Source organism: Salarias fasciatus (genome assembly GCF_902148845.1).
Source record: "Salarias fasciatus chromosome 23 unlocalized genomic scaffold, fSalaFa1.1 super_scaffold_20, whole genome shotgun sequence".
Classification (NCBI taxonomy): domain Eukaryota; kingdom Metazoa; phylum Chordata; class Actinopteri; order Blenniiformes; family Blenniidae; genus Salarias; species Salarias fasciatus.
This window is the reverse complement of record NW_021941230.1, coordinates 17,072,333-17,144,421: the sequence shown is the minus strand read 5'-3', so window position 1 is coordinate 17,144,421 and position 72,089 is coordinate 17,072,333. Positions and strand designations below refer to the sequence as shown.

General features: G+C 45.8%; 1 protein-coding gene across 1 annotated transcript; it reads right to left on the bottom strand.

The window, feature by feature from the left end:
- Positions 1 to 34,922: 34,922 nt before the first annotated feature.
- LOC115383906 (chymotrypsin B-like) lies at positions 34,923 to 62,579 on the bottom strand. The gene is made up of 7 exons (XM_030086109.1): positions 62,528 to 62,579; positions 37,157 to 37,260; positions 36,995 to 37,074; positions 35,670 to 35,751; positions 35,385 to 35,559; positions 35,177 to 35,310; positions 34,923 to 35,084 (listed from the first exon to the last, which is right to left on the bottom strand). The coding sequence occupies exons 1-7, from the start codon at positions 62,577 to 62,579 to the stop codon at positions 34,923 to 34,925; spliced, it is 789 nt and encodes a 262-aa protein (XP_029941969.1).
- Positions 62,580 to 72,089: the final 9,510 nt, after the last annotated feature.

Genomic DNA, 72,089 nt, shown 5'->3' with positions numbered 1-72,089 from the left:
ACGTGATATTTTTTGTTCAGTTTTGCCAAACAGCAAAGGAACAAGGAGCAGTTGTTTCCCCAAAAAACACTTTTATTTTCTCCTCTCTCCACTCTAACTGAAATGACCATATATGGGCATACAGTGCAGTTACACAGCTGACAGCAGCTGTCAATCAAACTCTGCCACTGATTGCCTTCATTCAGTGACGCTCAAAAGCAGCGGGGAGAAGCTAACAACTCCATGTTAATGGATGACTGATGCCACCAGCTTCATGTTAATGGATGGAACATGCTAACAATTCAATGTTAGTGGGTGGGAGACGCTAACTACTCCATGTTAGTGGATGGGAGATGCTAACAGCTCCATGTTAGTGGATGGGAGATGCTCACTACTCCATGTTAGTGGATGAGACATGCTAACTACTCCATGTTAGTGGATTGGAGATGCTAACTACTCCATGTTAGTGGAAGACAGATGCTAAGAGCTCCATGTTAGTGGATGGGAGATGCTAACAATTCCATGTTAGTAGATGGGAGATGCTAACAACTCACTGTTAGTGAATGGGAGATGCTAAGTACTCCATGTTAGTGGATGGGAGATGCTAACAACTACTTGTAAGTGGATGGGAGATGCTAACTACTCCATGTTAGTGGATGGGAGATGCTAACTACTCCATGTTAGTGGAAGACAGATGCTAAGAGCTCCATGTTAGTGGGTGGGAAATGCTAAGAACTCCATGTTAGTGGATGGGAGATGCTAACTACTCCATGTTAGTGGATGGGAGATGCTAACTACTCCATGTTAGTGGATGGGAGATGCTAACAACTCCATGTTAGTGGATGGAACATGCTAACAACTCCATGTTAGTGGATGACTGATGCCACCAGCTCCATGTTAATGGATGGAACATGCTCAGAACTCCATGCTAGTGGAGGGAAGATTCTAGCTACTCCATGTTAGTGGATGGGAGATGCTAACTACTCCATGTTAGTGGATGGGAGATGCTAAAATCTCCATGTTAGTGAATGGGACATGCTAACAACTCCATGTTAGTGGATGGGACATGCTAACAATTACATGTTAGTTGATAGGACATGCTAACAGCTCCATGTTAGTGGATGAAAGATGCTAGCAGGTATATGTTAGTGGGTGGACGTCTCAGTCGTTGGCCGGCGGGGAGGCTCGGTCCCGACCAATGCCGCTTGCGGCTTTAATTATTATACTAACGCCCAAAGAAACGCAAATTTGACCCACTAAACATGCACGAAAACTCACCAAATTTGGCATGCACATCATGACCGGCGAAAAATTTTATAAAATGGAAAAATTAACCCCATCTGCTCTCTAGCGCCACCTAGAAACAGTAAAATTGTCACTACAGTCCGCAGGAATGTCGCAGAGAGATCAACCCAACGTTGACGCGTTCGTCTCATCAAGGTCTACATTTCACGTGCTGACACCCCTGACCTAAATCCAACAGGAAGTCTGCCATTTCCCTTTCAAAGTAAAATTTTGATCAAAATCACTCCTCACGAAAAAATTATCTCCTCCGAGACCGTTTGTCGTGCAGACATAAGAGTCACGCGACGTGAAAGAGGACAAATTTCTCTACAAAAGTTGTGAACAACTTTGTCAAAAGTGTAACGGTGTGGATTTTATTAGCGTACAAAGTTGGAAGTCTGAAATCCTGCCTTGCTCCGGCCCTCATCCGTTATAATGGGGAAAAAAGGAAAAAAGTCGCCTTTTTTCAGCACCTCAAACAAGTGGCGACTGCGGCTAAACCGTGACTCCTATCAACAAACCGAGCACACGTAAAGTCTCAAAAGATTCTCCCGAACAAGATGATGCAACATAAGTGGGGAAAATTTCATGATTTATGTATGTTTTCACAGGTATAAATAGGTGTGCGCTCTGCATTTTTTTCCCTCTCAGTTATAATGGAGCCGGATGGGGAAAAATCTCGCGCTTCTCCCAAGCTGAGGCCTCTACAGTCCAAACTAAAAGTCTGACTGCTCTGAAAGCCTCACCAACTGAAAGACAACAAATTTTCCTATCAAACGTGATATTTTTTGTTCAGTTATGCCAAACAGAAAAGGAACAAGGAGCAGTTGTTTCCCCAAAAAACACTTTTATTTTCTCCTCTCTCCACTCTAACTGAAATGACCATATATGGCCATGCGGTGCAGTTACACAGCTGACAGCAGCTGTCAATCAAACTGTGACACTCAGTGCCTTCATTCAGTGACTCTCAAAAGCAGATGGCTACAGCTAACTACTCCTTGTTAATGGATGGGAGATGCTAACTACTCCATGTTAGTGGATGGCAGATGCTAACTACACCATGTTAGTGGATGGAAGATGCTAACAACTCCATGTTAGTGGATGGGACATGCTAACGACTCCATGTTAGTGGATGGGATATGCTAACTACTCCATGTTAGTGGAAGGGAAATGCTAACAGCTCCATGTTAGTGGATGGGAGATGCTAAATACTCCATGTTAGTGGATGGGAGATGCTAACTACTCCATGTTAGTGGATGGGACATGCTAACGACTCCATGTTAGTGGATGGAAGATGCTAGCTACTCCATGTTAGTGGATGGGAGATGATAACAGCTCCATGTTAGTGGATGGGAGATGCTAGCTACTCCATGTTAGTGGATGGGAGATGCTAACTACTCCATGTTAGTGGATGGGAGATGCTAACTACTCCATGTTAGTGGATGGGAGATGCTAACTACTCCATGTTAGTGGATGGGAGATGCTAACTACTCCATGTTAGTGGATGGGAGATGCTAGCTACTCCATGTTAGTGGATGGGGGATGCTAACTACTCCATGTTAGTGGATGGGAGATGCTAACTACTCCATGTTAGTGGATGGGAGATGCTAGCAACTCCATGTCAGTGGATGGGGGATGCTAACTGCTCCATGTTAGTGGATGGGAGATGCTAGCTACTCCATGTTAGTGGATGGGACATGCTAACTACTCCATGTTAGTGGATGGGAGATGCTAACTACTCCATGTTAGTGGATGGGAGATGCTAATAACTCCATGTTAGTGGATGGGAGATGCTAGCTACTCCATGTTACTGGATGGGACATGCAAACTACTCCATGTTAGTGGATGGGAGATGCTAACTGCTCCATGTTAGTGGATGGGAGATGCTAACTACTCCATGTTAGTGGATGGGAGACGCTAACTATTCCATGTCAGTGGATGGTAGATGCTAACTACTCCATGTTAGTGGATGGGAGATGCTAACACCTACATGTTAGTGGATGGGACATGCTAATAACTCCCATGATAGGGGTTGGACGTCTCAGTCGTGGGCTGGCGGGGAGGCTCGGTCCCGACCAATGCCGCTTGCGGCTTTAATTAGGGACCGAGCCCGGAGGGCATGGTGGCCGCAGGCCACCATGCCCGGAGGGCAAGGTCTCTATTGTTCTTCGTTCGTTTGTCGTTCTCCTCCTCCTCCTCCTCGTTCTCTATTATTATACTAACGCCCAAATAAACGCGAATTTGACCCCCTAAACATGCACGAAAACTCACCAAATTTGGCAAGCAAATCATGACTGGCGAAAAATTTTATAAAATGGAAAAATTGGCCCCATCTGCTCTCTAGCGCCACCTAGATCCCAAAGAACGTCTAAAACAGTCGCTACGGCCCGCAGGAATGTCGTAGAGAGATCAAACCAACACTCATGCGTTCGTCTCATCAAGATCTACATTTCACGCGCTCACACCCCTGACCTAAATCCAACAGGAAGTCCGCTATTTCCCTTTGAAAGTAAAATTTTGATCAAAATCACTCCTCACGAAAAAATTATCTCCTCCGAGACCGTTTGTCGTACACACATAAGAGTCACGCGACGTGAAAGAGGACAAATTTCTCTACAAAAGTTGTGAACAACTTTGTCAAAAGTCTAACGGTGTGGATTTTATTAGCGTTCAAAGTTGGAAGTCTGAAATCCTGCCTTGCTCCGGCCCTCATCCGTTATAATGGGGAAAAAAGGAAAAAAGTCGCCTTTTTTCAGCACCTCAAACAAGTGGCGACTGCGGCTAAACCATGACTGCTATCAACAAACCGAGCACACGTAAAGTTCCAGCAGGTTCTCCTGAACAAGATGATGTAACATAAGTGGGGAAATATGATCATATATGCATGTTGACACAGGTAAGAATTGGGGTGCGCTCTGCATTTTTTTTGCTCTCAGTTATAATGGACCCGGATGGGGAAAAATCTCGCGCTTCTCACAAACTGAGGCCTCTGCGGTCCAAACTAAAAGTCTCAATGCTCTGAAAGCCTCACCAACTGAAAGACAACTAATTTTCCTATCAAACGTGATATTTTTTGTTCAGTTTTGCCAAACAGGAAAGGTACAAGGAGCAGTTGTTTCGCAGAAGGAAACTGTAATTTTCTCCTCTCTCCACTCTAACTGAAATGACCATATATGGACATGCAGAGCAGTTACACAGCTGACAGCAGCTGTCAATCAAACTCTGACACTCAATGACTTCATTCAGTGACTCAGGAAAGCAGATGGCAAAAGCTAACTACTCCTTGTTAATGGATGGGAGATGCTAACGACTCCGTGTTAGTGGATGGAACATGCTAACAACTCCATGTTAGTGGATGACTGAAGCCACCAGCTCCATGTTAATGGATGGAACATGCTAAGAACTCCATGTTAGTGGATGGGAGATGCTAACTCCTGCTTGTTAGTGGATGACAGATGCTAGCTACTCCATGTTAGTGGATGGGAGATGCTAACTACTCCATGTTAGTGGATGGGAGATGCGAGCTACTCCATGTTAGTGGATGGGAGATGCTAACTACTCCATGTTAGTGGATGGGAGATGCTAACTACTCCATGTTAGTGGATGGGAGATGCTAGCTACTCCATGTTAGTGGATGGGAGATGCTAACTACTCCATGTTAGTGGATGGGAGATGCTAGCTACTCCATGTTAGTGGATGGGAGATGCTAACTACTCCATGTTAGTGGATGGGAGATGCTAACTACTCCATGTCAGTGGATGGGAGATGCTAACGACTCCATGTTAGTGGATGGGAGATGCTAACAACTCAATGTTAGTGGATGGGAGATGCTAACAGCTCCATGTTAGCGGATGGGAGATGCTAACAGCTCCATGTTAGTGGATAGTAGATGCTAACAGCTACATGTTAGTGGATGGGAGATACTAACAGCTACATGTTAGTGGATGACAGACGCTAACAGCTACATCTTAGACAAAGGGAGATGCTAACAACTTGCATGTTCCTGGGTGGACGTCTCAGTCGCAGGCCGGCGGGGAGGCTCGGTCCCGACCAATGCCGCTTGCGGCTTTAATTAGGGACCGAGCCCCGGAGGGCCACCTTGCCCGTAGGGCAAGGTCTCTATTGTTATTCGTGTGTTTCTCGTTCTCGTTCTTGTTCTCGTTCTTCTTCATTATTATACTGACCTACCAAGTAAACGCAAATTTGACCCCCTAAACATGCACGAAAACTCACCAAATTTGGCACGCACATCATGACCGGCGAAAAATTTTATAAAATGGAAAAAAAAAACAACATCTGCTCTCTAGCGCCACCTAGATCCCAAAAAACATCTAAAACAGTCGCTACGGCCCGCAGGAATGTCGTAGCGAGATCAAACCAACACTCACGCGTTCGTCTCATCGAGATCTAAATTTCACGCGCTGACAACCCTGACCTAAATCCAACAGGAAGTCCGCTATTTCCCTTTCAAAGTAAAATTTTGCTCAAAATCACTCCTCACGAAAAAATTATCTTCTCCGAGACCGTTTGTCGTACAGACATAAGAGTCACGCGACGTGAAAGAGGACAAATTTCTCTACAACAGTTGTGAACAACTTTGTCAAAAGTCTAACGGTGTGGATTTTATTAGCGTTCAAAATTGGAAGTCTGAAATCCTGCCTTTCTCCGGCCCTCATCCGTTATAATGGGGAAAAAAGGAAAAAAGTCGCCTTTTTTCAGCACCTCGAACAAGTGGCGACTGCGGCTAAACCGTAACTCCTATCAACAAACCGAGCACACGCAAAGTTCCAGCAGGTTCTCCCGAACAAGATGATGTAACATAAGTGGGGAAAATATCATGTTATATGTATGTTTTCACAGGTAAGAAAAGGTGTGCGCTCTGCATTTTTTTTGCTCTCAGGTATAATGGAGCCGGATGGGGAAAAATCTTGCGCTTCTCACAAGCTGAGGCCTCTGGGGTCCAAACTAAAAGTCTGACTTCTCTGAAAGCCTCACCAACTGAAAGAAAACAAATTTTCCTATCAAACGTGATATTTTTTGTTCAGTTTTGCCAAACAGCAAAGGAACAAGGAGCAGTTGTTTTCCCAAAAAAGACTTTTATTTTCTCCTCTCTCCACTCTAACTGAAATGACCATATATGGGCATACATTGCAGTTACACAGGTGACAGCAGCTGTCAATCAAACTCTGCCACTGATTGCCTTCATTCAGTGACTGTCAAAAGCAGCTGGGAGAAGCTAACAACTCCATGTTAGTGGATGACTGATGCCACCAGCTCCATGTTAATGGATGGAACATGCTAACAACTCAATGTTAGTGGATGGGAGACGCTAACTACTCCATGTTAGTGGATGGGAGATGATAACGACTCCATGTTAGTGGATGGGAGATGCTAACTACTCCATGTTAGTGGATGGGAGATGCTAACAGCTCCATGTTAGTGGATGGGAGATGCTAACTACTCCATGCTAGTGGATGGGAGATGCTAACAGCTCCATGTTAGTGGATGGGAGATGCTAACTACTCCATGCTAGTGGATGGGAGATGCTAACAACTCCATGTAAGTGGATGGCAGACGCTAACTACTCAATGTTAGTGGATGGGAGATGCTAACTACACCATGTTAGTGGATGGGACATGCTAACTACTCCATGTTAGTGGATGGGAGATGCTAACAACTCATTGTTAGTGGATGGGAGATGCTAACTACTCCATGTTAGCGGATGGAAGATGCTAACTACTCAATGTTAGTGGATGGGAGATGCTAACTACTCCATGTTAGTGGATGGGAGATGCTAACTACTCAATGTTAGTGGATGGGAGATGCTAACTACTCCATGTTAGTGGATGGGAGATGCTAACAGCTCCATGTTAGTGGGTGGTAGATGCTAACAGCTAAATATTAGTGGATGGGAGATGCTAACAACTGCATGTTAGTGGATGGGACATGCTAACAACTCTGTGTTAATGGAAGACAGATTCTGACAGCTTCATGTTAGTGGGTGGACGTCTCAGTCGCTGGCCGGCGCGGAGGCTCGGTCCCGACCAATGCCGCTTGCGGCTTTAATTAGGGACCGAGCCCGGAGGGCATGGTGGCCGCAGGCCACCATGCCCGGAGGGCAAGGTCTCTATTGTTTTTCGTTCGTTTATTATTATTATACGTCCCTCCGCTTTGAACCCAAATTTGACCCCCTAAACATGCACGAAAACTCACCAAATTTGGCACGCACATCATGACCGGCGAAAAATTTTATAAAATGGAAAAATTGACCCCATCTGCTCTCTAGCGCCACCTAGATCCCAAAAAACGTCTAAAACAGTCGCTACGGCCCGCAGGAATGTCGTAGAGAGATCAAACCAACACTCACGCGCTCGTCTCATCAAGATCTACATTTCACGCGCTCACACCCCTGACCTAAATCCAACAGGAAGTCCGCTATTTCCCTTTCAAAGTAAAATTTTGATCAAAATCACTCCTCACGAAAAAATTATCTCCTCCGAGACCGTTTGTCGTGCAGACATAATAGTCACGCGACGTGAAAGAGGACAAATTTCTCTACAAAAGTTGTGAACAACTTTGTCAAAAGTCTAACGGTGTGGATTTTATTACAGTTCAAAGTTGGAAGTCTGAAATCCTGCCTCGCTCCGGCCCTCATCCGTTATAATGGGGAAAAAAGGAAAAAAGTCGCCTTTTTTCAGCACCTCGAACAAGTGGCGACTGCGGCTAAACCGTGACTCCTATCAACAAACCGAACACACACAAAGTTCCAGCAGGTTCTCCCGAACAAGATGATGTAACATAAGTGGGGAAAATATCATGTTATATGTATGTTTTCACAGGTAAGAAAAGGTGTGCGCTCTGCATTTTTTTTGGTCTCAGTTATAATGGAGCCGGATGGGGAAAAATCTAGCGCTTCTCACAAACTGAGGCCTCTGCGGTCCAAACTAAACGTCTGACTGCTCTGAAAGCCTCACCAACTGAAAGAAAACAAATTTTCCTATCAAACGTGATATTTTTTGTTCAGTTTTGCCAAACAGCAAAGGAACAAGGACCAGTTGTTTCCCCAAAAAACACTTTTATTTTCTCCTCTCTCCACTCTAACTGAAATGACCATATATGGGCATACAGAGCAGTTACACAGCTGACAGCAGCTGTCAATCAAACTCTGCCACTGATTGCCTTCATTCAGTGACTGTCAAAAGCAGCTGGGAGAAGCTAACAACTCCATGTTAGTGGATGACTGATGCCACCAGCTCCATGTTAATGGATGGAACATGCTAACAACTCAATGTTAGTGGATGGGAGACGCTAACTACTCCATGTTAGTGGATGGAAGATGATAACTACTCCATGTTAGTGGATGGGAGATGCTAACTACTCCATGTTAGTGGATGGGAGATGCTAACAGCTCCATGTTAGTGGATGGGAGATGCTAACAGCTCCATGTTAGTGGATGGGAGATGCTAACAACTCCATGTAAGTGGATGGCAGACGCTAACTACTCAATGTTAGTGGATGGGACATGCTAACTACTCCATGTTAGTGGATGGGACATGCTAACTACTCCATGTTAGTGGATGGGAGATGCTAACAACTCATTGTTAGTGGGTGGGAGATGCTAACTACTCCATGTTAGCGGATGGAAGATGCTAACAATTCCATGTTAGTGGATGGGAGATGCTAACTACTCAATGTTAGTGGATGGGAGATGCTAACTACTCCATGTTAGCGGTTGGAAGATGCTAACAATTCCATGTTAGTGGATGGGAGATGCTAACTACTCCATGTTAGTGGATGGGAGCAGCTGACAACTCCATGTTAGTGGATGACTGATGCCACCAGCTCCATGTTAATGGATGGAACATGCTAACCACTCAATGTTAGTGGATGGGAGACGCTAACAACTCCATGTTAGTGGATGGGAGATGCTAATTACTCCATGTTAGTGGATGGGAGATGCTAACTACTCCATGTTAGTGGATGGGAGATGCTAACAGCTCCATGTTAGTGGATGGGAGATGCTAACTACTCCATGTTAGTGGATGGGAGATGCTAACAACTCCATGTTAGTGGATGGGACATGCTAACTACTCCATGTTAGTGGATGGGAGATGCTAATTACTCAATGTTCGTGGATGGGAGATGCTAACAAGTCCATGTTAGTGGATGGGAGATGCTAACTACTCAATGTTAGTGGATGGGAGATGCTAACTACTCCATGTTAGCGGATGGAAGATGCTAACAATTCCATGTTAGTGGATGGGAGATGCTAACAACTCCATGTTAGTGGATGGGAGATGCTAACAACTCCATGTTAGTGGATTACAGATGCTAACAGCTACATGTTAGTGAATGGGACATGCTAAAAACTCCATGTTAGTGGATGACAGATGCTAACAGCTCCATGTTAGTGGACTGGGCATGCTAACAACTCCATTTTAGTGGATGACAGATGCTAACAACTCCCATGTTAGTGTATGGACGTCTCAGTCGTGGGCTGGCGCGGAGGCTCGGTCCCGACCAATGCCGCTTGCGGCTTTAATTATTATACTAACGCCCAAATAAACGCGAATTTGACCCCCTAAACATGCACGAAAACTCACCAAATTTGGCACGCACATCGTGACCGGCGAAAAATTTTATAAAATACGAAAACGAAAACCATCAGCTCTCTAGCGCCACCTATATCCCGAAAAACGTCTAAAACAGTCGCTACGGCCCGCAGGAATGTCGTAGAGAGATCAAACCAACACTCACGCGTTCGTCTCATCGAGATCTAAAATTCACGCGCTCAGACCCCTGACCTAAATTAAACAGGAAGTCCGCTATTTCCCTTTCAAAGTAAAATTTTGCTCAAAATCACTCCTCACGAAAAAATTATCTCCTCCGAGACCGTTTGTCATACAAACATAAGAGTCACGCGACGTGAAAGAGGACAATTTTCTCTACAAAAGTTGTGAACAACTTTGTCAAAAGTCTAACGGTGTGGATTTTATTAGCATTCAAAGTTGGAAGTCTGAAATCCTGCCTTGCTCCGGCCCTCATCCGTTATAATGGGGAAAAAAGGAAAAAAGTCGCCTTTTTTCAGCACCTCGAACAAGTGGCGACTGCGGCTAAACCGTGACAACTATCAACAAACCAAGCACACGCAAAGTTCCAGCAGGTTCTCCCAAACAAGATGATGTAACATAAGTGGGGAAAATATCATGTTATATGTACGTTTATACAGGTAAGAAAAGGTGTACGCTCTGCATTTTTTTTGCTCTCAGTTATAATGGAGCCGGATGGGGAAAAATCTCGCGCTTCTCACAAGCTGAGGCCTCTGGGGTCCAAACTAAAAGTCTGACTGCTCTGAAAGCCTCACCAACTGAAAGACAACAAATTTTCCTATCAAACGTGATATTTTTTGTTCAGTTATGCCAAACAGCAAAGGAACAATGACCAGTTGTTTCCCCAAAAAACACTTTTATTTTCTCCTCTCTCCACTCTAGCTCACATTACCATATATGGGCATGTATTGCAGTTACACAGCTGACAGCAGCTGTCAATCAAACTCTGACACTCAGTGCCTTCATTCAGTGACTCTCAAAAGCAGATGGGAGAAGCTAACAACTCCATGTTAGTGGATGACTGATGCCACCAGCTCCATGTTAATGGATGGAACATGCTAAGAACTCCATGTTAGTGAATGGGAGATGCTAACTACTCCATGTTAGTGGATGGGAGATGCTAGCTACTCCATGTTAGTGGATGGGAGATGCTAACTACTCCATGTTAGTGGATGGGAGATGCTAACTACTCCATGTTAGTGGATGGGAGATGCTAACAGCTCCATGTTAGTGGATGGGACATGCTAACAACTCCATCTTAGTGGATGACAGATGCTGACAGCTCCATGTTAGTGGATGGGAGATGCTAACTTCTCCATGTTAGTGGATGGGAGATGCTAACTACTCCATTTTAGTGGATGGGAGATGCTAACTAATCCAGGTTAGTGGATGGGACATGCTAACAACTCCATGTTAGTGGATGGGAGATGCTAACTACTCCATGTTAGTGGATGGGAGATGCTAACAACTCAATGTTAGTGGATGGGAGATGCTAACTACTCCATGTTAGTGGATGGGAGATGCTAACAACTCAATGTTAGTGGATGGGAGATGCTAACTACTCTATGTTAGTGGATGGGAGATGCTAACAGCTCCATGTTAGTGGGTGGTAGATGCTAACAGCTACATGTTAGTGGATGGGAGATGCTAACAGCTACATGTTAGTGGATGACAGACGCTAACAGCTACATCTTAGATGAAGGGAGATGCTAACAACTTGCATGTTCATGGGTGGGCGTCTCAGTTGCGGGCCGGCCGGGAGGCTCGGTCCCGACCAATGCCGCTTGCGGCTTTAATTAGGGACCGAGCCCCGGAGGGCAAGGTGGCCGCAGGCCACCTTGCCCGTAGGGCAAGGTCTCTATTGTTATTCGTTCGTTTGTCGTTCTCCTCCTCCTCTATTATTATACTTACGCCCAAGTAAACGCGAATTTGACCCCTTAAACATGCACGAAAACTCACCAAATTTGGCACGCACATCATGACCGGCGAAAAATTTTATAAAATGGAAAAAAAACAACATCTGCTCTCTAGCGCCACCTAGATCCCAAAAAACGTCTAAAACAGTCGCTACGGCCCGCAGGAATGTCGTAGAGAGATCAAACCAACGTTGACGCGTTCGTCTCATTGAGATCTACATTTCACGCGCTGACACCCCTGATCTAAATCCAACAGGAAGTCGGTTATTTCCCTTTCAAAGTAAAATTTTGCTCAAAATCACTCCTCACGTAAAAATTATCTCCTCCGAGACCGTTTGTCGTACAAACATAAGAGTCACGCGACGTGAAAGAGGACAATTTTCTCTACAAAAGTTGTGAACAACTTTGTCAAAAGTCTAACGGTGTGGACTTTATTAGCGTTCAAATTTGGAAGTCTGAAATCCTGCCTTGCTCCGGCCCTCATCCATTATAATGGGGGAAAAAGGAAAAAGGTCGCCTTTTTTCAGCACCTCGAACAAGTGGCGACTGCGGCTAAACCGTGACTCCTATCAACAAACCGAGCACACGCAAAGTTGCAGCAGGTTCTCCCGAACAAGATGATGTAACATAAGTGGGGAAAATACCATGTTATATGTATGTTTTCACAGGTAAGAAAAGGTGTGCGCTCTGCATTTTTTTGCCTCTCAGTTATAATGGAGCCGGATGGGGAAAAATCTTGCGCTTCTCACAAGCTGAGGCCTCTGGGGTCCAAACTAAAAGTGTGACTGCTCTGAAAGCCTCACCAAGTGAAAGACAACAAATTTTCCTATCAAACGAGATATTTTTTGTTCAGTTATGCCAAACAGCAAAGGAACAAGGACCAGTTGTTTCCCAAACAGAAACTTTTATTTTCGCCTCTCTCCACTCTAACTGAAATGACCATATATGGGCATACAGTGCAGTTACACAGCTGACAGCAGCTGTCAATCAAACTCTGACACTCAGTGCCTTCATTCAGTCACTCTCAAAAGCAGATGGGAGAAGCTAACAGCTCCATGTTAGTGGATGGGAGATGCTAACTACTCCATGTTAGTGGAAGACAGATGCTAAGAGCTCCATGTTAGTGGGTGGGAAATGCTGAGAACTCCATGTTAGTGGATGGGAGATGCTCACTACTCCATGTTAGTGGATGAGACATGCTAACTACTCCATGTTAGTGGAATGGAGATGCTAACTACTCCATGTTAGTGGAAGACAGATGCTAAGAGCTCCATGTTAGTGGATGGGAGATGCTAACAATTCCATGTTAGTAGATGGGAGATGCTAACAACTCACTATTAGTGAATGGGAGATGCTAAGAGCTCCATGTTAGTGGATGGGAGATGCTAACTGCTCCATGTTAGTGGATGGGAGATGCTAAGAACTCCATGTTAGTGGATGGGAGATGCTAGCTACTCCATGTTAGTGGATGGGAGATGCTAACTACTCCATGTTAGTGGATGGGACATGCTAACAACTCCATCTTAGTGGATGACAGATGCTAACAGCTCCATGTTAGTGGACGGGAGATGCTAACTACTCCATGTTAGTGGATGGGAGATGCTATCAATTCCATGTTAGTGGATGGGAGATGCTGACAATTCCATGTTAGTGGATAGGAGATGCTAACTACTCAATGTTAGTGGATGGGAGATGCTAACTACTCCATGTTAGTGGATGGGAGATGCTAACTACTCCATGTTCGTGGATGGGAGATGCTAACGACTCAATGTTAGTGGATGGGAGATGCTAACTACTCCATGTTAGTGGATGGGAGATGCTAACTACTCAATGTTAGTGGATGGGAGATGCTAACTACTCCATGTTAGTGGATGGGAGATGCTAACAGCTCCATGTTAGTGGGTGGTAGATGCTAACAGCTACATATTAGTGGATGGGAGATGCTAACAGCTACATGTTAGTGGATGACAGACGCTAACAGCTACATGTTAGACGAAGGGAGATGCTAACAACTTGCATGTTCATGGGTGGACGTCTCAGTAGCGGGCCGGCCGGGAGGCTCGGTCCCGACCAATGCCGCTTGCGGCTTTAATTCTTAGCTATTATTATACTCCCCGCGCCTTTGACCTCAAATTTGACCCCCTAAACATGCACGAAAACTCACCAAATTTGGCACGCACATCGTGACCGGCGAAAAATTTTATAAAATACAAAAATAAAAACCATCAGCTCTCTAGCGCCACCTATATCCCCAAAAACGTCTAAAACAGTTGCTACGGCCCGCAGGAATGTCGTAGAGAGATCAAACCAACACTCACGCGTTCGTCTCATCATGATCTACATTTCACGTGCTGACAGCCCTGGCCTAAATCCAACAGGAAGTCCGCTATTTCCCTTTCAAAGTAAAATTTTGCTCAAAATCACTCCTCACGAAAAAATTATCTCCTCCGAGACCGTTTGTCGTACAGACATAAGAGTCACACGACGTGAAAGAGGACAAATTTCTCTACAAAAGTTGTGAACAACTTTGTCAAAAGTCTAACGGTGTGGATTTTATTAGCATTCAAAGTTGGAAGTCTGAAATCCTGCCTTTCTCCGGCCCTCATCCGTTATAACGGGGAAAAAAGGAAAAAAGTCGCCTTTTTTTTGCACCTCGAACAAGTGGCGACTGCGACTAAACCGTGACTCCTATCAACAAACCGAGCACACGTAAAGTCTCACCAGATTCTCTCGAACAAGATGATGTAAAATAAGTGGGGAAACTGTCATGATTTATGTACGTTTTCACAGGTATAAGTTGGTGTGCGCTCTGCATTTTTTTCCCTCTCAGTTATAATGGAGCCGGATGGGGAAAAATCTTGCGCTTCTCACAAGCTGAGGCCTCTGGGGTCCAAACTAAAAGTCTGACTTCTCTGAAAGCCTCACCAACTGAAAGACGACAAATTTTCCTATCAAACGTGATATTTTTTGTTCAGTTATGCCAAACAGCAAAGGAACAAGGAGCAGTTGTTTCCCCAAAAAAGCCATTAGTTTTCTCCTCTCTCCACTCTAACTGAAATGACCATATATGGGCATGCAGTGCAGTTCCACAGCTGACAGCAGCTGTCAATCAAACTCTGCCACTGATTGCCTTCATTCAGTGACTCTCAAAAGCAGATGGCAAAAGCTAACTACTCCATGTTAGTGGATGGGAGATGCTAACAATTCCATGTTAGTGGATGGGAGATGCTAACTACTCCATGTTAGTGGATGGGAGATGCTAACAATTCCATGTTAGTAGATGGGAGATGCTAACTACTCCATGTTAGTGGAAGACAGATGCTAAGAGCTCCATGTTAGTTGGTGGGAAATGCTGAGAACTCCATGTTGGTGGATGGGAAATGCTAACTACTCCATGTTGGTGGACGGAAGATGCTAACTACTCCATGTTAGTGGATGGGAGGTGCTAACTTCTCCATGTTAGTGGATGGGAGATGCTAACTTCTCCATGTTAGTGGATGGGAGATGCTAACTACTCCATGTTAGTGGATGGGAGATGCTAACAGCTCCATGTTAGTGGATGGGAGATGCTAACTACTCCATGTTAGTCGATGTGACATGCTAAATACTCCATGTTAGTGGATGGGAGATGCTAACACCCAAATGTTAGTGGATGGGAGATGCTAACTACTCCATGTTAGTGAATGGGAGATGCTAACAATTCCATGTTAGTGGATGTGAGATGCTAACTACTCAATGTTAGTGGATGGGAGATGCTAACAGCTACATGTTAGTGGATGGGAGATGCTAACTACTCAATGTCAGTGGATAGGAGATGCTAACAAGTCCATGTTAGTGGATGACAGATGCTAAGAGCTACATGTTAGATGATGGGAGATGCCAACAACTCCATGTTAGTGGATGACAGAATCTAACAGCTACCTGTTAGTGGATGGGACATGCTAACAAGTCCAATATTACAGATGCTAACAGCTACATGTTAGTGGATGGGACATGCAAACAACTCTATGCTAGTGGATGAAAGATGCTAGCAGCTATATGTTAGTGGGTGGACGTCTCAGTCGTTGGCCGGCGGGGAGGCTCGGTCCCGACCAATGCCGCTTGCGGCTTTAATTAGGGACCGAGCCCGGAGGGCATGGTGGCCGCAGGCCACCATGCCCGGAGGGCAAGGTCTCTATTATTATTCGTTCGTTTATTATTATTATTATACTAACGCCCAAATAAACGCGAATTTGACCCCCTAAACATGCACGAAAACTCACCAAATTTGGCACGCACATCATGACCGGCGAAAAATTTTATAAAATACAAAAACGAACACCATCGGCTCTCTAGCGCCACCTATATCCCCAAAAACGTCTAAAACAGTCGCTACGGCCCACAGGAATGTCGTAGAGAGATCAAACCAACACTCACGCGTTCGACTCATCATGATCTACATTTCACGCGCTGATACCCCTGACCTAAATCCAACAGGAAGTCCGCTATTTCCCTTTCAAAGTAAAATTTTGATCAAAATCACTCCTCACGAAAAAATTATCTCCTCCGAGACCGTTTGTCGCACAGACATAAGAGTCACACGACGTGAAAGAGGACAAATTTCTCTACAAAAGTTGTGAAAAACTTTGTCAAAAGTCTGACGGTGTCGATTTTATTAGCGTTCAAAGTTGGAAGTCTGAAATCCTGCCTTGCTCCGGACCTCATCCGTTATAATGGGGAAAAAAGGAAAAAAGTCGCCTTTTTTCAGCACCTCAATCAAGTGGCGACTGCGACTAAACCGTGACTCCTATCAACAAACCGAGCACACGGAAAGTTCCAGCAGGTTCTCCCGAACAAGATGATGTAACATAAGTGGGGAAAATATCATGTTATATGTATGTTTTCACAGGTAAGAAAAGGTGTGCGCTCTGCATTTTTTTTGTTCTCAGTTATAATGGAGCCGGATGGGGAAAAATCTCGCGCTTCTCACAAACTGAGGCCCCTGCGGTCCAAACTGAACATCTGACTTCTCTGGAAGCCTTACCAACTGAAAGAAAACAAATTTTCCTATCAAACGTGATATTTTTTGTTCAGTTTTGCAAAAAAAAAAAGGAACAAGGAGCAGTTGTTTCCCCAAAAAAGACTTTTATTTTCTCCTCTCTCCACTCTAACTGAAATGACCATATATGGGCATGCATTGCAGTTACACAGCTGACAGCAGCTGTCAATCAAACTCTGCCACTGATTGCCTTCATTCAGTGACTCTCAAAAGCAGCTGGGAGAAGCTAACAACTCCATGTTAATGGATGGAACATGCTAACAACTCAATGTTAGTGGATGGGAGACGCTAACTACTCCATTTTGGTGGATGGGAGATGATAACTACTCCATGTTAGTGGATGGGAGATGCTAACTACTCCATGTTAGTGGATGGGAGATGCTAACTACTCCATGTTAGTGGATGGGAGATGCTAACTACTCCATGTTAGTGGATGGGAGATGCTAACAACTCCATGTAAGTGGATGGCAGACGCTAACTACTCAATGTTAGTGGATGGGAGATGCTAACTACTCCATGTTAGTGGATGGGACATGCTAAGTACTCCATGTTAGTGGATGGGAGATGCTAACAACTCATTCTTAGTGGATGGGAGATGCTAACTACTCCATGTTAGCGGATGGAAGATGCTAACAATTCCATGTTAGTGGATGGGAGATGCTAACTACTCAATGTTAGTGGATGGGAGACGCTAACTACTCCATGTTATTGGGTGGGAGATGCTAACTACTCCATGTTAGCGGATGGAAGATGCTAACAATTCCATGTTAGTGGATGGAACATGCTAACAACTCAATGTTAGTGGATGGGAGACGCTAACTACTCCATGTTATTGGGTGGGAGATGCTAGCTACTCCATGTTAGTGGATGGGAGATGCTAACTACTCCATGTTAGTGGATGGGAGATGCTAACAGCTCCATGTTAGTGGATGGGAGATGCTAACTACTCCATGTTAGTGGATGGGAGATGCTAACAACTCCATGTAAGTGGATGGCAGACGCTAACTACTCAATGTTAGTGGATGGGAGATGCTGACGACTCCATGTTAGTGGATGAGACATGCTAACTACTCCATGTTAGTGGATGGGAGATGCTAACAACTCCATGTTTTTGGATTACAGATGCTAACAGCTACATGTTAGTGGATGGGACATGCTAATAACTCCCATGTTAGAGGGTGGACGTCTCAGTCGTGGGCCAGCGGGGAGGCTCGGTCCCGACCAATGCCGCTTGCGGCTTTAATTAGGGACCGAGCCCCGGAGGGCAAGGTGGCCGCAGGCCACCTTGCCCGTAGGGCAAGGTCTCTATTGTTATTCGTTCGTTTGTCGTTCTCCTCCTCCTCTATTATTATACTTACGCCCAAGTAAACGCGAATTTGACCCCCTAAACATGCACGAAAACTCACCAAATTTGGCACGCACATCATGACCGGCGAAAAATTTTATAAAATGGAAAAAAAAACAACATCTGCTCTCTAGCGCCACCTAGATCCCAAAAAACGTCTAAAACAGTCGCTACGGCCCGCAGGAATGTCGTAGAGAGATCAAACCAACGTTGACGCGTTCGTCTCATTGAGATCTACATTTCACGCGCTGACACCCCTGACCTAAATCCAACAGGAAGTCGGTTATTTCCCTTTCAAAGTAAAATTTTGCTCAAAATCACTCCTCACGTAAAAATTATCTCCTCCGAGACCGTTTGTCGTACAAACATAAGAGTCACGCGACGTGAAAGAGGACAATTTTCTCTACAAAAGTTGTGAACAACTTTGTCAAAAGTCTAACGGTGTGGATTTTATTAGCGTTCAAATTTGGAAGTCTGAAATCCTGCCTTGCTCCGGCCCTCATCCATTATAATGGGGGAAAAAGGAAAAAGGTCGCCTTTTTTCAGCACCTCGAACAAGTGGCGACTGTGGCTAAACCGTGACTCCTATCAACAAACCGAGCACACGCAAAGTTGCAGCAGGTTCTCCCGAACAAGATGATGTAACATAAGTGGGGAAAATACCATGTTATATGTATGTTTTCACAGGTAAGAAAAGGTGTGCGCTCTGCATTTTTTTGCCTCTCAGTTATAATGGAGCCGGATGGGGAAAAATCTTGCGCTTCTCACAAGCTGAGGCCTCTGGGGTCCAAACTAAAAGTGTGACTGCTCTGAAAGCCTCACCAAGTGAAAGACAACAAATTTTCCTATCAAACGAGATATTTTTTGTTCAGTTATGCCAAACAGCAAAGGAACAAGGACCAGTTGTTTCCCAAACAGAAACTTTTATTTTCGCCTCTCTCCACTCTAACTGAAATTACCATATATGGGCATACAGTTCAGTTACACAGCTGACAGCAGCTGTCAATCAAACTCTGACACTCAGTGCCTTCATTCAGTCACTCTCAAAAGCAGATGGGAGAAGCTAACAGCTCCATGTTAGTGGATGGGAGATGCTAACTACTCCATGTTAGTGGAAGACAGATGCTAAGAGCTCCATGTTAGTGGGTGGGAAATGCTGAGAACTCCATGTTAGTGGATGGGAGATGCTCACTACTCCATGTTAGTGGATGAGACATGCTAACTACTCCATGTTAGTGGATTGGAGATGCTAACTACTCCATGTTAGTGGAAGACAGATGCTAAGAGCTCCATGTTAGTGGATGGGAGATGCTAACAATCCCATGTTAGTAGATGGGAGATGCTAACAACTCACTATTAGTGAATGGGAGATGCTAAGAGCTCCATGTTAGTGGATGGGAGATGCTAACTGCTCCATGTTAGTGGATGGGAGATGCTAAGAACTCCATGTTAGTGGATGGGAGATGCTAGCTACTCCATGTTAGTGGATGGGAGATGCTAACTACTCCATGTTAGTGGATGGGATATGCTAACTACTCCATGTTAGTGGATGGGAGATGCTAACTACTCCATGTTAGTGGATGGGACATGCTAAGTACTCCATGTTAGTGGATGGGAGATGCTAACTACTCCATGTTAGTGGATGGGAGATGCTAACAGTTCCATGTTAGTGGATGGGAGATGCTAACTACTCCATGTTAGTGGATGGGAGATGCTAACAGCTCCATGTTAGTGGATGGGAGATGCTAACTACTCCATGTTAGTGGATGGGAGATGCTAACTACTCCATGTTAGTGGATGGGAGATGCTAACAGCTCCATGTTAGTGGATGGGAGATGCTAACACCTACATGTTAGTGGATGGGAGATGCTCACTACTCCATGTTAGTGGATGGAAGATGCTAACGACTCCATGTTAGTGGAAGACAGATGCAAAGAGCTACATGTTAGTGGATGGGAGATGCTAACAACTCCATGTAAGTGGATGGCAGACGCTAACTACTCCATGTTAGTGGATGGGAGATACTAACTACTCAATGTTCGTGGTTGGGAGATGCTAACTACTCCATGTTAGTGGATGACAGATGCCAACAACTCCCATGTCAGTGGGTGGACGTCTCAGTCGTGGGCCGGCAAGGAGGCTCGGTCCCGACCAATGCCGCTTGCGGCTTTAATTATTATACTGACCTACCAAGTAAACGCAAATTTGACCCCCTAAACATGCACGAAAACTCACCAAATTTGGCACGCACATCATGACCGGCGAAAAATTTTATAAAATGGAAAAAAAAAACAACATCTGCTCTCTAGCGCCACCTAGATCCCAAAAAACGTCTAAAACAGTCGCTACGGCCCGCAGGAATGTCGTAGCGAGATCAAACCAACACTCACGCGTTCGTCTCATCGAGATCTACATTTCACGCGCTGACACCCCGGACCTAAATCCAACAGGAAGTCCGCTATTTCCCTTTCAAAGTAAAATTTTGCTCAAAATCACTCCTCACGAAAAAATTATCTCCTCCGAGACCGTTTGTCGTACAGACATAATAGTCACACGACGTGAAAGAGGACAATTTTCTCTACAAAAGTTGTGAACAACTTTGTCAAAAGTCTAACGGTGTGGATTTTATTAGCGTTCAAAGTTGGAAGTCTGAAATCCTGCCTTGCTCCGGCCCTCATCCGTTATAATGGGGAAAAAAGGAAAAAAGTCGCCTTTTTTCAGCACCTCGAACAAGTGGCGACTGCGGCTAAACCGTGACTCCTATCAACAAACCGAGCACACGCAAAGTTCCAGCAAGTTCTCCCGAACAAGATGATGTACCATAAGTGGGGAAACTATTATGATATTTGTACATTTACACAGGTAAGAAAAGGTGTGCGCTCTTCATGTTTTTTGCTCTCAGTTATAATGGAGCCGGATGGGGAAAAATCTTGCGCTTCTCACAAACTGAGGCCTCTGGGGTCCAAACTAAAAGTCTGACTGCTCTTAAAGCCTCACCAACTGAAAGACAACAAATTTTCCTATCAAACATGATATTTTTTGTTCAGTTATGCCAAACAGCAAAGGAACAAGGAGCAGTTGTTTCCCCAAAAAAGACTTTTATTTTCTCCTCTCTCCACTCTAACTCACATTACCATATATGGGCATGCATTGCAGTTACACAGCTGACAGCAGCTGTCAATCAAACTCTGCCACTGATTGCCTTCATTCAGTGACTCTCAAAAGCAGATGGGAGAAGCTAACATCTCCATGTTAGTGGATGGGACATGCTAACTACTCCATGTTAGAGGAAGACAGATGCTCAGAGCTCCATGTTAGTGGATGGGACATGCTAACTACTCCATGTTAGTGGATGGGAGATGCTAACTACTCCATGTTAGTGGATGCAAGATGCTAACTACTCCATGTTAATTGATGGGAGATGCTAACAGCTTGATGTTAGTGGATGGGAGATACTAACTACTCCATGTTAGTGGATGAGAGATGCTAACTACTCAATGTTAGTGGATGGGAGATGCTAACTACTCAATGTTAGTGGATGGGAGATGCTAACAGCTCCATGTTAGTGGGTGGTAGATGCTAACAGCTACATGTTAGTGGATGGGACATGCTAACTACTCCATGTTAGTGGATGGGAGATGCTAACTACTCCATGTTAGTGGATGGGACATGCTAACTACTCCATGTTAGTGGATGGGAGATGCTAACTACTCCATGTTAGTGGATGGGAGATGCTAACTACTCCATGTTAGTGGATGCAAGATGCTAACTACTCCATGTTAGTGGATGCAAGATGCTAACTACTCCATGTTAATTGATGGGAGATGCTAACAGCTTGATGTTAGTGGATGGGAGATGCTAACTACTCCATGTTAGTGGATGAGAGATGCTAAGTACTCCATGTTAGTGGATGCAAGATGCTAACTACTCAATGTTAATTGATGGGAGATGCTAACAGCTTGATGTTAGTGGATGGGAGATGCTAACTACTCCATGTTAGTGGATGAGAGATGCTAACTACTCCATGTTAGTGGATGGGAGATGCTAACTACTCCATGTTAGTGGATGGGAGATGCAAACTACTCAATGTTAGTGGATGGGAGATGCTAACAGCTCCATGTTAGTGGATGGGAGATGCTAACAGCTCCATGTTAGTGGGTGGTAGATGCTAACAGCTACATGTTAGTGGATGGGACATGTTAACTACTCCATGTTAGTGGATGGGAGATGCTAACTACTCCATGTTAGTGGATGGGAGATGCCAACTACTCCATGTTAGTGGATGGGAGATGCTAACTACTCCATGTTAGTGGATGGGACATGCTAACTACTCCATGTTAGTGGATGGGAGATGCTAACTACTCCATGTTAGTGGATGGGAGATGCTAACAGCTCCATGTTAGTGGATGGGACATGCTAACTACTCCATGTTAGTGGATGGGACATGCTAACTACTCCATGTTAGTGGATGGAAGATGCTAACTACTCCATGTTAGTGGATGGGAGATGCTAACTACTCCATGTTAGTGGATGGGAGATGCTAACAACTCTGTGTTAATGGAGGACAGATTCTAAAAGCTTCATGTTAGTGGGTGGACGTCTCAGTCGCTGGCCGGCGGGGAGGCTCGGTCCCGACCAATGCCGCTTGCGGCTTTAATTCTTTGTATATCTCTCTGGACAATGAATTATAATGCATTGTAGTCCAGTAATAATGAATGTATCCAGTTAGATTTCAGTATTAACGTAACCAGTAGTTCCGTTCAATTTATTCCCAAATTTTGTTTTAATTTTTTGGAATTCCATTTTTTTTTTTACATTTTATTCGTATTTTACCATAAAAGAGTGTTTTTAATGTTAATGAACAAAATGAATTAATGTATTTATTAATTCAATAGAAATGACCAGCGTCTCCATGTGTGTGCGTGGGTTCTCTTCGGGTACTCCAGCTTCCTCCCACGGTCCAAAAACATGCATGTCAGGTTAATTGGTCGCCCGAAATTGCCCCTAGGAATGAATGTGTGCGTGAATGGTTGTATGTCTATATGTCAGCCCTGCGACAGACTGGTGACCTGTCCAGGGTCTACCCCGCCTTCGCCCACAGCAGCTGGGATCGGCTCCAGCCACCCGCGACCCCAAAAGGGAGAAGTGGTAGAAAATGAATGACCAGCGCCTGTCTCCTGTTCTCTGCTCTGTTAGCCAGCAGCTACTCTCACATCTCCCTGGGTCTCGGTGCTTGTTTTCAACAGAGATTCTTTAACAGCCTGCTCTCATTGTCTGTTGAGAATTTGTTTTGAAGAACCATATTTAATTTATAAGGGTTAATAAGACATACATTAATGACATGACAAGACATTAATGTACTAACAGTAGCACAGGAGATAAACTAAACATCAAACCACAGAGATTCTGACTTGACTCTTTAACCATTTCAGTTCGTGTCCACGCTCAATTCTGAACCTGTTTTTTCTATTTTTATATCAGATTCTTATCCTCTGGAAACTACATCAGCATGTACTGAAGAACAAGTCACAAGCTTAGAATTTTCCCGCAAGACTTAACTGATTTCACATACAAATTAAGCAGGACTAAAATGAACCTTTAAATTTACTTAACTCAATGGGACTTGCATAGACTTAAATTAAAATAGCAATTGATTAAGCCTGTTCTAGATTAAACTAAGCCGATACAAGAGGAAGGATAAGTATTAGTCTAGGTCTAAATTTTGGCCTCAATTAATTCTCCAAGGAGGCAGGTTTAACTTCTGGTTAACTGTATTTGAGAGAGCATGGACTTATTAGAATATTGAAATGAAGACCAACATGCAACATGCTTTTTGCTTCTGTCATTACTTCTGGGATGCCTACCAGTTTCATGAACATATTTTGTTCTTTTAGGTTGCTGTGGTGGCTGATATCGGGGGGGGGGCTACTGTTGATGAGGCAATGAGGAGGATGATGGGCTTCCTGATGGACAATGCTTTAGCCAGAAAATACAACTTTGTTGGCCGCCACGGGAAACTAGAATTCCGAAAGCTTCAATTGTTTGAAGTTGTGTACGGTATGTTTACTTTCCATGGGAGTAGGGCTGCAACCAGGAGTTTTTGTCATTGTCAACAGATGATGTATGCAGTGTTCAATGTCACATCATTTTTATGCAATTATGTCCTGAACCAGCCATGCAATAGGATTACACTTGTTTAAAGGGATAGGTGTGGATTTTTGCACACTGGACGCTGTCAGGGGTCAGTCTGTGTGAATGAACACTGTTGACGGGGATGCCATACAGATTCATGTCAAAAATCCACAACTATTCCTTTAATGTGAGACTGGAAAAGAATGATATTCATCAGTCTTATGTCGTGTTCACACCAGCAGCGAGTAGCACGGCGAGATTCGCCCCTGGTTGACCGCGTGTGCATTTTGTGAATCAACAGCGGCTGCCGCTGACCTCGCTTGTCTGTTGCCGGCGGTCTGCTTTATTTGCTTGATAAAGCCCGACAACGTTGTCGTCGCGAGTCCAGGCGACGTGTCTGGATTCATAATATTTTGCAGAGGCGTTCAGAGTATGGTGAGTTTCACCATTTACTCCAGGAGCTGCGCCAGGATGAAGGACGCTTTCAGCGGTACTTCCATCTCTCCCGGGCCCAGTTTGATGAACTGTTATATGACGTCATAAATGATGTCATATAGAGCGGCTCTGTGATTGGTTCGCTGCTTGCGAATTCCCTCAAAAGTTCAACTTTCCCAACTTTCAGCGGCGCGAGTAGAGCGGCAGAGCAGCTGCCGCTGAGTTCGCTGAATTCTCACCGCGTGACCGCTCGCCGCTTCCAGGCCGCGTGAAAACCATAAATTTTCTATGTAAATCGGCCGCCCTCGCCGTGGTACTCGCTGCCGGTGTGAACGCCCCATTAGGGCTCATTTTTTGTGTCATTATACGTTTGTCACTGCTTGTTTGTTTAATGAACATCTTAAATGAAATCTGTTTTCTGAAAAAAAATGTTTACATGGAGATACTGCAACTCCTTTAAATTAATGCTTAAATGTGGAATTGTAACTCACTCTTATGCTCTTTCTGGATGTTACTTGCAGGCAGTTTGAAAAAAAATTCCCTCACTAAGGAAATCACAAGGAAGGATGCTGAAAAGGCTGCATCCAAATGGTTCATTGGTGCCAGGGACAGGGGAGGAAACCGTGCCATGAGAGCAAGTGGCGGAGAGTCTGAAGATATGCAAGGTCTTACATGATAGTACAATTTACAAAATGTTTAGACATTATTCAGCCACAACATTAGCATGGTTAGGTGCTTTTTCTGCACTTCGCACTTTTTATTTTTTGATAGTTTTTGCTATGTTCATGATCGTGGCATGAATTTTGGCATTAAGACAAATACCTGGCATTTGGTTTGTTAAAAGAATTATCTCTGAAAGATGAGAATCATTAATTTATTACTTAGGTTTTTGTTTTTGTTTTTTTGGTGATTTCTCACTTAATTTCTGCAGTGGTCGCGGTGGAGACAGACAGAATAGGCAGGGCGGAGAGGGGAGGTGACATGCAGCACAGGGCCCTGGCTGTTGCAGTAAGGACTCCGCCCCAGCAGCATGCATGTGCCTCCGGGTGAGCTACCGTGGGCACACCTAATTTATTACAATTTTTTAATAGCCTAATTCAGGGGTTTTCAAAGTGTGGAACAGCGAGCCTCCCCAAAGAGAAGTCAAAAGCATGGTGGCCCCCCTTTACCCACTTACTCATATCGTCTGAGCGGGGGGGCCAAGCGGTGCTCACTTCTACCGTGGGAGGGGTAGGGATGGGAATTGTGAAGAATTTAGCGATTCCAATTCCACAATTCCATTAACCATACTGCTTAGCGTTACGACTCCTTGACAATTCTCTTATTGATTCTCATTGAGTGAGAAATGAAATAATACAAATGGGGTGTTTGCATTAACTCTTTTATATCTTCATCCTGAACAGAAGAAAAAAATATCCATGTCATGAAAACTTTGCAAGCTGCAAGTAGCCCCAGTTTCATCTTTTGTTGTGAAATACAGCAAAACTCTGGAGCTTCTTCCTGACGCCAGGCTGGAAAGCTCAAAACCAAATTACACCGCCTCACACTGGATGCCCTTGCGTGTCTGGTCCAGCTCTGCAGTGCTGTCACTCACACAGTCTCTGTGTGTCTGCTGTCAGCTGATGGAGGTTGCCAGATCTGCCCCAAATATAATATTAAAACCGTCCAACAATAGAAAGCAGTCCAAACCTCCATCTCTGTAGAAAACGCATGTTAAAACCGTAAAAAATGGATTTGCATTTAAAAAAACACATCACAAACACACAGCCATTCCATCAGCCCACCTTGGGTTCAAAAGAAGCTTGATTGTGCAGAAACTCGCCCAATCTGGCAACACAGCCGCTCCAGTCATGGAGCTTTGATTTGTGTAATTTTGGTGTCGTTTGACTTTCCTACAATAAGTACAACATTGTTAATTCTTCTAATGCATATAATGATTAGATCACGTTGTTTGTCATATATTCTACCAGCAGAATTACAAAAAACAATGTGAAGGCAAAAACACGACACAGATTTTATTTTGAAATCACTGATTTAGGAACACGTATCTACTTTACATCTGGCACCCGACTTGGTTCTGTTTGGATTGAAGCAGCCGGACTCCAGAGTGAGGAAACATATGATCCTTGCTGAAAGTTTCCGGTCCGCAGCTCTGTAGCAGCGCCAGAGCGGACCGCAACTGCCGGGGCTGCTGGGAGTCCATGGTACGTCATCACGCACACAGCAGAACTGATAAGTGGAATCGTTAAGGAGACAGCCAAATGATTCCTTGGAATTGAGACATGAGGAACCGGTTCTCCACAAAAAACGGTTCTCAATTCCCATCCCTAAAGGGGGGAAGGGTCGGGGTCGGGGGGGGGGGGGGGGGGGGGGGGGGGGGGGGGGGGGGGGGATCTCACAGAACACACTGCGCGGCTGCTTCGGAAGCCCACACATTTTTTTTTTTCTTTATTCTCTGTGGCACCGCGCCTCCCCTGAAACCCTCTGGCGCCCCCCAGGGGAGCCGCACCTCACACTTTGAAAACCGCTGGCCTAATTTTAAAAAGTACATTAATGTTGTTGCACTCAATTGTATAAATGTGCAATAAATATTAAGCATGCTTGATGGTTTACCTTTTTTTTCTTCCTGTTGACTTTTTTTGTTGCCATTTTGGATTTTAATTTCATGACAATTTAGCTGTGATTGATTCATATGGCTTGAACTTAGCTGGGGTGTTGCTGCTGCTGTTTTTAATTTCAGAATTTCAGTGTCAAAGTTTGAGTTAAGATTATCCCAGGCAATATGAATGGGTATAAATATTTAGGAAATAATTGTTTTCTGAGGCTTAAAATCTATACTGATTTATAATACATTTTAATATTTTTGACAGTATATCTTGGCAGTACATTTCATTGAAAGCGGTATTAACAGGTCTATAAAAGTCTTACATTTAATTTGGAGAACCTTTGAGCTACCCTGTAAACCACAGTAATCAGCAATCTCAAATCACTAATAAACATGGCAAGGTTTGTCTTCATCTTGTTTTTTCTTCTTCTATTTGAAGGGTCGTTGGAACAGATAGGACAGCTGCTCTCTCTGGACCGCACTCAGATCCCCCCCTCCACCACCACCCCCGGACAATAGCATTGGGCATTGGTGATGTCACTGGGTGATGATAGGATGATCTGACTATGGACACTGCACTCTGATTACTTTTTATTTCAAGAGTTGTGAAATGTTTGTTTTGCTGGTTCAAAACGGCATCTTTATTACTCGTAGCTGTTGAGGAAAATGCCTTGTGCCGTTGCCCTTTGGCACTATTGTTATGCTGCGTGTTTGTCATTATTAATTTTTCCACACAAAATTTGATTCACTACTCTACAGCTTGAGAGGACTCGGCCAAAATACTGAATATATCAAAATGTGTGTCTTGTTCGGGATCAATGTGCCATTATAACATCTACTGCTCTGACATGCATTAATTCTAGAGACTCTATTTCAACTTTAAAGAGTAAACGGAAGTATCATATATTGATTCCATGTTTTGATAGTTTTTGATTAATCTCTGTTCAATAACCATTACCTCTTTTGGAGAAACTTTGAGTTTATAATGCGTGTATATTTGTGAAATGTTCAAATCTAAATTCCAATATCAAGTTACATGAAGTTTGGTGATTGATTTTGGCTTCTCACTTGAAACTTGTTAGCTTCTCGCCTGAAACTTTAAAACAAATTTGACAGTTGGTGTCATCATGACTCAGTCTGTGGATAAAAATAAATTCTACATAATTAGCTTTATATTCTTCTAATCTCATTCTTTTGCTCTTCAGTTAGATTATGTGATGTATCATATTCAACACCAATGCTGCTATATTGAAGGGAGTATCAACGGTCTCTGTTCATTAAATACATAAATTACATTTTGGTTTATTTTTATACACCCTTCTTTAGTAAGCTAAATATATATTGGCCCATATGCATCTGCTGTGGCCCACAGGAGCGCTACCTAGTTGGGTCCCATCATCAACCCATGAACCCACCTGGGAGATACTGGTTTTGCTGATATGGGACCTGTATGAAGCCCAACAGGGTCCCTTCATCACCCCATGTAAGAGAAGTTCTGTGGGCCCCTAGTGGGGAAAACCAGCTCTGCCCATGTGGGACTTGTATGAATCCCAACAGGGGCCCATCATCAACCCATTAGGGCTAACACGTGTGGGGCCTCCATGGAAACGGAGGACAAAATTAACTGGGCCCCAGCTGGGCAGCCAATCTGGGCCCCACTTATCAGCCCGGGTGGAACCCATCTAGGCCCCACATGAGTGTGCTGGCTGGGGATTGGAGTCATTATGTAGAAATGGCAGCCATTTATCACACTGAAAAAATGGCAAAATTTGACATCAACTTTGCGGCGTTGCCACGTGGAAACCGTGATCTGAAGATTTGTGAATTGGATAACTTTTAATTGTCTACTTGTGTAGATGGTGTCCACCAAATTTGGCCTATTTTTGTACGTTTGAGTGTGTGAAAGGCTTGTGGTGTGTGTGTGTGTGTGCGCTTTTGTGTTTGTACACGTGTATGTGTGAGTGCATGTCGGTGTGTGTGTGTCTGGACATGTTGCATGATGTCTGTGGTCGAGCGCTGCGCGCTCGACTTGTCATCGTTGTGTGTTTTCAGAGTGTGAAAGGCCTGAGGTCGAGCGCTCGACTAGTCGTTGTCTGTGTTGCAGAAACAATAGGCCCTTCGCCCTTGGCAGGCCAGGGGCTCGGGCCTAAATATTTTTTGCAAAAACAATATCCGATTTTTTTTCCCGCCATTATTCTGCCCACATGTTATATATTTCAGAAAGGTCTCGACAAGCCCGACGCGTCTGTGAGGTCTTTGAGAGTGTGAATGTCTGTGGTCGAGCGCGTAGCGCTCAACAAGTCATGTTTGTGTGTGAGAGTGTGTGTGTGTTTTTGTGTTTGCACATGTGTGTGTGAGTAGATGTCGGTGTGTGTGTCTGGACATGTTGGCCTACGTCTGAGGTCGAGCGCTGCACGCTCGACTTGTCATTTTTGTACGTTTGAGTGTGTGAAAGGCCTGTGGTCGAGCGCTGTGCGCTGGACTAGTCGTTGGTGCGTTACAGAAACAATAGGCCCTTCGCCCTTGGCAGGCCAGGGGCTCGGGCCTAACGAGAAACACACGAATAACAATAGAGACCTTGCCCTCCGGGCATGGTGGCCCTCCGGGCTCGGTCCCTAATTAATCTGCGCATGTTAGTGGATTAATGTCTACCTTTAATGAACCCTGTTTGGTCAGGATGTATTATGAGCGGGGTTATCTTTTCTATTCTCCTGGACAGGGCTTTGCTGATGATTTTGAGATCTACATTTATTAATGAAATCGGACGATAACTTGACGGAAGTGTGGGGTCTTTCCCTGGTTTAAGTATTAAAGTTATTTTGGCTAAGTTCATATATGAGGGTACTGTTCGTTTATTTTTTATTTCCATTACCATTTTATGAAAAGTGGGAGCCAACATGGTCCAGAATTTTTTATAGAATTCTGCTGGATAGCCATCTGGACCTGGAGCTTTATTGTTGGGCATATCCTGCAGAGATGTATGGAGTTCATCCACTGAAAGAGGAGAATCCAACACTATTCTATTTTCATCCTTCAATTTTGGAAGGTTAATATCATTTAAAAAAGTATTAATTTCCTCATCTGTTGTGTCTATTTGTGATCGGTATAATCCTTGATAGAAATCTCTAAAGATATTATTGATCTTGGCCGGGTCATGGCTGGTGTTTCTTTCCGAGTCTTTAATAGCTGAAATCCTGTTTTTCTCCTTGTTTGTTTTTAACTGATTCGCCAGGAATCTTCCAGATTTATTACTATGCTCAAAATTCTCTAAACGGAGTCGTTGGATCAGGAATTGAGTTTTTTTTATCTAGGTGAAGAGAGGAGCAGAGCTGTCGACCGATCACCACCTGGTGGTGAGTTGGATTCGCTGGCGGAGGAGAAAACCGGACAGACTTGGCAGACCCAAACGCATTGTGAGGGTCTGTTGGGAACGTCTGGTGGAACCCTCTGTCAGCATGGTTTTCAACTCCCACCTCCGGGAGAGCTTCTATCATGTCCCGAGGGAGGTTGGAGACATTGAGTCCGAGTGGACCATGTTCTCCACCTCCATTGTCGAAGCAGCTGCCCGGAGCTGTAGTCGTAAGGTCTCTGGTGCCTGTCGTGGTGGCAACCCCCGAACCCGGTGGTGGACACCGGAGGTGAGGGCTGCCGTCAAGCTGAAGAAGGAGTCCTATCGAGCCTTGCTGGCTCATGGGACTCCCGAAGCACCTGACGGGTACCGGCAGGCCAAGCAAACTGCAGCCCGAGCGGTTGTGGAGGCAAAAACTCGGGTCTGGGAGGAGTTCGGGGAGGCCATGGAGGAGGACTATCGGTCAGCCTCGAAGAAATTCTGGCAAACCGTCCGGCGCCTCAGGAGGGGAAAGCAGGTCTCCGCCAACACTGTTTACAGTGGAGGAGGAGCTGCTGACCTCAACTGGGGATATCACAGGACGGTGGAAGGAATACTTCGAGGACCTCCTCAATCCCGTCGCCACGTCTTCCGTGGAGGAAGCAGAGGCTGAGGTCTCAGAGGTGGACTCGTCCATCACCAAAGCTGAAGTCACCGAGGTGGTTGGTAAGCTCCTCGGTGGCAAGGCACCGGGGGTGGATGAGATTCGCCCTCAGTACCTGAAGTCTCTGGATGTGCAGGGACTGTCTTGGTTGACACGTCTCTGCAACATCGCGTGGCGGTCGGGGACGGTGCCTCTGGACTGGCAGACCGGGGTGGTGGTCCCCCTGTTTAAAAAGGGGGACCGGAGGGTGTGCTCCAACTATAGGGGGATCACACTCCTCAGCCTCCCCGGGAAAGTCTATTCCAGGGTACTGGAGAGGAGGGTCCGACCGATAGTCGAACCTCGGATCCAGGAGGAACAATGCGGTTTTCGTCCTGGTCGTGAAACAGTGGACCAGCTCTATACCCTCCATAGGGTGCTCGAGGGTTCGTGGGAGTTTGCCCAACCAGTCCACATGTGTTTTGTGGACTTGGAGAAGGCGTTCGACCGTGTCCCTCGCGGTGTCTTGTGGGGGATGCTCCGGGAATATGGAGTCCGGGGCCCCTTGTTAAGGGCCGTCCGTTCTTTGTATGACCGGAGTAGGAGTCTGGTCCACATTGCCGGCAGTAAGTCGGACCTGTTCCCGGTGCATGTTGGACTCCGGCAGGGCTGCCCTTTGTCACCGGTTCTGTTCATCATTTTTATGGACAGAATTTCTAGGTGCAGCCAGGGGTCGGAGGGGGTCCGGTTCGGGGACCACAGGATTTCATCTCTGCTTTTTGCAGATGATGTTGTCCTGTTGGCTTCATCGAACCCGGACCTACAGCATGCACTGGGGCGGTTCGCAGCCGAGTGTGAAGCGACAGGAATGAGGATCAGCACCTCCAAATCCGAGGCCATGGTCCTCGACCGGAACAAGGTGGCTTGCCCTCTCCAGGTAGGTAGAGAGACCCTAGCCCAAGTGGAGGAGTTTAAGTATCTTGGGGTCTTGTTCACAGTGGGGGACGGATGATGCGTGAGATTGACAGGCAGATCGGTGCAGCGGCTGCAGTGATGCAGTCGTTGTATCGTCCGTTGTGGTGAAGAGGGAGCTGAGCCGAAAGGCGAAGCTCTTGATTTACCGGTCAATCTACGTTCCCACCCTCACCTATGGTCATGAGCTTTGGGTCATGACCGAAAGGACAAGATCCCGGATACAAGCGGCCGAAATGAGCTTCCTCCGTAGGGTGGCTGGGCACTCCCTTAGAGATAGGGTGAGGAGCTCAGTCACCAGGGAGGAGCTCGGAGTAGAGCCGCTGCTCCTCCACATCGAGAGGGGCCAGCTGAGGTGGCTCAGCCATCTGTTCAGGATGCCTCCTAGACGCCTCCCTGGGGAGGTTTTCCGGGCATGTCCCACCGGGAGGAGACCCCGGGGAAGACCCAGGACACGCTGAAGAGACTATGTCTCTCGGCTGGCCTGGGAACGCCTTGGGATCCTCCCGGAAGAGCTGGAGGAAGAGTCTGGGGACAGGGAAGTCTGGGCATCCCTGCTGAGACTGCTGCCCCCGCGACCCGGCCCCGGATAAGCGGCTGAAGATGGATGGATAGATGGATGATAAGAGTTGCTACTCCTCTTTGCCTGGAATTGTAACAGGCTGAGTACAAGTGTGGAAAATGTGTTGATCGGAGAAGATCTACTGATGAGTTTGTTAGATGAGTTTCCTGTAATAAGACAATGTCTGCCTGCAACTCCTGAAGCCGATGGGTAATTTTTAATCTCTTTTCCCTTGTACCAGCCCCACGGATATTCCAGGAAACGAAACTGAGAGTGTTCATGACTAGACAGCTATGAGTGTTACATGCATTTCACTGAATCTGGTGTCTGAATGGAGCCCGTTGTTTCCTGGTGTGCAGCCTGCATGTCAGCTGAGTGTGAATCTGAATCTGTCTATCAACATGCTTAGAGTGCGCGTGAACCTGTACAGTGATGTGTGTCAATAAGCCGATGTCCCGGTGTGCCCCGCGTGTCGGGTTACTATGGTAACGGGTGCAGCTACAGTGAAGCGTGAGAGGGTGAGAGTGAAAAAGGGTGAAGAGAGAAAAAAGTGAGAGTGAAAAAAGAAACAAATGCTTAAAAAAACACATCCAGGGTGAGCAGTGCAGTGGAGACGGGCAGTGACTGACTATTAATTAATTTATGGCTGTTTTATGTCTCAATATTACAGAGTGATTATGGGACAGTGAGAATGCGGCGCCTGAGATCAGTAGAGCCACGGAGTGATGTTTGGGTCACGGAACAGCTGGCCGTTGATGAATAATTTATCCACGGCGATGACGGCGCGGGAGCCCTCCGAGATGGATTTTTTCCTGATCGGGACCAGAACTCTGCGCCGATCCAGGATCTCCTTCGGGAACTGATGGTTCACGCCGTAGTGGGTTCCCTTCAGCTGCCGGCCCTGGCTCTTCACCTGCTCCTTCTGTTGGAAGTTAACGAATTTGGCCACGATGGGTCTGGGTCTGGACTCGCCTGGTCTTCTCCCTCCCAGGCGGTGGATCCTGTGGAAGGAGATGTTTTTCACCGCTTCCTCCGGGAGCTTCAGCTGCGTTCTGATGAAACTTTTCACCGTCGCCTCGGGGTCCTCCTCCGTCTGCTCCGGGATTCCAGACAACACTAAGTTGTCCCTCATGCTCCTGGCCTGGAGATCGATCACCGTTTCTTTAATCTTCTTGTTTTCCTCTGACAGTCGGGTCATCCCCTCCGTGAGGGTCTTCACCGACTCTCTGAGGCTGACGTTCTCCGCCGCGAGCGCCTCGACCTGCTGCTGGCTGAATTCCAGCGACTCGCGCACAGCCTGGAACTCCTTGTGGAGGATTTCCAACAGGTTCAGGCGAGCATCGAGGCTGGAAAGTTTCTTATCTATGGAGATAAGAACGTCCGTCGAGTCGTTCGCAGGTGGAGAAATGGCTCCAGACGATTCCTCCCGCTGTCTCTTGGCTTTAGACGAGGAAGTAGAGGGGGTGGATGTTTGATTCGGCTTCCCCACGACGATCCGGTCGAAGCAGCGATCTATGTACTCTGTCAGGCTGGTCGAATCCTCTTCACTGTGCTCCAGGGTGAACCTAAAACACACTCGTTTCTCTACTTCTACGACTTTTTAGAGCCGAGTTAGTGAAATTCAGTAAACAAATGAATCTGTCAGCGCGCTTAGTTTGAATCTGCCGTCTCACAGGAAGTGCGTCACTTACCACATCACACGTCACCTACCTGCGCCCCTCTTGAGTTTAGTTCTGCTGGAGGTTCATCCTGCCGGAGGTTCAGGTTATTGATTCTTTGTTGACGACTACATGTTCTGTTATTGATTTTTTGTTGATGACTTCATGTTCTATTGATTCAGTCAAATCCATGTTGGTTCCAGGAGGTACTGTTGCTAAAGAGCACCTCCTGCAGCTCAGACACATTCACAAAAGAAGCACAGTTTCTGATTTTAAATCTTTTATTACCATTCAGCATATTTCAGCTGTGATATTTATCTGCCAGGCAGATCCATGGTCGGGAACCTGGACCCTCAGTCCTCCAGGTGGAGGATATGGTTCTGGTTCTCCTGATAGTCGAAGCTCTGCGTCAGTGTTTAGTTGGCAGCCAGGATCTGGTCCACCCATCCACGGAACTCCGTCATACGGGCGTAGACTCCGGCACTGCCTTGTGAGCACTGGGTGCTTCCCCAGGATGCGATGCCCACCAGAGTCCAGGCTTTGTTAATCTCGCAGACCAGAGGACCGCCTTCGTCGCCCTGCCAGACGACAAGTGAACGTGTAAACAAAAACATCAGAGCAGCTCATCAGAGGAGCAGCAGGAGGGACAGGGAAAGGGGCGTGGCCTCACATCACAGAAGTTGACTCCGGACGCCCCGGCGCAAAACATGGCTTTGGTGATTTTGTCCCCCCAGAACTCCTTACAGTCTTTCTCGGGCAGCAGGGGCAGGATCGCCTGCCTCAGGTTGATGATAATGAGGGAAGCTGAGACACACACACAGTGAGCACACACTGCAGCCACACCTGGCTCCTCACACTCCTCTCCGGACTCATCTCACAGCTATGCTGTAACAGGCCCCATCCGGTGGTCACGCAGATCCCGAAGAAGGAGTCGCTGGACTTGGGCAGGCAGACGGGGGACACGGTGGGTCCCAGGATGGCGGGTTTATACAGCTTGATGAGAGCGATGTCATTGTTCTTGGTGCTGGCGTTGTAGTTGGGATGGGTGAAGACCTGGAAGAGAGGATGGAGCCAGAGGAGGGGGAGGAGTCAGGAGGGGGAGGGGTTAGACGAAGAGGAGGAGTAGTACGGGCTGCTGTGATTGGCTGGAAGCTGCATCTCACCAGGACGGATCTCAGAATCTGGACATCATCGGGTGTGCTGGAAGCTCTGTTATGCGCACCAGCGACCACATAGTCGTTGACCCTGGAACACACACAGCTTCAGCACAACAAGAACCAAACAAACAGTACCGAGATCAGGGGAACCAACCAAACAGCGCTTCGCTCAAGGGAACCGAACACACGGTAGCTTCAACATCACATGAACTGACCAAACAACGAGCCGCTCAAGGGGAACCGACCGTTCAGGTTCCATCTGCTGAGAACAGTGGAACTGTCTGGTTCTCTTCATTTAGAACTGTAGACCTGTCTTGTTCTCTTCTCCTTAGCAGAGTAGACCTGTCTGGTTCTCTAAGACCTGTCTGGTATTCTTCTCCTTAGAACAATGGAGCCGTCTGATACCTTCTGCTTAGAACAGTGGTTAGAACACTGGTCCTGTCTGACTCATTCTGCTGAGAATATTGTTTACAACAGTGGTTAGAACGCTGGTTCCATCAGATTTATTCTGCTGAGAACAATGTGTAGAACAATGGTCCTGACTGTTTCCTTCTGCTTAGAACTGTGGAGAACGTTGGTTAGAACCGTGATTCTGTGTGACTCCTGCTGATTTCTGTACATTCTGCTGTTTCACTCCTTTATCGGATGTTTCTCCTGAACCTAGAACCATTATCCTGCTCTCGTTGGTGTGTTTCTAATGACAATTCAGCAGTAGCCTAACTCCTCTTGAAAGCAAAGATGAGTCAGCAGTTATCTTCCAAAGTTCCAACTTACTTAGATTTCCACATGAATTCAAGTAGGACTCAACAAGCATTCAGACAGATTCAAGATGGAGTAAAACTGTAGAAAAGAAAAGGAAGACGCTCTTAGCGGATGCTAATACAGAGCTAAGTTAGCTTGATAGCATAGAAACACAGTGCAATGGCCTATAAACCAACCATCAGTGCTATATCTTTAGCATGACAAATACCACATTTCTGATAATCACAGTACAGAAATAATACAGAAATATGTTTCTACTTTCAAATATAAATCAAAACTCACAGACAATGATGTCGAAGGCACAATGTAAGAGGCAGATGGCAGCTGATGAACACGAGGCACGTCTCACACTGAACTAAAACAAGATGGCTGCCGCTGTAACTTTCTGTTACCACTTCCTATTCAAAACTGAGCTTCAAAATAAAAGCCAACAGGAAAAACAGGACAAAATAAAGCAGTGCAATTATCTGCAACGTTTTAAGGGGCATCACAACCATTCATGTGTTCACCGTTCCCTGCAGCAACCCCTCGGGTTCCACCTGAGACACCAGTGTTTGTGTGGTTCTGACCTGAAATCGCAGTGAGCTGCGGTCACCACCCAGTACTCGTTGATCAGAGAACCTCCACAGATAAGCCGGCCACTCTGAGTCTGAGAAGAACAAATGGAGGTCAGGAACCAAAGAAGAAGAGGAAAAAGACGAGGAAGAGGAAGAGGAAGAGGAAGAGCTCACCTGCAGCGACACCATCCAGGGCCAGGAGTGAGGAACCGCCTCCTCACCGCCCAAAATGCGAGCATACCCGGTCACGACGGGAGGGATGGAGGGAGTACCACAGCCTGGAGAACCCAGAGGAACGGTTAGTGCACCCAGTGGAACCTGGACAGGGGACACTGAGGAGGGGGGGCCACAGTCCACCACAGTCCCAGTGGAACCTGGACAGGGGACACTGAGGAGGGGGGACCACAGTCCACCACAGTCCCAGTGGAACCTGGACAGGGGACACTGAGGAGGGGGGACCACAGTCCACCACAGTCCCAGTGGAACCTGGACATGTCACCACCATCGCAAATTCCTTTAGACCAGAACCAGAACCACTGAGAGGAACCTGGGGTTCTAGCCTACACTACACTAGACTACTAATCTCACCATGGAGAAATGTAGAGTCCCAGAGGCTCGCAGGACCCAGGAGGCAAAAAGACTGATGAAATGTGTGAATAAAGAATAAGAAGTGACAGTAAAATCTAAATAGAAAAATTAATAGAAATCTAAAAGGAGAACAGATCTAACTCTATGTACAATGTGAATCTAAAATATAGCAGGATGTGGACGTGAGCTGGGCCAACATCCTCCTCTCACCCACATCCTCCACAGAGTCCAGAGGACAGCCAGGACAGAGCTGGTCCTCCAGGACAGAGCTGGTCCTCCAGGACAGAGCTGGTCCTCCAGGGCAGAGCTGGTCCTCCAGGACAGAGCTGGTCCTCTGTCCAGAGGACAGCCCAGAGGACAACCCAGGACAGACCTGGTCCTCCTGACCAGGACCAGAGCCTTCAGCCAGTTTTCAGAACCTCCTTCTTTCAGCTGTTAATATTTCTAAAATCAGGAACATGCTGGCTTAGAGCTGAAAACTGAACCCAGAGTAGAACTACTGCAATTCCTGTTATCAGGAACCAACAACTGGATCAACAGTCTGAGTTCTGAGGAGAACCAGCAGGAGAACACATCAGAACATTATGAGCTTCTCTTCACTGGCTTCCTGTTAAATCTAGAACAGAATCTAAAATCCTTCTCTTGACCTAGAACGCTCTGAACAACCAGGAACCTTCTGATCCTACAGAGCTGTTAGTCCCATATTGTTCCAGGAGAACGCCTGGTTCTCAGAGTGCTGGTCTGCTGGAGGTTCCTGGGTTCTCCTGTCATGTGGAACCAGGTCCCAGGTCCAGTCTTTAGACCTTTAGAGTCAGCAGAGCTTCAGGTAGAGCTGCTTCAGAACACTCAGGAAGATTTTCTCAGGGAAGCTGCTGGAGGTTGAGACTGCCGGAGAACCGGAGAACCTGCACTGAGGTTCTCTCCTTTCTCACTCTGGAGGTTGATATGGAATGATGCTTTGTTCCAAGGTTTCAGGAACACAGTGACATGTGCAAGGCCGCCCTGTTTGTCTCCACTTGTTCTCGCGTAAGATATAAACTGGCATCTCCAGAAGTCATGCCAGAACTGGGTTGAATCCTCTTTGGAGCAGCAGCCTCGTTCTCGATCAGCTGATCTGTGTGTGTTTCCTCTGCAATCCTGAATAAACTCTCCTTGTGCAGCGTCAACACCTTGACTCATCATCTTTGGCTCTGATTCACCAAAAATTCCACAACAGTTTGGGGCTCGTCCGGGATCTAAATACAACATAAACGAGGTGAGTGCAAATGTTTCCTTCTTAAGACTTAATAAGGAAGTAATGCCTTACCTGTGGGAATGTTTGACTAGATAAAAGAACCATTTCATAGTTGATTGGAATTGTTAAAGCAAATTGCTAAACATAAAGAGCCAAAGATGTCCCTAAATGTTTGATCAATTCTTATCAACCAACTAATTAGGGCTGAACGATATGGGCAAAATTTCATATCTGGATATCCATGCCAGATATCTCGATATCGATACGATATATTACGATGGATTCAGTGAAAATTAAGCGTTTTTCAGAAAAATAAAAAGATCATAATACAAAAGGATGTAAAAAAAAATGCAGTTTTATTTATGAGAACTCACTGCCACGACCACCAAACTGGTTTGTGCAGATTCTGCAGCGGCCCTCTGCCATCAGCTGTCAACCAGTAAACAGGTTTGTGGTTGGCTGGCCTTACCTGTGCAGGGCGAGCTGACATGCAGGGCAAGCAGGGGAATCTTAATAATAATAATAATGCATTGGTTTTATATAGCGCTTTTCAGGACACTCAAAGACACTTTACATTGCATTATTCATTCACACCATACTGGGTGGTGGTAAGCTACTACTGTAGCCACAGCTGCCCTGGGGCAGACTGATGGAAGCGAGGCTGCCAATCTGCCCCTCCGACCACCACCAACCATTCACTCTCACAACTTTCATACTAGGCAACGTGGGTGAAGTGTCTTGCCCAAGGACACAACGACAGTTTTACGCCTGCGGGAGCGGGGATCGAACCGCCAACCTTCCGGTTATAAGACGACCTGCTCTATCAACTGAGCTACTGTCACCCCTAAAGGCGACAGTAGCTCACCTTTAACGCCTTTAAAGGTGTTCAAGCCACAAAGATGGCTGTGGAAGACAAGCAGAGGGAGAGAGGCGCTGCGGTGAGTGAAGACGTTTGTTTTTGTTTGCAGCGGCGGCTGTGGAGAATGGACGGAAACAGAGAGAGAGAGAGAGAAGTGAGAGGAGCAGAAGGAGGAGAGTCAGGAGAGTCAGAAGAAGATGGTGAGAAAGAACAGAAAGAACAGACAGTTAAGATTGAGGGAAAGAAGAAAGTGAAGAAGAGTGTTGAGCCTAGAACCATGCACCTCAGGTCAGATCAGGAGCAAGCAGGAAGTTCAGGGGCACTGCAAGGGCCTAAGATCATGGTAGGTGATGCTGCAGTGTGTAAGCCCTGGACTCCAGGTGAGATTAGAGAAGCTGTAGCGAAAGCTCCGTCTCCTACATCTCAGCCTGTGCTTTTCTTCAAATGGCTGAGACAGTTGTGTACCATTTAAAACGGTTTGCTCCCAGATGTAAAGCTGCTTCTGGCATCCACATATGGTGTGGAATGGTCAATCTGTCAGAAAAGGTTTGTCTTTCCATCTTCTGCTGATAGGCAGTGGCCGGATGATCAGCCTGTGGATGCTTGGTTGGACAATGTTCAAGAAAACATACGGCACACAGCCCAGGGAGAGAAATAAGGGGCTTGTGGGCGATCAGGTCACTGGGCTAAACAGTGTACGCTTCTGAAAGCTGATGGAGGGAAATCAGATGACAAGGGGAACGAGAGCAAAAAGGAACAACCACAGTGCAAGGGAAAGAACGCATCGGGTTGTCATGGGAACAGTGAGACATTCCAACTTGCAAAAACCACCGCAACTACTTTCAGATTATCCAATTGTCCAAGAGAAAACCCTGTCATTTGAATTGAAATTGATGGTAATGTAATCGATATTTTGGTAGATAGTGGACTGACCCTGTCAGCAGTCAAAACAAATGAAAATGTTTGCACACCAAGTAAGCATACAGTTCGGACAATTGGAATATCTGGAGTTCCTATTATTGAACATTTGTCTAAAAACAGTCCTGTACATTTGAACAGTACTGAATTGCATGATTCATTTGTAATTTCAGATCCCAGTCCCACCAACCTGCTGGGGAGAGATTTGCTTAGCAAATTGCATGCATGGTTACATTGCACTCCGGATGGATTGTTTCTGTCAGTGCCTGAAGGGAGAGTAATGCAAGCTATGCAGGCTCTTGAAGATGATAAACTGTACTGCTGGACATTGTCTAACTTTGATTTGCAAGATTTCTTTTCAGTTCAAAACATCCAGAAGCTTGCCAAAGATTCACCGGCTTGTGCGGCGATGATGGCAGCAATGAGGCCTTTGCTGAACTGCCATTGTACGGCTGTGTTTAACCCAGTGGTAAGCTATGAGGAGAAAGTTGCAAATCTTCTAAATTCTAATGATTCTCTCACTTGTGATCAGGTTCTATTTGTGGGTCCACAAGGCTGTGCAGTGCCGGTGAAATTGAGTGAGAGACAGCAGTCTGCATTCAGTGTGAGTCACTCCTATCCTCATATCACTGTGGCCTTGACAACTGGGTGGGAGGCACATCATCTGGGTGAAATGGTTTTAAAGTGCAAAACTTTAAGAGAAAAGATACCGGGGACTAACACACAGCAAATTGTTCCTTTGGGTGAAGATTTGTACATGATCATGCCACAGACACCAATTGATTTACCAGAAACCAAATTCGAGCTTCAGCACCCACCAAAACGGGTTTCATTTGCACCTCCATCTGATTTGGCTGAAGTACCTGCTAAATTGTGGGCTAAACATAAAAACCATGTTGGCTTAATCACCTCAGCTAAGCCACACAGGGTCACACTAAAACAAGGAGCCAAATTGCCACAAATTAGACAATAAAACCTTTCTCCAAAAGCCGTTAAAGGTATTGAAGGTGTTATAAGGTCTATGATTGATCAAGGTGTTTTGGTTGAGACAGAAAGGCCATGTAATACACCAATTCTTCCTACGCCGAAACTGGGTCAGCCGGATGAATGGAGATTGGTCCAAGATTTGAGAGAAATTAACAAAATTGTGGTACCAGTCACACCTGTGGTTGCTGATAATAACACCATTTTGTCTTCTCTACCTCCAGATGCGTGCTACTATTCAGTGGTTGACCTGTCTGCTGCATTCTTTTCAAATCAGATTGGATCCTGAAAGCCAATATTTGTTTGCATTCACCTACAAAGGTAAACAGTATTGTTTTACAAGGCTACCCCAGGGCTTTGTCCCTAGTCCGGGAGTGTATGCATCAGCGGTGAAAAGAGATCTGGAAGATCTGGAACTATCAGGGGGGAGCACTCTGATACAGTATGTTGACGATCTTTTGATTGCATCGAAATCAAAGGAGGCCTGTAAAGCTGACACTATTTTGCTCCTGAAGCCTCTTGCTGAGGGAGGCCACCGAGCATCCTGAGCAAAGATGCAATTTTGCCTTCCAAAGGTGAAATACCTTGGATACGTGCTGGAGGAGGGGAAACGACTCCTCTCCCCAGAGAGAGTTGCACTGCTGACCAACATGCCACCTCCGCAAACTAAGAAAGAGATGTCCTCTTATGGATGACAAACTATTGTCGTCACTGGATTTTTTAATATGCAGCTATGGACTCTGTGCTCAGAGCGGCAACAAACAAGGATGCTCCAGTCAAAGTGCAGTGGACAGAGATGATGTCGCAAGCCTTCCAAGATCTGAAGCAAGACACCAGCTCTGGGATAACTGGACTACAAGCTGCTCTTTCATCTCTATGTCCATGAGAAAGGAGGGTTTGCTACAGGTATCCTGGTTCAGACATGGATCATATTTTCGCCCTGTTACTTATTTCTCTTACAGACTTTCGACTGTAGTCCTTGGGATGCCAAAGTGCTTGAGTGCAGTTGCGGCCACAGCAGAGATGATAACCAAAACAGCGCCTTTGGTTCAGGATAATGACTGTGTAGTGTCTCACTCAGTGTGGCTGTTGTTGAATAAGTCGCAGACACAACACATTTCAGCTGCCAGAAGGTCGGGGTATGAAACTATTATTCTGGGTAGTCCAAACATTACCTTGAAGAAATCAGCTCCACTTAATCCTGCTACTTTTCTTCCAGTGTACGAGGAGGAGGAGGGGGAGCATGACTGTGTGCAGACTGTTGAAGTAAGCACTTCCCCAAGGCCTGACTTAATGCATACACCGATACCAGAATCAGACGTTATTCTGGACACTGATGGATCTGCATTCCAACCATCAGATAACTCGCATTTTGCAGGTTACGCAGTAGTTAGTGATGAGGGGGTCCTGGAAGCGGGTGCTTTACCTCCTGAAACATCGGCACAGGCTGCAGAGTTATATGCTTTAACCAGAGCCTGCACTCTGGCAGCAGGCCAGGTTGCTACTGTGTTTACAGATTCAGGTATGTTTTTGGTGTTGCACACGATTTTGGCCACATGTGGAAAATGAGGGTTTACCTGACATCTTCTGGCAAGAAAACTTGACATCACGCATTAGTCGCAGATTTGTTACAGGCCATACTGCTTCCAAAACGGTTGGCAATTGTTAAATGTGCGGCTCACACTTCAGGTGATGATCCTGTCTCACATGGAAATGCACTGGCTGATGAGTCAGCCAGACCAGCTGCACTTTCCTCTGTTCCTGTGATAACCCAAAGTTTATCAGCCTCTTCTGATACTACAGATACTCCTCCCTTCGATGATGTGCTGGGTTTGCAAAACCATGCTGATGACCAGGAAGTGGAGTCATGGGTGAAGAGAGGTTGCACTAAAGAGCCAACGACTGGCTTGTGGTCAAGCTCTGATGGCAGAATGGTCTGTCCACACTCTTTGCTTCATGTTTTGGCCCGTGTTGCACATGGACCGGCTCATGTGGGTAAGAGTGGAATGGCGAGGATGATCAGCTGTCAGTGGTTTGTTTCAGGTGTTACAAGTGTGGCACAGACACTTGTAAACAGATGTATGATTTGTCAGCAGACTAGAACGAGAGAGAACGTGATCAAACATGACCATTTGGTGCCTCCTACAGGGCCTTTTGTAAATATGCAAATTGATTTTTCGAGGATGCGGGAACTGTTGTGAAAATTCTTCTGAAGGAAATCGTTCCTACATTTGGAGTGCCCTTGGAAATCAACAGCGATAGAGGCCCAGCCTTCACTGCCAAGATAACACAGAGACTCTCTGACCTGTTGGGATTTAAATGGCAACTGCATGTTCCCTATCACCCACAGAGTTCAACACAAGTTGAGAGAATGAATCGTGCGGTGAAGGAGAAACTCACAAAGACAGTGATGTCAACGGGTCTGAAGTGGCCTGATGCCCTTCCACTGGTATTGTATGCCATGAGGTCTTGTCTGAATGCTCCTACCGGGTTCACCCCATAAGTGTTAATGGGAAGACCAATGAGTACAGGGGTCACACCTCCGCTACCGCCTCATAAAGCTTCTCTGATGTGGACTGAAGAGTTTCTGTCTCAATATGTCTTGAAACTAACAGAGTCACTAAGGAAGTTTCATTTGCAGGTGCAGAAAAGGTTGCCAAAGCCTTCGGAGGAGCCGATCCATCCCTTCAAGATTGGTGACTATGTGTTGATTAAATCACTTGATAAAATGTGTTTAACCAACAGATGGACGGGTCCGTTCCTGGTCCAACTCGTGACCCGAACAGCTGTGAAGCTGGAAGGAAAGGGCGAATGGATTCACACGGCTGGCACCCAAGGAGGCTGGGTCGGACGACATCAGCTGAGATGCGGCATGGCTATGCTGCTTGCCCTGCTGCTGGGAGGCGTGCTGGTATCCCATGGGATGCTGGGGGGTGATGAGACATCCTCTCTACCGAGAAGGGAGGAATACAACCGAGATGGATGCGATCTCCAGGATCTTGGAGATCTTCCTACTGCTGGGACAGCTGTGGGTTCTGAAGGAGCCTCTGATCATGAAAGGGAGAAGCGTGACATGGACATGGAGCTACCGGCATCTTACCTGGCTTCTTACATTGCGTGGTTTGGGAGGCCCACCAAGGACAATGACATGGTGCTGGCCAGTGGTGATGGAAAGAAGATGGGAGCTCCTCGAAGGAGGGCGGTATCATCTTCTAAGGACAATTCTGCGTTGCGGATGATGTCTGACTTTGCGAGAGAACAGAAGCTGAAGGACTGTTGGTTGTGCCAAAAACATGCCACAATCGATGCATTCACCGATGTTTTCCCCTGTTCTGTTGACCAAGGCTCAATACAAGTCAGTGGACTGGAATAATGTGGCTGTGAGAGTCGAATCGAGCTTTGACAATTGCTGGTTTCCTACCCACTCAGTGTTGGCTAACAAGGATGTGAAATACACGACGGTTGCGAAGCTGGTTACCAATGAGGTCAATGAGAAATATGTGCCTGCTGGATTTAATCAAACAGAGCTTTTGAGAATAATCTATGCACAGTTCTAAGTTCAGTTCGGGAAAGCGTCCATAAGGGCACCCCTTTTCCATATAAAAGTATCCCAACCAAACGGCCTCCGGGGCCGCCATCCGTGACGGTCCATGACGGATAACCGACCATTTGGGTGAAGCGATGTCAATTACAGATAACTTTTTGGCATTCATGGTCAACCGTTTGTCCCTCGTCCCATATTGACATACCTGCTTTTCTATTCATCCCAAATTGACATGGAAGAGTGGGGGTCCGGGACCCCCATCGGCGGTCCCCGTTGCCCCCCACCTCCCCCCTGGTGGTGGTCCTGGGGGGGAAGCATGTCATTTACAGATAACTTTTTGTCATTCACGGTCAACCGTTAGTCCCTTGTCCCATATTGACATTCCTGCTGTTCTATTCATCCCAAATTGACATTGAAGAGTGGGGGTCCGGGACCTTCTTTTGCGGCCCCCGTTGGGCCCCACCTCCCCCCCGGTGGTTTTCCCGGGTGGGAGAAGCATGTCATTTAAAGAAACCGTTTGTCCCATATTGACATACCTGCATCTCTCCTCTTATGCCAGTCTAATTCTGGATTTCACCTACTTTTGGGGGGATTTTCCCAGAAACAAAGGCAGATTCGTAATCAGCAGTGATGTGTGACCACAATACTAATTTTTTTGCCTCCTAGGTTTTATGGTTTTAGGTAAATTAGCTAAAATATAATGGCTATTGTCATTTTCAGATATCTAAATGTCAATATGGGTCTTAATTAAGAAACAATTAAAACTTGCCAATTATTTCACAGTCGTTAATCGAATCGTCATCAAAATAAGCATGGCACATGGCTTTGAGGTGCTGAACAAGAATCCAGTGTTGGATTTTGTCCAGGACTCCCAGGGAAAAAATAACCTCTCTCAGAATTGGAAATTTCAGTGCTGTCAGATCCATGGCCCCCAACACCATTCTGAGCTGGAGGTGAAGTTTGGACCAACTTTTGTTCTACACGGTTTTGCGAGCCGATTATAAGATAAGTTATTAAGGTCAATAAAACGAGTCCAACGATATGAGAATGGTGTCTCTAGGACAAACGGTTCCCATTCTGCGGCCTTTTAGAATTGTGATTTTTCGATTTTTACGACATTGCAATCTTTTTGGCTATTTTGACCCTTTGTTTCTGGAAATCAGCAAAAACAACTAGATATTCTTAATCAGCATATACTCCTGATCAACCTACAAAAAATGAGCTTTCTAAGTTAAAAAATGACTGATTAATCTAGGATTTTATATGGACAATGTCAATAAGGGAATACCGCCCTTTTATCCGATATGGACAGAAGAAACAAATTGCTATCTTTTTTGCTATTTTAACCCTTTTTTTCTTGAAATTCTTCAAAATCAACAACATATCCTAAATCAGCACATACTCCTGATGAACAAAATGAGCTTTCCAAGTTAAAAAATGACTGATTAATCTAGAATGTTATATGGACAATGTCAATCAGAGAGTACTGCGCTTTTATCCGATATTGACAAACCAAATTACAATTTTTAAGCCATTTTGAGCCTTTTTTCTTGAAATTCTTCAAAAACAACAACATATCCTACATCAGCACATACTCCTGATCAACAGACGAAAAAAAAAATTTTCAGTCATTTTGACCCTTTTCTCTTGAAATTCTTCAAAATCAACAGCATATCCTAAATCAGCACATACTCCTGATCAACATGCTAAAAAATGAGCTTTCTAACCCACTGAGCAAAAAGACGTTGAATCAACGTCTATTTAAGGTCATTGTTGGACGTCCCAGGGAGGTACCCACAAGGTGCAGAATGTAACGCCAGATGACGTCTTTTTTTTACGTAATTTCGACGTCGGGTATCGACGTCACCAGGACCTTCAGTCAAGGGCCAAAAAAAAAGAGGGGAAAATATAATTTAAACTGACCAAAATGTAATCACCGGGTTTGCGCTCCGAGTTCCAGGTATATTCCTTCAATCACTTTAGCATTTCATTGCAGACGGGTGACATACGAGATTTGAACTCACGACTTACTGTTCAGCAATCCTCAGCCTTACCTGTTGAGCTGTAAGTTTATTGAATATTTCATCAGTAAACGGGAGGGTGACCACTATTTTACGGAAAACTACTTCTCCTGAAATACAGTGCAATACACACGAAACAAAGTGGTGGTTTTAAAAATGTTTGTTTTGTGTTTCTCCAAAGTTCACAGTTTGATGAAAATACGAACTAAATTTAACCGCTTGGGCGGCTCTTTTATTAGACATAATTCTATCTTTAGGAGACAATGAAAACAAACAGACTCAAAGAAAAAGAAATACAAGGCGGGGTTAACATTCACATAAACACTTTTCCAATTGTAAATTATTATTATTTATACTGCTTACTATGCATAAAGTCCCACTGCAGAAGGTGACATGCTTGCCAAGGTTATTTTCCTATTACTTCATTTGAATCAATCACCAGCAGATGCTAACTCGAAATGCATAAAGACGCATCCAACCTGCTGACAAGCCAAAATTCACAGGTACAGGAAACTACGATCACAATCCAATTCTTTTTAAACAGATTTTATTGCAAAAACTTCACAGCACTCAAAATACCGGACCAGTGATGAATCTGCAGCTAACTCTTCCTCCATCCGCTGTCCCAGCATGCTATGGTGCTGACTGCCCTCAAAAGGGACTGTGACCAGCCAGTCCAGGGTGGCTCCAGACTACCGTCGGTCCACAAAACAGGAATCAGGGTTCCCCGACAACCGCTGGACCAGCGATTAAGGGAAAAACACTTAATTAGCCCGACAGCAGCGTCTCCAGCTCCGTGGCTTTTGCAGTAAAGTGTAGCATCTGACACACCTCCACTTCCGGGTTCACTCAGTCAAGTTAATATACACCATGGCAGCCAATAAGTGAACACAGACACAGAACTTCCTGTCTGTCACCCTTCAAAATAAAACAAAAATAAAATACATCAAAACCCATTCCATACATAATACGTCATTCCTCATCTCGTTCAGATGGTAAACACTTTTAATCAAGGAACATAAAGTTTCCCCGACTTTCAAATGTTCAACCGCATGTAGACGTCGATATTGGGTCCTAATTTAGACGTCCAAATCTTCAACGTCATCTAGACGTCGAAATTGGGTAATAATAAGACGTCCAAATACCGCACCTATTTTGGACGTCCAAAATAGGTCTATAATTGGTCTTGGACGGACGGACGCAATATGGACATGATCTGGACGTCCATACGACGTCCCATGTTTAAGGGGAAGTTAAAAGATGACTGATTTATTCAGGATTTTATATGGACAATGTCAATCAGAGAGTACTGCCCTTTTATCCGATATAGCCGAACGAAACACATTGCTATCTTTTTGGTTATTTAGACCCTTTTTTCTGGAAATCAGCAAAACCGCCTAGACATCCTTCATTAGCACATACCGCTAATCAACATGCTAAAATATGAGCTTTCAGGACAAGGTACCTTTTGTTAGTTTGATTTCCTGTTAAATTGACATCATCAGATTCCAATAAACAGGTCGTTTTCTCGTTTTTTCGTTTTTGGGCAAAAACGAAAAAACGAGAATTCAACTCATTTTCTCGTTTTTCCGTTCTGACTGACAAAACGGATTTTCCACTGATTTTTTCATTTTTGACAGGTAGGCGGGGCTTAACACTTCTCGCTCCTGATTGCACCGTGCTCTTCAGAGTAAAGGTCTGTCTTAAAACGCTGTATGACTCTGACTGACGCTCCAGCCTCCTGTCAGTACTGCAAATATCATAGCAGTTGCATTAGTGTTAAACACACAAGCTCACTCTGTGCTGTACTGCTATTTTGTCCTGATTGTTAGACGCTAAACTGCATTTTTTTTACACTTCAGGAAAGTAGTTAAAAAAATGACCAGCAGGAGTCGCCCTGCGTGGATCTCCTCATCACTCCGTGTTCCGTGCTCAATATCTTAATCAATAGAAATGTGGATAGATACACTAAAAATAAAAAAAGATTATTGTTATATTTTTATTTTCATGTTTCACCACATAAATATCATTAAACCAGTACAAAATCTGTCTCCAATACATATTTCAAACAGAACTTCTAGTAGAATATTTCATTTCCACAGATATGAACATGAAACTGGAGCCATCAGACTCACAATATTCGTTTTTGTGGTTGTACAGTGTACAATGAGATTGGAGAATTTCTTCTCACCAGTGCAGGCACAGCAAATATAACAGTACTACATTTCCCTTGTTCCGGACTATAATAATAATATCTGGGATGAGTCAGTATTAGTCCTCTTAATGTGCTTGGGAATGGTCAGTATCCGTTCTGATGGTCGTCTCATGTCAGCAGTGTGAACCCATGCTCTCAGATTGTTGTCATACTGGTGGTGTGTAGGGTGGTGGTATGGATTTATGTAGATGGAGTCTTTCTAAAGTGAAAGACTCAGTCCCAAACTCTCCCCCTACCAATTTAAATGTGTTTATTTATCTTTTGCATATTTCTAATCACATGAACATTCAATAAATTAATAAATTCTATCTTTTATCCAGTGGTGGGGCAAGGGTCCTTGGGGGCTCCAAGCAAGACATTCATCGGGCCCCCACTCCATCCATGCACACCGAAAAAAAAGCTTTTTTGCACACAATTTGCACCGAGCGGGGCCCCCTAAAAGCCGGGGCCCCAGGCAAATGCCTGGTTTGCCTGTTGGCACGCCCCGCCTCTGCTTTTATCTCACTCCTTTGGAGTGTCAGTTGCCTGCAAAAAGAGTTTAAGCTCGAACAGGAGTTATGGGGTTTGTCTAAATGTAGAAATTGCCATGTGCAAAGTCTGAAACTTTGATATATAACTAACCAGGATATTTCCAGTAGTGACAACAAAGACAGTATTCATTCATAGCTTTGATACCTTCACTGAACTCCTATCATGTAGACAGTCATGAAAACAAAGAAAAGACAAAAACATTGAATGAGAAAGTGTGTCCAAACTTTAGACTGGTCGTGCTCCTCAATGTCAAACAACCACTGCAGCTTCCACATGGAGTGTGAAATAAGACAAAGCATGTTTTATATTTTCCTTTTCTTAAAGTTTGCACCATTTGCTTTGTTGACAGCACTGCACACAACCGGCCTTCTCTTAGTTTCAACTTGGTTAAAAGAGACAGTTTGACCTGGTAAAGATTTGAGGAGCTGCTCATCCAGGCTGGGTTCATAGTTGGTTTTGGTCTTTGGCCACATGGGGTCTCTGATTTATTAATTTCTAAGCAAAAATACTGTTAATCTGGGTTAACATGATTGTATATTCTAAAACCTCTTTGGCATATATCAGTAAAACTGGACTGTTGGCTGTCCTCTTCCCTCCCTCATGGACATCTACTGTACCTGGTGCCTCAGCAGAACTCAGAACCTCATCAAGGACAGATCACATCCAGTTCTCAGCTCGTTGATCTGTTGCCTTCTGAGAGGCTTTACAGATGTATTAAAGTGAAGACAAACAGACTGCAAAACTGCTTATTCCCAACAGCCATCGCCATCCTAAACTCTCCCATGAAACTACTGCTCAACAATACAATGCAGCTGTGTCTCTGCTGCTGCTCACAAAGTCATATCCACTCAATTCCTGCAATACAGTCACGCTAAAGTGTACAATTCATCTTTTTACATTGTTATTCAAAATTCTTTCACATTAAAAAAAAGAATATTAATCCTTTGTGACATTTATTTTGTATGTTTTTTACATTTGTCTAATTTGCTGTGCCTGCAAGGAGAAATTCTCCAATCTCATTGTACACTGTGACAACAAAGAGACCATTCTGACTGTAATGGCTCCAGTTTCAGAGTTCATGTCATATGTGGAAATGAATTATGACACTTCTCTGTCAGAAGTACTGTTTGAAATATATATGGAAGTGAGCTGTTGTCCTGGTTTTATGATATTTACATGGTAAAAACATGAAATATGACAATAAACTGTGTGACTCCACTGATCACAAATGAAGGCTACAGTGCAGTGAGGCTGGATTAATTAGAAATAACCACAGGAGATGTTTTTATTTTTCAGCATGTCAGCATATCTATTGATTATTAAGATATCAAGTTTATAAATTTGGTGTGATGAACAGATCAATACAGGGCGACTCCTGCTGGTCATTTTTTTTAACTACTTTCATAAAGTCCATGAGGCAAGATGGCGCCACTGTATCCGGCTGGCCGTCTACCTCTGCGCAGTATTTTAACTTTACTGCTGTTTCTGTTTTTATTGAACATGTGTCACCACTACTGTTGTATGATCGCCAGACCCTTCTGGATATTCGTGATTCCGTGACAAAATCCGCGATCTCTGGCTATAGCGATCACTCAAAGACGCTACCGCCATTCTTGGCGTCTCTGCCTCACTATCTGCAGCGCCTACCCGCACCGCTGCCACACAAATGCCGCAGCAGAAAGCGGGGCAAAAGAGGTGGTGAGCTTGTTCGCTTAAGGACTTACCTGGCACGTTCTTCAGTGTGCAACCCTGTCACGCGGATCCCTCCCAGATACCTCGGTCTCACCGTGCGGCGCTCCTCAGAGGTCCGGTGGCTCCAGTCAACTGTCCCCGCCGTGGATTATGGACAACTCAGCTGCCCGCGGCGCATCAGCGTCTGTCGGCGAGGCTCCGTACAGAAAAACCTTCATCCCGTTGCTCTTGGTTCTGAGGAGAAAGGCCGCTCCACGCTGCGCTTTGCTCTCTTCAACACGAGGTCTCTCTCAAAGAAGACCTACATCCTAAAGGACTTCTTCAAGAGCCACAGGTTGGATTTCCTTTTGTTGACTGAAACCTGGATAAAACATGATGATAACAGTCTTTTTACGGAGCTCCTCCCACCTTGCTGCTCTTTTTTAAGCACCCCGCGGGCGTCTACTGGAGGGGGCGTGGCCACGGTTTTTAGGGATAACTATGCATGCAAGTATTTACATGCAAATAATTATTCCTCATTTGAAGTGCAGTTGTTTATATTGGACCTTGTTTCTCCAATCTTGTGTGCTGTTGTATATCGACCTCCGAAATACAACAGGGTTTTTATCCAGGAATTCTCTGAATTTTTAGCAGAAGTTGCACCCAAATATGAATATATCCTGATTTGTGGAGATTTTAACATACACGTCTGTTGCCCATCCAATCAGCAGGTAGATGGTTTCAAAAGCCTGCTTTCATCTTTTGATCTAACTCAGTCTGTGAATGGGCCCACACACAAGGGCAGGCACACATTGGATTTGACAATTTCCTATGGTTTGCCTGTGTCTATAGTGGAAATATCAGACCTGCCCATCTCTGATCATTCGATTGTCATTTTTGATGTTCTCACCCCTCCACCTGTCTGTAAGGCTCCTGTTCCCGCCTCTTCCCGTCGGATAATCACCTCTTCAACGGCAGGGTAGTTAGCGGCTGCTTTCATAGACATGGAGCTTCCTGTTTCTGATAATATTAATCCGGAGAGCCTGTTGTCTTCTTTCTATTCCACTTGCACCAGCATCTTGGATTTAATTGCTCCCTTCAAGTGTAGGTCCTCCAGACCAAGAGCTGACCCTTGGTTGAATGACTCTACTCGTGGCCTGAGACAGCGCTGCTGTCAGGCCGAATGACGATGGAAAAAGGACAAACTACACGTATCACTGGAGATGCTGAGGGATAGTCTCACCCAGTACCAGAGGGCAGTGACAGAGGCAAAGTCCCAATTCCTGTCTAATATTATTTCTGCAAGTGCTCACTGTCCTCGAGTGTTGTTCAGTACCATCAGCTCTGTGGTGAGCCCTCATATATCATCTTTAAGAGACGCCACTGTTTCTACCTGCGAGGACTTTCTGCACTTCTTCGTGGACAAAGTGAAGTCTTTGAGAGCCCTGTGCAGCAGTGGCAACTGTCCAGACCAGTCTGATTTGACGAGCTCATACCCAGCAGTGTTCAATCAGTTTGAGCCTGCCTCACTTCCGTCCCTCACAGACATTGTAAACGGTATGAGGACTACCAACTGCTCTTTAGATATCTTTCCAACCAAACTGCTGAAGGAGGTTTTTAACATTGTGGGGCCCTCCCTCCTGATCTTAATCAATACTTCTCTCAACTCTGGATGTGTCCCTGATGCTTTTAAGCATGCTGTTGTCAGACCTCTGCTAAAAAAGCCTCAGCTTGATTGTAGTATCTTATCTAATTTTAGACCAGTATCTAATCTGTCTTTTATTTCAAAGGTTCTTGAGAAAGTTGTTTTCACACAGCTCCATGTGTTCCTAGATCATAACTCTATTCTCGAGAAATTTCAGTCTGGTTTTAGGTCAAGACACAGCACAGAGTCTGCCCTGTTGAAGGTTCACAATGATATCGCCCTTGCTGTTGATGCTAAATGTCCTGTTTTTCTGGTACTACTAAATCTAACAGCTGCATTTGACACTATTGATCACAGTATTCTTTTGTCGCGCCTAGAGATGGTCGGCATTCGTCGTCCTGTGTTGAAATGGTTTAAATCCTACTTATCAAACAGAAGTTTCTCTGTTAGGATCGGCAGTTTGTCCTCTTCTGTTGCCCCGTTAACATGTGGAGTGCCTCAGGGCTCTATTTTGGGTCCTATTTTGTTCTCTGTCTACATGCTGCCTTTGGGATCAATAATTGCCCATCACAAATTATCATTTCACTGTTATGCAGATGACCTGCAAATCTATTTGCCTGTGTCCTCACATACGAGTGATGCTGTCAAACAAGTAATGGGCTGCATATCTGACATTAAACAGTGGCTATGTCAGAATTTCCTTCATCTTAATGAAGCAAAAACAGACTGCATCTTATTTGGCGACTCCTTGCCTGGAGACTTTGGTGTGATGTCTGATCATTTTAAACCTACTGTAAGAAATCTCGGTGTTCTTCTTGACAGTGATTTTAGATTTGACAAACAGATTGACAGTGTGGTCCGAGCGAGTTTCTATCAGCTGCACCTCCTGGCCAAGGTGAAGCCATTTTTAAACTGCTCTGATCTGGAAAAGACAATCCCTGCTTTAATCAGCTCAAGAACAGACTATTGTAACACCCTTTACATCGGAGCGTCTCAGTCTTGCCTGAATCGCCTCCAACTGGTGCAAAACGCTGCAGCTCGCTTCCTAACAAACACGCCTCGCCGTGAGCACATCACCCCGGTTCTTCTATCACTGCAGTGGCTTCCAGTTTCTTTCAGAGTTGATTTTAAACTCTTACTTTTTGTTTTTAAAGCACTTAATGGCCTTGCTCCCCCATACCTTATAGAGCTTCTCAAAGTTTGCAGTTCAAACAGGGCTTTGAGGTCATCAAACCAGCTCTTGTTGGAAGTCCCTAGAGCCCGATATAAACATTGGGGAGATCGGGCGTTTGCTGTTGCTGGGCCCAGACTCTGGAACAAACTGCCCCCCGACATGCGAACCATCACTGACCTGGGCCTTTTTAAATCCAGGCTTAAAACTCATCTGTTCAGGCTGGCATTTAACTCTCAGTAGCACAGTGGCACCTTGGTTTAATTGTATTTTATTTGTCTTTATTTTCATAGCTCCTTTTAATTGATCATGGACAAAATTTCAATTTGTACCATCCGTTTTATTTGTTTTAGTTATGATTTTATTGCTTTTATCTCACTGTAAAGCCCTTTGGTCACTTTTTGTGTGTAAAGGGCTATACAAATAAAATTTCATGGATTGATTGATTGAAAGTCGTGAATCGAAAAAAATGCAGATTTTGTTTTGTCCGACAATTAGAAGCAAAGAGCAGTAAAGCACAGAGTAATCATGTGTGCGTAGTAGTGTTATTACTGCTATGAGATATTTACAGTCCTGACAGGAGGCTGGACCCTCCTCCAGCAGACAGACATTTACCGCTGTGTAGAGAACACTTTTACTTAGACGAGAGCGGCCTAAGCCCCGTCCACCTGTTAAAAAGGGAATAATGGGTGGAAAATCCGTTTTGTCAGTCAGAGCGGAAAAATGAGAAAACGAGTTGAATTCTCGTTTTTTCGTTTTTGCCCAAAAAGGAAAAAACGAGAAAACAACCTGTTTATTGGAATCTGATGATGTCAATTTGACAGGAAATCAAACTAACAAAAGGTACCTTGTCCCTTTCAAAGTTAAAAAATGACTGATTAATCTAGGATTTTATATGGACAATGTCAATCAGAGAGTACTGCCCTTTTATCCGATATAGCCAAATGAAACACATTGCTACCTTTTGGGCTATTTAGACCCTTTTTTCTGGAAATCAGCAAAACCAACTAGACACCCTTCATTAGCACATACCGCTGATCAACATGCTAAAATATGAGCTTTCAAAGTTAAAAAATGACTGATTAATCTAGGATTTTATATGGACAATGTCAATCAGAGAGTACTGCCCTTTTATCCGATATAGCCGAACGAAACACATTGCTTTCTTTTTAGCTATTTAGACCCTTTTTTTTTCTGGAAATCAGCAAAACCAACTACATATTCTTCATTAGCACATACTCCTGATCAACACTCTAAAAAATGAGCTTTCTAAGTTAAAAGATGACTGAATATTCTACCAAGTTCTGTGTAAACTTGTCATTCTTGATAACTTAATGTCACTCTGGGTTTTAATGAAGAAACAATTAAAACTTGCTATACATTTCAAGGCTGTTAATGAAATCTTGATCAAACATGACAGTAGATGTCTACACGGTAACGAATGATAATCAAGAGTTGAATTGTGTCGGGGCCAACTGATTACCTCAATTTTGGCTTAATTGTGGACAGTTTCCTCTGTCAATAACATATCTCTTTTATTATTGCACTTGTCCACGCTACACTTACAAAATTTCAGACCAAGTGTCAGAGTCAAGATTTCTTTTCCTCTTGACTCCTGACTTAACTTAATCTGTGCCCATCCCCCACCTCAGGTTCAAGGGTGGGGGATGGGCAGGTTCAAGGGTAGGGGATGGGCAATGTCTGTTTCGGAATAAGCACTTGTCCAGTGAACACTTAGTAAGTATTGCCCAGTAGAGGCAAAACCCCATATTGATGCACCTGCCTTTCTATTCGTCCCAAAATTGACATTGAAGAGTGGGGGTCCAGGACCCTCTGTTGCGGCCCCCATTGCCCCCCACCTCCCCCCCGGTGAGGGTCCCGGGGGAGGGAAGCATGTCATTCACGGATAACCTTTATCATTCATGGGTAACCGTTTGTCCCTTGTCCCATATTGACACACCTGCTTTTCGATTCATCCCTAATTGACATTGAAGCGGGGGGGGGTCAGGGACCCCGTCGACGGCGGCCCCCGTTGCCCCCCATCAAACGGGGTGTGTTGGTATGCGATGTCCGTTTGGGCATAGTGAAGTGTCATTTTGGGCACAGGTCCATAAGGGAGCAAGGCCTTTGTTCATCCTATATGGACATCCTTCTGGGATAAAGAATTGGGATTCGGAAACGGACAAAAAGTTATCTGTAATCGACATGCCCCCCCCCCCCAAAGGCCCTCACCGGGGGGGAGTTGGGGGGCAACGGGGGCCGCAAAAGAGGGTCCTGGACCTGGGTCGGGTCCGTTAAAGTAGCCTCGGTTCACATCAAGGTGAAGGACTGCGAGAAGTCGGTTTATGGTGCTAAAACGGTCCTGCGAGACTGCAGTGTTGGCTTGCCACTGATTCCAGTGCATAAGCTGGTTTCAGTTTGTTTTCAACATGAAGCTAAGGTGATTCGAGAAACAGCGGAGGATGCATGTTTTTCTGTGTTCAATGTCACGCTGAAGGAGAAGGCGTTGCCGGAGGAGCTGTATATGATCTGTGATGACCAAGCTTACAGGTGTGTGTAGGAGGATGTGGGAGCCAGGTTGTGCTACTTGGCCCATCTGATTCCGCTCATCAGGAAGGTGGATGCTGCTGAGATTGCTGGTCTGTATGCCCCGTTGCACAGAGAAAAGAGAACGATTTCGACTGCTACTGAGGTTTTCAGCGTCCTGTTGCCGTGGTACGGTGTTTATGTGACTGAGGAGGAGACCAAGTCCTTATCCAATGTCATGGAGAGACACATGAATCTGTCTACCGATGCGGAGGTTGCGGTGAATGAGGAGTTGCAAGAGGTGAAAGGTGTAGCGTTGGGGAACAGGATGGCATTGGATTTGATTTTGGCGGCTCAAGGGGGGTACCTGTAAGGTTATTGGTAGAGAATGCTGTACTTACATCTCTGATGCTACCGCTCAAGTTTTGGATTTAGCTCATGACACCGAGCTCGGGGTTAAAGAACTTCATGTGAACCATGGGTTTGAGCTGACTTGGGTTTGACCAACTTTACGAAGTGGTTTGAATCCTGGGGAGCGGGTATTCTGAAACTGCTGGTGACGGGTGTGGCTGTGCTGGTTGGCGTTGCTCTGGTTTGTGGCTGTGCTGGTTGGCGTTGCTCTGGTTTGTGGCTGTGTGGTTACTTGTGTGAAGATGATCTGCAGGAGAAGGAGAGCTGCGGGTGCTGTCATACAAGCTACTCAGATGTGGAGGTTGAGCTGAAACTGACAGGTTTCCGGTATTAGTTCACAGATGTTGCTGAAGTGAGTTCGGTGTTGGGTGTTTACGATCTGTACCCGTTCATTTCTTTACTACTGATGTCCTTTTGGTTTGTAATTACTTTTGATGTCATTCTGATACTTTGATCAAATCCTAATCACTTGGGGTGTTGGAGGAGTACTGAGTACTGAAAGAGAATCATATCTGGTGGTTTGAATTTGGGTTGTAGTAGTACTACGATGATGTTTTTGATGATTTCTAGTCATGTGGTATCAGAATGTCAATATACATTCCCCATTAATTTCTTCCTATGTTTATCACACATCTGTAATCGGAATGCAAGCATATGTAACTGCTGATCTTAATGATGTTTTTGTTTTTTCTTTTAGTTTAGCTTGATTGGACACATCGCGGCCACTGATTGTCTTTTACCTTCCTGGTTGATTGGCCTGGGCCAGGATTGATTGTTTGGCATGAAGGTATTTCCAGCTGTCGCTGTCCCATGGTGCTGATTGGTTTAAATTTTGCATCCATCTGTGCTGCTTGGTGTTTTTGTGACAGTGGACCAGTTGGAAATGGTCGTTGAAATTTAGGTAATATAGGACAATAAAAAAAAAGTCTTTGAAAAATGACACTGCATTTGGGAGTACTGACTTGTTAATGTACTGGCTCACATTAATATTTAAGTGTGACACAAGTATTTGTGAATTTACTTTGTCTGGCTCTGCTGTCTCCGATAGTGAGTTACATTATTGTTAGTAGTAGTAATAGTAGTTGTTTATTTGGCCACACAAACAAACTCAAGATGTACAGAATGATGTCAATAATACATAATCATTATCTTCATCATCATCATCATCAGTATAATCCTCATTAACATAATTTTAAAGTTTGTGACTAGAAGGGTTTAGGCTGAAGATAAACTTATTTCGCCTAACCCAGTACTTAAATCAAGTATGCTCCTGCACTTGAAGCAATGTTTTTTTCACGTAAATAGAGACAACAACAAAGGAAAAGAAAAATACAACAGAAGGAGAAAAAAAGTAAAGATTTAACAACATTATCAATATGTATAAGTATGCAATTATTTTGCTGAGCGTCTTAAATTCTTAATGACTCTGAAACAGAGTTACACAGATAAGTATTTTTCAAGTACAAATAATTTATACTGCCGTTTAAATGTTTTTAATGTTTTACATGTTTTAATTTCCTCATTCAGATTATTCCACAATGTTACACCTTTTATAGAGATACATCTCCTTTTTGTATGTGTCCTTGCATGGCTTGTTTTAAATAGACAAATTCCACGTAGGTTATACCTGCTGACTCGATGGTTAAACATTTTTTGAAGATAGGATGGTAGACTATATTTATAGGCTTTATACATCACTGTCAGAGTGTTAAAATTCAATTTTTTTTGTGTCCAGCTTTATTTGAAATGTAACAACAGGGGGATTGATATGGAATGATGCTTTGTTCCAAGGTTTCAGGAACACAGTGACATGTGCAAGGCCGCCCTGTTTGTCTCCACTTGTTATTCTCACGTAAGATATAAACTGGCATCTCCAGAAGTCATGCCAGAACTGGGTTGAATCCTCTTCAAAGCAGCAGTCTCGTCCTCGATCAGCTGATCTGTGTGTGTTTCCTCTGAAATCCTGAATAAACTCTCCTTGTGCAGCGTCAACACCTTGACTCGTATGGAGATAATTTTGTGTCTTTATTATTCAATCAATCAAAAAAGGTTTTGCAAACAAAAACGAGAGTTGAGACCAAAAAACATAAAGTTGCAATCAAAAAAGAAAAGTTCAATTAAACAGAATAGATCTGAGAATAAAATTATTTAAGTGGCAACCCCACCAAATTTGTTTGACATCAAAACAGAAAAAAGCTTTGGTTTTGAATTCTAAAGTTTTGGTTGCAAATTAAAAAGTTTTGCTTGCGAATCTGACTGAACCCAGTGGGCGGGGCCAACACTGGTGGAAGAGAGAAGAGCTCCTATTGGTGGCTTTGACCTCGCTCCTCCACCGCCTGTCTCCGTGCTGTTGCTGCTGCTTCTGCACTCAGTAAAGGCCAGTACATCGCAGGCTTTTTTCAATCTTCCCCGTTTCAGAGACCACACACTAGAAGACAACAGAGGACAGATCACACCAGATCTTCCTCTCCTGGTCTTCTAGCTTGTGGTGTCTTGTGACAGACTAGAAGATTCTTCATCTTCTAGTCTTCGAGGCTCCTCACTCTTCCAAATCTCGTGGAGTCAAACTTGACTTTGAGCGGCCTCCCTTCAGTTCTGTGTTTACATTAATCTTATAATTTGCCCCTGCATTTGATAATAATTTAGCTTATTCATGTGTGTTTATTTTTTTTTACGTTCCACTCCAGAGAGGAACAGTATAGAAATAAGTTATAGCAGTCTGTGACAAACAAGCTACTTTTTTTTAAGTCACCAAATAGCTTAAATCATTTTTTCTCCCCAGATTGAATGGTTTAGACCAGAATCAAAACGTGTTCAGCATTGATTAGGAAAAAGTTTCATTAAACGTCCAAGTCCTCTGAAAGTTTGGTTTTCCAATATTTCTTATTCTTCCGTGATGATTAACAGTGGAGATGAATTAAAACATTGGGATTATTGCAGGACTGGCGAGATGCAGATGCGTGAACCAGATCTGGGATTGGGTCTGAATGAAATCCAGCTCATCCAGGAGCGAAACAGTTACTGAGGAATAAACTCTCATTTTCTACACTACTGAGTTCAGGCGCTCTGGCTTTTCTGTTTCTCTGTCATGTAGTCAACATATTTCACAGACATATATATTTATGTCTCCAGCTCTGACAGCTGAGAGGGATTCTTTTTTTTCAACACCTCGGTGAGACGGAGCTGTTCAGCCAATCAGGGAGCTTTATTCTGAGGGTGTGGACAAGTGGGCTCTGAGCTGATCGTCTAGTGGAGCACCACGCACCACAGGATTTGAGATCGGAAATATTAAACATGTTCATTATCTACGATTTCGGCTTCCAATGCCTACTGAAAGGCTACGACTGGAAAAAAAAAAAAAAACCTCTCGGAACACACGGCTCAGATCTCAGATCTATTCTATTTGATTGAACTTTTATTTTTTTGATTGCAACTTTATGTTTTTTGGTCTCAAATCTCTTTTTTGTTTGCAAAACCTTTTTTGATTGATTGAATAATAAAGACACAAAATTATCTCCATAGACTTGTCATCTTTGGCTCTGTATCACCAAAAATTCCACTTTAGAGGTTTCACTGCAGAGTGAAGCAGCTCTCCGGACTCTAAAGGTCTGAAAGGAGTCATGAACAAGAATGTCTCTTCCCGTCTGAGTCTCTCTCTGTCTCTGATCCATCTGCATCAACTGGATCAACGCTGAGCTGATTCAGAGGGTCAGTGTGCAGGATTCTCCTCCTCTGATCCTGGTTCTGCAGGGTTCTCCTCCTCTGATCCCGGTTCTGCAGGATTCTCCTCCTCTGAGCCTGGTTCTGCAGGGTTCTCCTTTGAGCCTGGTTCTGCAGGGTTCTCCTCCTCTGATCCTGGTTCTGCAGGGTTCTCATCCTCTGAGCCTGGTTCTGCAGGGTTCTCCTCTGAGCCTGGTTCTGCAGGGTTCTCCTCCTCTGAGCCTGGTTCTGCAGGGTTCTCCTCCTCTGAGCCTGGTTCTGCAGGATTCTCCTCCTCTGAGGCTGGTTCTACAGGGTTCTCCTCTGAGCCTGGTTCTGCAGGGTTCTCCTCTGATCCTGGTTCTGCAGGATTCTCCTCCTCTGAGCCTGGTTCTGCAGGATTCTCCTCCTCTGAGCCTGGTTCTGTAGGGTTCTCCTCCTCTGAGCCTGGTTCTGTAGGGTTCTCCTCCTCTGAGCCTGGTTCTGCAGGGTTCTCCTCTGAGCCTGGTTCTGCAGGGTTCTCCTCCTCTGAGCCTGGTTCTGCAGGGTTCTCCTCCTCTGATCCTGGTTCTGCAGGGTTCTCCTCCTCTGAGCCTGGTTCTGCAGGGTTCTCCTCCTCTGAGCCTTGTTCTGCAGGATTCTCCTCCTCTGATCCCGGTTCTGCAGGATTCTCCTCCTCTGAGCCTGGTTCTGTAGGGTTCTCCTCCTCTGAGCCTGGTTCTGCAGGGTTCTCCTCCTCTGAGCCTGGTTCTGCAGGGCTCTCCTCTGAGCCTGGTTCTGCAGGGTTCTCCTCCTCTGAGCCTGGTTCTGCAGGGTTCTCCTCTGATCCTGGTTCTGCAGGATTCTCCTCCTCTGAGCCTGGTTCTGCAGGGTTCTCCTCTCAGCCTGGTTCTGCAGGGTTCTCCTCTGAACCTGGTTCTGCAGGGTTCTCCTCCTCTGATCCTGGTTCTGCAGGGTTCTCCTCCTATGAGCCTGGTTCTACAGGGTTCTCCTCTGACCCTGGTTCTGCAGGGTTCCTCCATTTAAAGGGAGTTTTCCGTTCCCTCAGTTGCTCATTAGTGTCCAGAAATGACTGTTGTCTTTAATGCTGTATAAATAAAGCTGGGTTGATTTGGATCTGACTAAAACAAGGTGTCCTTGCAGTGAAGCTGTCCTCCAGGACCCTTGAAGGACGGGGTTTTCCAAGCTGAATGAAGGCCTGTTTTATTTTGAAAGGGTCTCAGCACTTGTGTTGATTGACTGAGTTCATCCGGAGGCCAGGTCACCCACTGCTACTGGTCCAGGTCTAGATCCAGATCCAGATTCAGGGCTGGATCCAGATCCAGGTCTAGATCTAGACCCAGATCCAGGTCTAGATCCGGATCGTGTGTGTGGGTTCGGCTGTGTTGTGGTCTGGGTTAGGCTTAGGAGTTAGATATGAATGGGAGTCAATGGAAGGTCCCCATAAGGATAGAAATATGAGCCTGTGTGTGTGTGTGTGTGTGTGTGTGTGTGTGTGTGTGTGTGTGTGTGTGTGTGTGTGTCTCACCGTGGGCGGTGCTGATGAAGGCGAGGCAGGACAGGATCCAGAGGAAGGCCATGGTGCTTCTTATGCTGAGCTTGGTGAAGACGAACGCCTGCTGTTTTATACCTGAGCTCTGCTGAGGATCAACCAATGAGAGGCGCTGCTGCGGCGGCGGCGGCGCCAGCTGCTTATCACGGTCCGGCGGCGGCAGAGGTCCCACGCCTCACACTCCCCAGCTTGCTGCTCTCTGATTGGCTGAGCAACAGCAAACGGTCGGTGAGAGGAATTAAGTTCTATTAAGACTGAAGAAACACACACACACACACACACACACACACACACACACACACACACACACACACACACACACACACACACACACACACACGTTTGTACTTATATCGTTGTGAGGACACTCATTGACATAATGCATTTCCTTGCCCCTTACCCTAACCCTAACCATCAAAAATAAATGCCTAACCCTGACCTATGCCCTTAACCTAACCTAAACCCAACTGGAACCCTGAATCAAAAACCAAGTCTGAACCCTCAAAAAGGCCAAAAAAGGCCTTTTGAAAAGTGAGGACCGGCAAAAATGTCCTCACTCTGTTGGTGAAATACGAATTTTGGTCCTTACTTTTGGGTATGTACAAGAACACACACACACACACACACACACACACACACACACACACACACACACACACACACACACACACACACACACACACACACACACACAGTCTCGTATTTCTATCCTTGTGGGGACCTTCCATTGACTCCCATTCATGTCTAGCCCCTAACTCTGACCCTTACCCTAACCCTAACCCACACCACAACAAAGCCTAACCCTAAAGAAATGTTTTTGCACTTTTACTTTTTTCAGTAACAACAACATGGTCAAGAAAACACTGTTTTTCCTACTTAGGACCGGAAAAAGGTCCCCACAAGGCACGTCGTTCCACGTTTTGCTATCCTTGTGGGGACATTTGGCCCCGACAAGGATAGAAATACGAGAACACACACACACACACACACACACACACACACACACACACACACACAGCTTTGCTGGAACCATCGGGGCTTCTGTTGGGGGTTCTTGGTTCCTCTCAGACCATCGGGGCTTCTGTTGGGGGTTCTTGGTTCCTCTCAGACCATCGGGGCTTCTGTTGGGGGTTCCTGGTTCCTCTCAGACCATCGGGGCTTCTGTTGGGGGTTCTTGGTTCCTCTCAGACCATCGGGGCTTCTGTTGGGGGTTCTTGGTTCCTCTCAGACCATCGGGGCTTCTGTTGGGGCTTCCTGGTTCCTCTCAGACCCCTTTTCGACCGCACTGGCTCCAGTGCCAAATTGGAGCCAGGGCCAATGCGGTGCTAGCTCCGGGCCTCCTGAACACGGGCTTTGCTTTTCGACCCCCTCGGGAGCCTCGGAGGTGGAGCTACGTCACTGCGTCACTGCAGAACATCAGTACGTCACTGTGAACGCAGGCTGCTCACACTTACGGACCACAACAACGAAGGACTCCTAGAAATGTTTCTGGCTCTCTATTTTTCATGGCGAGCTATCAAATCATCATCCAGCTGTTAGCGACGCCCACCCTCGTCTCACCAGCGACGGCGTTAGCCTAGCTGCTAACCAGTACGCTAGCATCAATCAAATCGTGGTTGAACAAATTCAGTAAATATATGATGATGTCTGTGTTTCTATTTCTAGATTATCTTCAGCACTGTGAGCTGCAGATCTCCTGCTTCCTGGTTCCACCTGGATCCTCCTGGTCCTCCTGGTTCCTCCTGGTTCCTCCTGGTCCTCCTGGTCCTCCTGGTTCCTCCATCCATCATCCAGCCGCTGGATACATTCCAGCAGCAGCAGTTTGTGCTAAACTTCCGTGTGGTGGACTTAATTCAGTGGGAATGGCTAGTGTGACGTCACAAGTCACTTCTGGGTCCAAGGCTTCCAGCGCGCAATGTAAACACAATGGCTGTTGCCAAAGAACCGGTCACTTTTTTCACGGTAACAGTGTATTTTGCTGACTTTCCAAAGTTAGTGAAGAGGGGTTTAAATCCTTACAACTCAAACCGAGTTGTAAATGTTTCTGTGCTGACAGGAGGAAGTCTGAAATGGAAAGTCCAGGCTTCAATGAAAAACAACATTTACGAGGTTGAGGTGAGTGAATAAGTGGCTGGCTAGCATTAACACTGGGGTGTCAGTCGTCGCATCAAGCTGTGTAACTTATCTATTAATTATCTATGCTAGAATTGGGTACTGTCTGTCTGCGGTTTGTGGACAACTTAGTTTATTCTAGAAGTGTCATCCAGGGAAATAATTTTAAACCAAACCTCAAACACGCCATAAAGCAGAAGCAGCACACACTCAGTACAGGTTAAAAAGGAAAAGAATAACAATAAAAAAAAGCCCTTACAGAATATCTAATAATATCCCCCCTTGTGGGATTAATAAAGGATTATTAACTTTGGATAACTTGCTGGTCTATCCTGCCACGGAAAGGAGGCTGTTTAAACAGTGCGCAAAGATGCACAGCTGCTGCAGAGCAGCTTCAGATCCAGCGAGGGAAACGCTGCTGTTCAGCCCTGAAAAGATGTGGGACTTTATTTTGTCCTGTGCTGTTTTACACAATATTGTTCTGGCCGGTAGAGTTACTGTTGATGCGCCGGCACCACGAGAGGAGCTGATGTGGGAACCAGCAGAGCCTGGACTGGCTGGATGGAGGAGACAGGACCTGAAGAACCACGACTGACATGTAAATAAACTCTAAAGTTTAGCAAATGATTTATTTAATCAGTGATGTGATGCCAGCAGCCTAGAAAATAATATTAGCTAAAGGGAGACTAAACACAGACAGAGGACGTTTAGCCAAACATTTTATGCGGTGGCAGCAAGTCCGAGCAGCGCTAGTGTTTATTGTGTTTTTGTGTTTTTGGTGGTTGTTCTGTTTTGGAATGTGCTGGTACAAGTACTCGAGGGATGAGCTCCTTGAGCTGAGGCGCACATCGAGGGGAATCAAGCATCAGATCCCGCGCGAGATCAAGAAGCCCTTCCGAGGAATTCCGAGCCGGCGCTAAGCTAAAAGCTAAAAGGTGGAGGTACAAGCCCTTTGTGCCATCTATTATAATGGGTAACGTAAACTCTATGCCCAACAAGCGCGATGAGCTGGAAGCCCTGATGAAGTGCGAGAGTGCTTACCGGGAAGCTTCGTTATATCTGCTCACCGAGACCTGGATGAATGAGACCCTGCCGGACTCCGCTGTTAGATCCCCGGCTTCACACTCGTTCGAGCGGACAGAGCGGCGGAATCCTGCGGGAAAGCGAGGGGTGGAGGACTTGCCGCGCTGGTCAACAACAAGTGGTGCCATCCCGGTCACATCATGGTGAAAGATAAAATCTGTACCCGTGATGTTGAGCTCCTGGCGGTCGGATTAAGATCATATTATCTCCCGAGGGAGTTCCACCTGGTCGCCGCCATTATTGTTTACATCCCGCCACTTGCGGACTCAACGTCAGCGTGTGACATCATCCTGGAGGCGGTGTCCAGGATCCAGTCCTCACATCCAGAGGCACTCATCATTATTTCAGGGGACTTCAACCATGTTGATGTGAGCCCTCATTTAGACGGCTTCACTCAATATTTGCAGTGTCCAACCAGACATAACAACACTCTGGACCTGTGTTATGTGAATGTAAGATCTGCTTACTCTGCCGTGTCTCTGCCTCCCCTTGGAAAGTCCAACCACAATCTCATACACCTCAGACCATCATACAAACCATCTGTGATGAGACTGCCTACGGTCAGGAGGTCTTTTAGGCAGTGGACCCCTGAGACAACAGCCAAGCTGAGGGACTGTTTTGAATCCACAGATTGGAATCCCAAACAACAAGCCATGGATCAGAAGTGACACAAAACATCTGCTGAACTGTAAAAAGGAGGCTTTTAAGTCTGGTGACCGGCAGAGAATGAGGACTGCTCAACATAACCTGAGGAGGGCCATGAGACGGGCCAGGAGGGGGGACAAAGCAGGACTCGAGAGGAAGCTGCAGGATAAGAGCTCCCGAGAGGTCTGAAGGGCATGAGAACCATTACTGGTTTCAAGGAGAAGGGATGTGTAGCTCCTGGTGATGTGGACATGGCGGACGAGTTCAACCATTTTTACAACTGGTTTGACTCTGTACAAACGCACGCACACACTAACGGATGTCCACCCGGTGGCCACTCCACCTCTGCTGCTGTGACCTGCTCCTCCTCACCATCCAGCGGCTGCTCCACCTCTGCGGCTGTGACCTGCTCCTCCTCACCATCCAGCGGCTGCTCCACCTCTGCTGCTGTGACCTGCTCCTCCTCACCATCCAGCGGCTGCTCCACCTCTGCTGCTGTGACCTGCTCCTCCTCACCATCCAGCGGCTGCTCCACCTCTGCGGCTGTGACCTGCTCCTCCTTACCATCCAGCGGCTGCTCCACCTCTGCTGCTGTGACCTGCTCCTCCTCACCATCCAGCGGCTGCTCCACCTCTGCTGCTGTGACCTGCTCCTCTCCTCCACCCAGCGGCTGCTCCACCTCTGCTGCTGTGACCTGCTCCTCCTCACCACCCAGCAGCTGCTCCACCTCTGCTGCTGTGACCTGCTCCTCCTCACCACCCAGCGGCTGCTCCACCTCTGCTGCTGTGACCTGCTCCTCCTCACCATCCAGCGGCTGCTCCACCTCTGCTGCTGTGACCTGCTCCTCTCCTCCACCCAGCGGCTGCTCCACCTCTGCGGCTGTGACCTGCTCCTCCTCACCATCCAGCGGCTGCTCCACCTCTGCTGCTGTGACCTGCTCCTCCTCACCATCCAGCGGCTGCTCCACCTCTGCTGCTGTGACCTGCTCCTCTCCTCCACCCAGCGGCTGCTCCACCTCTGCTGCTGTGACCTGCTCCTCTCCTCCACCCAGCGGCTGCTCCACCTCTGCTGACGCGCCGGCCTTCACTGTGGAGGAGGTGCGTGTGGAGCTGAGGAGGCTCCATGGACGGAAAGCTGCAGGGCCTGATGGGATATCACCACGGCTGCTGAAGGAGTGTGCGTCAGAGCTGGCTGTGCCTCTCCAAACCATCTTCAATCGGAGTCTTCAGACTGGACGTGTCCCTGCACTGTGGAAGACCTCATGCCTTGTCCCAGTGCCCAGGGGGGCCAGGCCTGCAGGGATGAAGGACTACAGACCAGTGGCCCTAACATCCGTGGTAATGAAGACTTTTGAGAGGCTGCTGCTCCGGCTGCTGAAACCTCAAGTGGAGGGGGGGCTGGACCCCCGTCAGTCCGCCTATCAGGACGGCATGGGAGTGGACGATGCAGTCTTGTTTCGGGTCCATCGGGCCCTCTCCTCTCTGGAGGGAGCTGGAGGCTGTGAGGTTGATGTTTTTCAACTTTACAAGTGTCTTCGATACCATCCAGCCTCAGCTACTGAAGGGGAAGCTTGAGAGGATGGGAGTGGATCCTCTCTTTGTTCGCTGGATCCACAACTACCTGACTCTGAGGTCACAATACGTCCGGCTCGGGGGGGGGGGGGGGGGGGGGGTGTATCTGGGACCCTGTTGAGCAACACTGGTGCACCGCAGGGGACTGTACTATCCCCCTTTCTCTTCACACTGTACACTGCTGACTTTGCTCACAGATCTGCTGCGTGTCGTGTGCAGAAGTATTCAGATGACACTGCAATTGTGGCATGTGTGAAGGGTAGGGATGAAAAGGAGTACAGGGAGCTCATCACGGGATTCACCACATGGAGCAGGGACAATGGTCTTATTCTGAACTCCTCGAAGACGAAGGAGATGATCATTGACTTTGGCAGGAAGCCTCTCATCAACCTGTCATCATCGATGGAGAGAGTATTGAGGTTGTTCACACCTATAAATACTTGGGTGTGCACCTTGACCACAAACTGGACTGGTCGGAGCAGCTCGGGCCCTGGATAAGAGAGGACAGAGCAGGCTGTTTTTCCTGAGGAGACTTAAATCCTTTGACGTGTGACATGCTGTACATTTTCTACAGTCTGTTGTTGCAAGTGCTGTTTTCTTTGGGGTTGTCTGTTGGGGTGGCAGTATGACAAAAAGAGACAGCAATCGGCTGGACAGACTGATCAGGAGCTGTGTGTCTGTGATGGGGAGGAAGGTGGACTCTGTTGGAGCAGTCTTGGAGAGGAGGATGGGGGCTCTAATGCAGAGTATCTTGAGGAACTCCAAACATCCACTGTACGACACAGTTGCAGCTCAAAAAAGTGAGCGGAGTAACAGGCTCCTGTCATTGCGCTGCAGAACTGAGGCTTCAAGAGGTCGTTCATCCCCTCAGCAATCTGGCTGTTTAACAGATGTGCCTGAGCCAAACCAAGTACAATCCGAGCACTTGTATTTATTGTACTGTTGTTATTTATTTGCATGTGAATGATCTGTGTGCTGCTGGACACCGGAATTTCTCCCTTGGGAGATTAATAAAGTTTTTATCTATCTATCTATCTATCTATTTAGACTTCTATAAATTGTCTTTAATTTCAGCAGCACCGGCAGCGGGGGACACGCGCCGCCCTCGTGGACTGAGTCCCGAGTCCGCTCCGTCCGGGGTCCTGCTCGGTCCGGGGTCCTGCTGAGGACCGGGTCCGGTGCTGGGTGTGTGTGTCTCGGTGGGACCGTCCCCGCTGAGGGGAGGAGACTGGGCGGCGGTGCCGCTGCTGTCTGGCTCTGAGAGATCATTAAATGAAACAATAAAAATCTGATCTATATAACGTGAGTCCGCCTCATTATTTGTAATATCAGGAAAAATAATATAATGATGTAACATCAGAGGAAAGCGGTAGTAGGATATGGTTTTGTTGACATCGTTCCTGTTGTTACAACATGGGACACAGCACTGCACCATACGCTTTGGACACGGAAGTGACGTATTCCGCTTTGATGACGTAGCTACTAACCATTCCCATACTTCTGTGATCTGATGGAGGATTTTTAATCTTTCTGGTGACTGATGTTTAGAGTGTGGCTGAAGGTTCTGCGTTCTGTTTACAGAACATAGGAATAATGTCATTGTTGTTCTGTCTCCACCGCTGCTGTTCCATCGTTTCATTTAATAAATTGAAGTGAGGAAATCACCACGGTGTGTTTGTTCTTAAACACCCTGCTGTCTTGATCTCATAAACTTCTCTCAATAGCTGAATTGATTTTCTGTAAGTAGCGCATGCAGACAGATCATGTAATCACATTACTGTGCAGGTGTAACGGGTGCGTTGTTAATGCACGCCATTAGAAAGAATAAGAGAAAATAAATTTGGGCAGTTCAGAAGACTGGGCACGTCTACAGGAGCTGGTGGTGTGTAATCAAGAGCAGAGACTGTAATTCAAGGTTGGTGGAATCCACACCGTGTATTGAAATAATACAAGTGAGCAAATTATACAAAAGAAAAATCCCCAAAACACAAAATAATTAACATAAAGAAAATATTTACAATACTGCAGCAGTTGACCGGTTGAAGTTTGAATAAAGCGCTTGATCACAGTTCAGGTCTGTTCATTGACAACAACACAAAGCCCTCAAAATAAGCCGTCCGGATAAATAAATTAACCCCTGGTGGTTACATGCACACAGTCAAAAACCGATGCCAACAACCCACGAGGGTTTAGTGAAAGCTCCATTGAAAATGTCCAGTTGTATTATCCATGGGAAAGGGGAGTGCGAGCAGGTTGGGCAATCAGTGTAGTGAGGTGTATGGAGGGGAGGACAGGCTGCGAGCCTTCCTACCAGACCAGTAGGACAAAGGCCTGTTGGTTGTCGCTGAGTCCAAGCTATGGTTTCTTGGCTGCCATCAGCTCCACTCCAGTCCAGGATGGAAACCCGGCCTGTTTCAACAACAGGACCAGTAAATGTTTGGCTGGATGTTAACTACCCTGAGCTCAGTTCATGTGTACACAAAAGAAATAATCAATAAAGTAAATCCATAAGGTGCTACATTCTTTACACTTACAATTGAGAAGCATCTCACAGTTCATGTGCATTCAACAGACCAACACACACTCAAATTAACAGATAAACACATCAGCTTGCCAACAAAAGCTTCACATAAGCAATCAATCACGTGTGTCAGGGCTGATGCTACCGCTAATGCTACAGAGCTGCATTAGCCCAGCATAGTATTGAAGCATTCATTCAACTCACCAGTTCCTCACATTAACGGCACATGATGGCAGCTAGGGACTCCCTGCAGCCCCGGCAGTGACTTCTACAAGTGTATAATGCAATACTCAGCGCACAGAGTTCGAAACAAAAGCACAGATGAATGATTGTAAAGCTTGAAACAAACCTGCTCGCAGCTGTCGGCTGGCTTCCCCCCACACGTCTGAGTGGGGAAAGCAGCCGAAGCATGAAAAGCAGGTCACTCTGAGACGCGATTGGCTCGCTCTGTCATGTGACCGGAGTTGTGTGAGGTACGTCAGCACGCAGCGTAAAGGTGCATTCAGGTGCACTCAGGACGGGTGGAAAATAACTGTTTCCATGATTTTTAACCTGGGTTACACAGGTGTAGGTGATTTTTACCTGCATGGTGCGATGGTAACACAAATATGACACAAAATATTTATCTATTCCAGCTGCTTTTATTCACGCCACACCGGAAAAACACCAAAGATAAATAATATTTATACAAAGAGAAAGCAGTCCAGTCCGTTCATGTTGTTTTGCTCCTCCTGCCCTACCTGCTCCAGCAGGTCCAGATGCTCCACCGGACCGCCGTCAGAACCGCACTTCATTTTGCTGAATAAAAGCACAGAAACAAAAATAGCTTTTAATAAATATTCTCTACATTCATAAGAAAATGAATAAATGTTGTACTGTGCGGTCATGAGTACCGGGTCTGGTCTGGGAGGACGCCGATCCAGACGTCCTGCAGGACGGTACCGGTCAGCTGCAGGAGTACCGATCCTGGTTCCTCTCAGACCATCGGGGCTTCTTTTGGGGGTCTATCGATCTATCTATCTATCTATCTATCTATCTATCTATCTATCTATCTATCTATCTATCTATCTATCTATCTATCCATCCATCCATCCATCCATCCATCCAAGTCCTCCACCACCAGATTAAATGACTACAGGCCCGTCACCTTGACGTCTGTGGTCATGAAATCTTTTGAGAGACTGATGTTGAGTCACCTGAGGGACGTCACAGATCCCCTGCTGGACCCCCTGCTGGACCCCTTGCTGTGCCCCTTGCTGTGCCCCCTGCTGTGCCCCCTGCTGTGCCCCCTGCTGTGCCCCCTTGCTGTTCCCCCTGCTGTGCCCCCTGCTGGACCCCTTGCTGTGCCCCCTGCTGTGCCCCCTGCTGTGCCCCCTGCTGTGCCCCCTGCTGGACCCCCTGCAGTTTGTCGACTGATCAAACAGATCGGTGGATGATGCAGTGAATCTGGGATTGCACTGCATTCTTCAACACCTGGACTCTCCAGGGACGTATGTGAGGGTTCTGGTTGTGGACTTCAGCTCTGCATTTAACAACGTAATCCCGGACATACTCACCCAGAAACTGTCCCAGCTCTCAGGAGCTGCTGATCATTTTTTACACGGCC

Excerpts from the sequence above, each read along its gene's own strand:
- LOC115383906 (XM_030086109.1), bottom strand. The coding sequence starts at position 62,579 with ATGGCCTTCCTCTGGATCCTGTCCTGCCTCGCCTTCATCAGCACCGCC. Across the intron at positions 35,752-36,994 it reads GCAGCTCACTGCGATTTCAG|GGTCAACGACTATGTGGTCG; the intron begins GTCAGAACCACA and ends TGTGTGTTCCAG. Across the intron at positions 35,311-35,384 it reads GGGCCTGTTACAGCATAGCT|CTTCCCTCATTATCATCAAC; the intron begins GTGAGATGAGTC and ends TGTGTGTCTCAG.